The sequence below is a fragment of the Triticum aestivum genome, chromosome 4A (assembly GCF_018294505.1).
Source record: "Triticum aestivum cultivar Chinese Spring chromosome 4A, IWGSC CS RefSeq v2.1, whole genome shotgun sequence".
NCBI classification, from domain to species: Eukaryota; Viridiplantae; Streptophyta; class Magnoliopsida; order Poales; family Poaceae; genus Triticum; species Triticum aestivum.
Window position 1 is genome coordinate 603543119 of NC_057803.1, and position 72089 is coordinate 603615207.

At 46.0% G+C, this 72089-nt stretch overlaps 2 protein-coding genes and 2 pseudogenes across 2 annotated transcripts; 3 read left to right on the plus strand and 1 right to left on the minus strand.

Annotated features, from left to right (window-relative positions):
* Positions 1-7156: 7156 nt before the first annotated feature.
* LOC123084032 (phenolic glucoside malonyltransferase 1-like) lies at positions 7157-13855 on the minus strand (annotated as a pseudogene).
* An 11411-nt stretch (positions 13856-25266) lies between these two features.
* On the plus strand, positions 25267-26631 carry LOC123082540 (phenolic glucoside malonyltransferase 2-like). Its single transcript, XM_044504859.1, has one exon. The coding sequence runs from the start codon at positions 25267-25269 to the stop codon at positions 26629-26631; it is 1365 nt and encodes a 454-aa protein (XP_044360794.1).
* A 10721-nt stretch (positions 26632-37352) lies between these two features.
* On the plus strand, positions 37353-38246 carry LOC123084033 (probable LRR receptor-like serine/threonine-protein kinase At3g47570; annotated as a pseudogene).
* A 12281-nt stretch (positions 38247-50527) lies between these two features.
* On the plus strand, positions 50528-50906 carry LOC123084034 (probable alkaline/neutral invertase D). Its single transcript, XM_044505844.1, has one exon. It carries the CDS (start codon positions 50528-50530, stop codon positions 50882-50884), a length of 357 nt encoding a protein of 118 aa, XP_044361779.1. The 3' UTR covers positions 50885-50906.
* Positions 50907-72089: the final 21183 nt, after the last annotated feature.

The window sequence follows — 72089 nt, forward strand, 5'->3', positions numbered from 1 at the left end:
CTGGTTAATACAATTCTAGCATGACTAATAAACATTTATCATGATAAGGAAATAAATAATAACTTTATTATTGCCTCTAGGGCATATTTCCTTCACAATAATGTATTGGTATCCCCAAATATGTGATCGGAAACTCGCCCAACCTGCGTCCGAACAGGTCAGCATACAGATGGGCCTCGTCTTGAGCCTCGCCAAAGCAAAACAATTCACTTCTATGAAAATTGATCTTAAGACCTGATCTTAAGACATGATAGTTGCTCGAATGCTGATACTATTAATTTCATATTTCTCACTTTCTCGAGGTCATGATCCATGAAGAGAATCGTATCGCCGGCATATTGAAGGATAGATAGACCACCATCAACAATATGATCTATGATACGTCTCCATCGTATCTATAACTTTTGGTTGTTTCATGCCAATATTATACAACTTTCACATACTTTTGGCAACATTTTTTATAATTTATTGGACTAAAGTATTGATCTAGTGCCCAGTGTCAGTTCATGTTTGTTGCATGTTTTTTGTTTCGCCAAATATCCATATCAAAAGAAGTCTAAACGTGATAAAAATTTACGGAGAATTATTTTGAAATATTTTTGATTTTTGGAAGGTGGAATCAACGCAAACGGGGGCCCATAGCCACCACAAGACACCTGGGCGCGGCAGGCAACCCAGGTGCGTGGTGGTGGGTTGTGCCCTCCTCGAACGTCGGTTGGAGCTCTACTTTGGGCGCAAGGAAGCTTATATCCGGAAAAAAAATCGTGTTAAAATCTTAGCGCAATCAGAGTTATGGATCTCCAAGAATATAAGAAACGGTTTTCGGCAAGAAAACAAGAACGTGAAACAGAAGAGAACAGGAGGATAGATCCAATCTCGGAGGGGCTCCCGCCCCTTCACCGTCATGGAGGCCATGGACTAGAGGGGGAACTCTCCTTCCATCTAGGGAGGAGGCTAAGGAAGAAGAAGGAGGGGGGCTCTTTCCCCCTCTCTCTCGGTGGCACTGGAGTACCGCCGGGCGAGGATTGTGACGGCGATCTACATCAACAATCTTGCCACCGTCAACACCAACTTTCTCCCCCTCTATCCAGCGTGTAACACCCCTTCTCCCCGCTGTAATCTCTACTTAAACATGGTGCTCAACGCTACATATTGTTTCCCAATGATCTATGACTATCTTAAGATGTTTGAGTAGATCCCATTTTGTCCTATGGGCTAATCGACGATCGTGGTTGGTATGAGTGTATATTTTATTATGGTGTTGTCCTACGGTGCCCTCCGTGTCACGCAAACGTGAGGGATCCCTGCTGTAGGTTGTTGCAATACGTTCATAATTCGCTTATAGTGGGTGGCGTGAGTGACAGAATACACCCCGAGTAAGTGGGCTATTGCGTATGGGAGTAAAGAGGATTTGATACTTAATGCTATGGTCGGGTTTTACCTTAATGATCCTTGGTAGTTGCGGAAGCTTGCTAGAGTTTCAATCATAAGTGCATATGATCCAAATAGAGAAAATATGTTAGCTCATGCCTCTCCCTTGTATGAAATTGCATGAATGATCACCGGTCTAGTTATCGATTACCTAGGGACAGATGACTTTCTTGTTGACACAAGCCATCTACTTTTATTATCTTGTAATTTATTCGTACTTTTATTCTTGCAAAGTACTCATAGTTTTATTCTTGCAAAATAGTTTCATACATGTTTTAGGTGAAGCAAACGTCAAGTGTGCGTAGAGTTGTATCGGTGGTCGATGGAAGTTGAGGGAATATTTGTTCTACGTTTAGCTCCTCGTTGGGTTCAACACTCTTATTTATTAAAAAGTCTACAAACAATACCGTACACTTGTGGGTTATCAATCCAGTAATCCATCAATTTGGCCATCAATCTTGGCATGCTCAATCATGATTGCTAACATATTCACCACTATATGAAATAACACAGGCCATAATGAGTCACCTTGTCGTAATCCCTTCTTTGCTTGGAAATAATGGCCAACGTCATCATTGACTTTAATTTCCACACTATCTCCAGAAACAAAACTATGGATCATAGCGCGCCACTCTGCAGAAAGCCATTTCATTCTGAGAGTCTATTGAAAAAAAGACCACTTGACTTTGTCATAAGCTATTCCAAAAACAATTTTGAGTACCATCTCATTCAACTTTTTTCGATGTAATTCATGGTGTTTGATGAAGGATAACAACTCCATCTAAGATGTGTATACTTTGCATAAAAGTAGTCTGTGAAGGACGCATCACATGTTCAGCAACTGAATTTAGCCTAATCGCCGTGCATCAGCAAATATTAGGAGCCATGTGTCTTTCACCTGAAAAATACACTGAAAGAAGTGAATGGCATACTCAAGAAAAACGGAACCTTCGAGCATTCCTGTATGCAAAATCATTCATAAGAAAATCTCTTGAATGTTGGTCTTGGTCCATTGGAGTAAATTAGAAGAAATCCCACGCTCGTCCAGCTATGCAATAATCCAATTTCAAGCAATGCGACAGCAGTACCTGACCACAATGTCGTGCGTCAATTTGTCATAACAGGAAATAGACAAGGAGAAAAATTGAGATGTACCTTGGACGGTCGGACCTTGACTACGGCCCTAACGATGGATGGCAAGGCTGCAGGCTGCTGCTCTCCGCGCTCCAGCCACGGCACAGGGAGTTTCGCCGATGGCCGGCTCGCCGCTGTTGCCCAGTTCGTCGGGGCACTTGGAGGTATTTGTAGGATGCAAAGAGATTCGTTGGAGTATATGATACTAACGGAAAATTCAATGGGGTCCTGACCTCTCAGGAACTTGGGACAATAATGGATTTGGAGAAGAGGAAGAAGATGAGATCGAGAGGGAGACGATGATTTTTTTGAATAAAGACACCCAAAGGGCATCTTAGATCTGGTTATCATCCAGGAAAACAAAGGCCGGTACAATGGATAGACAACTGGATGTAGAACGACCAATAAAAAATAAAATTACATTAAAAAGCATACTAGTATTCTTCTTTCTCTGATTGTACGCTTTCCGCCGGAGATTAAAAATTGCACTGAACCAACAGCAAACAAAAGCGACACCTGCAAACGCCCTCGTCATACAAGGCTTTGAAGACCGCAATAGCTACTCGCCCCTTGAGACGAGATCTAAAAATCGTTGAAGCAGCATCAGCTGGAGCATCACTCCAAACAGAAGAGGCTTGCAATCCACCACCACCAGTTCAGAGGGTTAGAGAAACCGGGTTAAGCCACAGAACAACACAAAAGAAGATGTCATAGTCGCCGCACCAAACGCCTGCCAAAAGCACTGCTTGAATGATACATGAACTGCCAAGATCTGAAAGGAACTAACCGATCTGGGGACACAAACTCTCATAGGCCCTTCGCCGACGCCGGATCGGACATCGTCGAGGTAGGGAGAGACCGGAGAGACTTTATTCCAACACGCCATCGTCGCCACCACCTCGTCGATGCCGCCGGAGAAAAAAACCTAAGAAAAATAAAACAAGACGGACGGGTCCTCACTCCTTTTGCCGACGACAAGGCAGATGGACGGTAAAGAGGAGGGGGACTGAGGCAGCGGCAGTAATTGTGGCGGCGGCAGCAGCTTAGGGTTAGAAGGCGGGCGGACGTGATGACGAACATTTGTATCCCTGGTACCCTGGTACTCCAAAATCACACACCAGAGTACCAAGCATATCTGACCCTCCCTGATGGAGGGCAGTTTAGTCATTCTTTTAAGGGTAATTTGTTTTTTTTTCATCATCAATCCGGAGGCCAACGTCCCGATGAATCAGCTACCAGAAGAAAAAAGATCTCCTAAACGTTCAGGTGCATCCCGGTGAAGTGGCGGCGCCGCCTTCAGCCAATCCAGTTCTTCGCCGCACGCTGGTCTGCCCTCCTGCGCCAATCGCTCAGCTCCGCTGCTCGTTGGCATATCGGGTCGCCCGGGGCACGCCAGCACCCGCTGATCCGATTGCTTTGTCTTGGCGCCGTGTACTCGAGATTGATGTACTACCACACACTGATGTCTGGATCAGGAAAACGAGGAGTACAGAGGAAACCAGGGGGCAGCAGATTCGCCGCCAATTCATCGCTCTGAATACTACTGAAGTTGTTAATTCATATATAGATGAACTAGAATAATTTGTAGAGCGAGTATGGCTGTGTTAAAATAGCAGACGAGACATTTTTCTACTAATTCATTCATCCATCCAACTTAAATTTCTTCCAGTAAACGAGCCGCCATGGAGGCCTGAGCGGCATGGGTCTTTTTTAGGCTCATCCGCGGCTCCTCGCCCACCACGGACGTGCAGAAGCGGCCTCGGGACGGCATGCAAGTCGCAAGACTAGCTTGTCGTGGCTTCACCCCAAGCCAGGGTGGTGGTGGCCGGCAATCGAAGCTCCAGTCGCCTTGAATAGAATAGGGTTCTGTAAAAGGGATGGCTTTTTTAGATGCTAAATACTCGGAGGTTACCAGCAGGAGAAAAACGACCAGAGTAGAAAGGAAATGGTCTCTTATGATTACAGTTTTGCCCCATGGATCAAGGATCCGGCTTGCCTGTTTCCTCCCCGTGCTCCCACTTAATCCTACGGTTGTTCTTTTTCCTTTTTTCTTTCTAATCCAATCATCTTCCCTCCTGATTTTAAGGGGGTGGGGCCGGGCCTTATTTTGCACCAATCAAATCAAGCCACGTAGACGGGAGCACGGATGGGCACATGACGGGGGAGTAGGCAAGTCTCATCCTTGGATCGGATCCGGCTTGCCTGCTCCCTCCCCGTGCTCCCATCCGTGCTCCCACTTAATCCTACGGCTGTTTTTTTTTCTTTTTTTCTTTATAATCTAATCATCTCCCCCCTGATTTTAAGGGGGTGGGGCCGGGCCTTATTTTGCTCCAATCAAATCAAGCCACGTAGACGGGAACACGAATGGGCACACGACGGGGGAGCAGGCAAGTCTCGTCCTTGGATCGGATCCGGCTTGCCTGCTCCCTCCCCGTACTCCCATCCGTGCTCCCACTTAATCCTACGGCTGTCTTTTTTCCTTTTTTCTTTCTAATCTAATCATCTCCCCCCGCTGATTTTAAGGGGGTGGGGCCGGGCCTTATTTTGCTCCAATCAAATCAAGCCACGTAGACGGGAGCACGGATGGGCACACGACGGGAGAGCAGGCAAGTCTCGTCCTTGGATCGGATCCGGCTTGCCTGCTCCCTCCCCGTGCTCCCACTTAATCCTACGGCTGTCTTTTTTCCTTTTTTCTTTCTAATCTAATCATCCCCCCTGATTTTAAGGGGGTGGGGCCGGGCCTTATTTTGCTCCAACCAAATCAAGCCACGTAGACGGGAGCACGGATGGGCACAAGACGGGGGAGCAGGCAAGTCTCGTCCTTGGATCGGATCCGGCTTGCCTGCTCCCTCCCCGTGCTCCCATCCGTGCTCCCACTTAATCCTACGGCTGTCTTTTTTCCTTTTTTCTTTCTAATCTAATCATCTCCCCCCTGATTTTAAGGGGGTGGGGCCGGGCCTTATTTTGCTCCAATCAAATCAAGCCACGTAGACGGGAGCACGGATGGGCATGCGACGGGGGAGCAGGCAAGTCTCGTCCTTGGATCGGATCCGGCATGCCTGCTCCCTCCCCGTGCTCCCATCCGTGCTCCCACTTAATCCTACGGCTGTCTTTTTTTCCTTTTTTTTTCTAATCTAATCATCTCCCCCCTGATTTTAAGGGGGTGGGGCCGGGCCTTATTTTGCTCCAATCAAATCAAGCCACGTAGACGGGAGCACGGATGGGCACACGACGGGGGAGCAGGCAAGTCTCGTTCTTGGATCGGATCCGGCTTGCCTGCTTCCTCCCCGTGCTCCCATCCGTGACTTTTTGAGTTAGTACTCTGTGTGACTAGTGGTGGAGTACGAAATCACGATCGCCATTGGATCAGGAGAAATAAACGGTCCATATTAATTTCGGGTACCGTAAAAAAGTTCATCTCTCAGGCGACATAGCTTCGCCGTAATGGAATGCAATCTCAGGGAGACGATGAGTTGGCTTGTTCGTTCGTGAGCAATGGAAAGGATATTTTTTTAGGGACGGTTAACTTGTTCGTTCGTGCACGACTGCTGGCCTCTTAATGGGCTGGTCTGCTTCTCATGCGTGCTATATTTTTTCAAGGAACATAATATATACAGTATACATGCACAGTGTATGGGCCCCTGCTCGGGCTGGGCCCTAGGCCTTTGCACTCGCCGCCATGGCCCAGGGCCAGCCCTAGTAGTATTAACATGTAACTGCACCGGCCCAGATGCCCCAAAAGTGGCGAACTGTGTGTGGGACACCCTCTACGTGGAGGAAAACCAGCTTGAGTCCCAACTTATGCGGGATCTCCTGACCCTAGATTCAAAAAAGAAATCGATCAAACTTGGCAAACAAAAATAATTTTCTTTGCAATCCATTCTATGAAAAGTTATACTATGTAACATGAACTCTAGCTGAGAGCATCTCCAATAGACGCGCTAGATTAGCCGCGCGCTGAAAAAAAACCCGACTATATTGCGCGCACATGACCGAAACTGGCCCTCCAGCAGACGCACTAAAACCCCGCGCGCGGCAAAGAAGGTTCAGCGCGTAGAAAATGGCATCGCGCACTCCTTATTTGGTGCGCCCGCTCGCGCGCTGCAAAATCTGGCTGCTGCAGGTGAAGCCGCCGGATTGGGCTCGTGTTTTTGCGCTTCTGGTAAAGCAAAATACCACCCAGCGTGCTAAAACGCTATTTCGGTGCTGCAAAAAAATTTAGCGCGTCGCACAACCGCGCGTCTGTTGGAGATGCTCTAACTGTGTACAATAATTTAATTCTGAATATATCCCCATATCATAAATGAGCATATATTTTCATGAAATTGCACATCTAAGTGGATCTACCATTTTCCTACATTTGTTTGAAACATATAACTGTATTTCTAGGGACATTATCACTCACATGAAATATGGAATTCTTCCTTGTGTCATGTGTGATAACAAGTATGTTAGTTCAAACAAATTATTAAATCATGCATTATAAATTGATATAAAATAGATATAAAAGCTTCAAAAGGTACACTCTATGATATTACAACAAAGAAATACATGCATGTTGATCCATCCAAGCAAGGACATTTCTCATCAACTATAGACCCGCTAGCTCTTGCATGGCATCGGCAAAACACCGCTGAAAACTCTCCATGCTTGTTGTCGGCAATGAGATTCCCACCTCGATGCCACCACCGTGGTTGCGCGCCTCCTCCACCGATATCGCGCTGGTTTTTGCCACGGACAACACGTCCACCTTCGCCGGCTTCCCGAACCCGAAATCGAGGCTGTACACACGGAACCTCGGTGAATCCGCGACGGAGAGCACACCAGATTTCACCGCGTCCTTCACCCGCTCAACACACACATCCCACCTGTCCTGTGACCCCTCGCCCACCTCTTGCTGGAGGGCGTCGGACAATGCCATGAATGCCACCAAGAGGCCTCCCTTGCCGGTAGCCGCAATCTCGTCTTGGCGCGCGGCAGCGATGGCCGGACCTAGGCAGTTCCCTAGGTACCTGTCAGGGACGGGCGGCTTCAACCGCGCTCGGTGATCCACAGAGAAGAGGAAGTAGGTTGTTTTTGTTTGGTTTTGTTCCTGTTTGGCTCGGCAGTAGCAGGACCACATGAAACTGAAGGCGGCGAGCAGCGACGAGCATCTGGGAGATGGCGCGCCCTGCTTGGCAGCCTCATCGGCAAGCATATTCTTGACGCCGTGTAGGAGCTCCTGAGGCAGTGTGAATGTGGCGAGGAGCTGGTCGTCTGGGATAGAGGACACACTGCTGCGCACGAAGTCGATCTCGTCGTCGCTCGCCAGTCCTTTGCAGTAGATGTCGTATAGACCTCTGGGGTCGGCGATGAGCGTGCGGTCAATGACGGGAGTTGGCGGCATGTCGGCGCCAGCGCAGGCCGCAGCCCAGGTGTCCATGAAATGAGTGGAGCTGGCACCGTCGCAGGCGGTGTGATGCACGGTGACACCAAGAGCGAGGCCTTGCCCCGCGGATAGCACCGTGGCCTGCACGGCGAGCACGGCACGGCCTTTTGTTAGACTATGTATAGCTTATGTACTTATGTACGTATATTGTACGTATTGTAACACATCCATTATATATAATGAGATAAGCCACCCCTAGAGGGTTGTGCTGGTTCCCACAAACCTTATTGTCTTACATGGTATCACGCTAGGTTACGATCGCTTCCGCTTCCAAACCCTAACCCTAATACCCGCACCGCCGCTGCAGCCGCCGCCGCCTTCACCACCGCCATGTCGAGCGCCGCCACCACCGGTTCCACTGCTGCGGGGTTCCTCCCGGCCTCTCTTGCGGCTCTGCTCAACCTCCCGCTCGATGTCGTCGCCGTTCCGGCTCCGATCGGAACCAGGAGCATTGGCTCCGTCTACTCCACGCCGCCGGCGCCCTCGCTTGGGCGCGACCTCGTGGTCCACACCGCGGCGCCGCCGTCCGCTGCGGCCTCCGCGGGCGTCGTCCCGTCGCTCCTGCCGCCAGCGGATCACACCGCCCCGCTGGCGGGGTTGGCGGCGTCCGCCCCGGCCGCGGGCCTTGCGGCGTCCGACCCGGCCGCGAGCTTTGCGGCGTCCGCCCTGGCTGCGGTCCCGCCTCCTCCCGCATCAGCTTCGGTGCCTCCGGCTGCCTCCATGGTGTTTGCACCCCAGGCAGCCCCCTCGATGGGATCGTCTTCGCCGCCGCCGTTTCACTTCGGTCATCTCATCACCATCAAGCTCTCCGCCGACAACTACATCTTCTGGCGTGCGCAGGTTCTCCCGCTCTTGGAGAGTCACTACCTGCTAGGCTACGTCGACGGATCGCTTCCCTGCCCACCCGCACTGGTAGACAGCGTGCACGGTCCGGTCTACAATCCGGCCCATCGCGTCTGGACGGGGCAGGACCAGGCGAACCTCTCCTCCATCCAGGGGTCGCTCTCGCCGGCAGTTGCCGGACTTGTTGTCTTCGCGAAGACGTCTCATGAGGCCTGGACCATCCTTGAGCGAACCTTTGCAGCGCAGTCCCAGGCTCGTGTCTCTGCACTCCGTCGTCAGCTTGGAGAGTGTCAGAAGCTTGACTCCACTGCCACTGAGTTCTACAACAAGGTCAAGGGCTTCGCCGACACATTGGCCTCCATTGGACAGCCCCTCACCGACTCCGAGTTCAACTCGTTTATTGTCAATGGTCTTGATGAGGAGTATGATGCCTTAGTCGAGATCATCAACGAACGGGGCAACTCGACACCCATGCTTGCACACGAGGTTTTCTCTCGGCTCCTTCTCACTGAGCAACGGGTCGAGACACGCCACTCCAGGGGCACTGGCTCCCTCTCGGCCAATGCCGCCACCAAGGGTGGCCGCTCTTCTTCATCACCCCGGTCTCCCTTGGGGCTGCCACCGTCGCCCGCCTCGGCCCCCCCACCTACTGCGACCTTACCGGGGGCTGGCGGTCCACGTGTGTGCCAGCTTTGTGGCCGCGATGGGCACTGGGCCTCCAAGTGTCATAAGCGCTTCCAGCGAAGCTTCCTTGGTCTTGGCAATGACGGCAAAGATACACGCAACAATGCCCGTCAGGTCGCCATGGCTGATCGTCCCGCGCCGCAGAAGCAACAGGGACACACTCAGTCCTACTCCATCTATCCACACTGGTACATGGACTCTGGGGCGACAGAGCATCTGACTAGCGAGATGGGGAAGCTTCACCCTCGTGAACCCTATCATGGCTCCGACAAGATCCACACCGCCAATGGAGCAGGTATGCACATCTCTCATATTGGTCAAGCATCTCTTCTCACTAGACATGCCAATAGGAGTCTTCAGCTCCGCAATGTTCTTCGAGTTCCATCTGTGACCCGTAATCTTCTTTCAGTTCCTAAACTCACACGTGATAATAATGTGCTTTGTGAATTTCACCCTTTTGATCTTTTTATTAAGGATCGGGGCACGAGGGACATTCTTCTTAGTGGGCGGTTGTGCCAGAGCCTCTACCGTCTGGAGCATCCTGGCGTCGCCCGTGTTTTCAGTGGAGTTCGGGTCTCTCCGTCACAGTGGCATGCTCGTCTTGGTCACCCGGCCACACGTATTGTCCGTCATATTTTGCGTCGTCATGAGCTTCCTAGTTTGTCTAGTAATAAAGATGTAGTAGTGTGTGATGCTTGTCATCAGGGGAAGAGTCATCAACTTCCTTTTTCGGAGTCCAGTCGTGAGGTGAAATATCCTTTAGAACTTGTGTTTTCAGATGTATGGGGTCCTGCTCAGACTTCTGTCAGTGGTCATAATTACTATATCAGTTTCGTTGATGCTTATAGTCGCTTTACCTGGCTTTATCTTATTAAACGCAAATCTGATGTGTTTGATATTTTTGTTCAGTTTTAAAAACATGTTGAACGTCTTCTCAAGCACAAAATTATTCATGTCCAGTCGGACTGGGGGGGGGGCGAGTATCGCAACCTCAACTCCTTCTTTCAGTCGCTTGGGATAGCTCATCGTTTAGCATGTCCACATACACATCAGCAGAATGGTTCAGTCGAACGTAAGCATCGTCATATTGTTGAAGCTGGTCTTACTCTTTTGGCCCATGCATCTGTTCTGTTTCGGTTTTGGAGTGATGCTTTCACCACTGCATGCTTTCTCATCAACCGTACTCCCATTCGTGTTTTAAACATGAAGACTTCCATTGAGGTTCTCCTTAATGAACAACCTGATTATACCTTTTTCAAGGTATTTGGGTGTGCTTGCTGGCCGCATCTTCGTCCATATAATAAGCGCAAGCTTGAGTTTCGTTCTAAGAAGTGTGTTTTTCTTGGCTATAGCTCTCTTCATAAAGGTTACAAATGTCTTCATGTTCCCACTAATCGTGTCTATATATCTCGGGACGTCGTGTTTGATGAGCATGTTTTTCCCTTTGCCAAACTTCCTGTGTCCACTGTCGAACCACCATCTCTGCATTCATCCTCTGTTGCTTCTGACCAATTTACTCTCCTTTGCTGTTACCTAACCATGGTGCAGGAACCGGACGTGGGGCTCGTTTGGAGCTGTTGGAGGATTCACCATCATCATCGCCGCCTTCTGATGGGCACGTCGATCGCCCTATGTTGCATGGTATCGATTCGCGTGCCCATGCATGGTCACCCGAAGAGCCCGTCGCGCCGAGCATCTCCACTGCTCGGTCCGCTACGCCAGCGATCGCCGAGTCTCCAGCGGCTCGGCCCTCTTCGCCAGCGGTCGCCGAGTCTTCAGCGGCTCGGCCTGTCACGCCGTCTTCGCCCGCGGCTCGGCCCGTCACGCCGTCTTCGCCTGCAGCTCGGGTCCGCGACGCCGTCCTCACGTCGCCTTCATCCGCGGATCGGCCTGCGACACCGGCCGCGCCACGGCCCACTATGCCGGGCTCGCCATCGGCCCGGTCTGTGACGCCGGCGTCGCCAGCTGCTTCGTCTGCTCTACCGGTTTCGCCGGTGGGCCGGCCTTCTTCGCCGACCGAGCCCGAGGCTACTGTGTCTGGCTCCTCGTCACCGGCTGACTCGTCAGCATCGCCGTCCTCCAGCCCATTGCAGGCTGCTCCGTCGACCTTGGTGGTTCCTGTGTCCCGACCACATACACGCAGTCGCAGTGGCATTTTCAAACCTAAGGAACGTAAGGATGGTACGGTTGCTTGGTTGGCTGCTTGTTTGGCTGCTGCTGTTGCGGATCCATCTTCTGAGCCTCGCTCATATCAGGCTGCCCTGCGCATTCCACATTGGCGAGAGGCTATGGAGCAGGAGTTTCATGCTCTCCTTCGTAACAAGACATGGACTCTCGTTCCTCCACCACCACGGGTAAATGTTATTGACTCAAAATGGGTATTCAAAGTGAAGAAGCATTCGGATGGATCTATTGAGCGTTACAAAGCGCGACTTGTTGCTCGCGGTTTTCGGCAGCGCCATGGTCTTGACTATGAGGACACCTTCAGTCCTGTCGTCAAGCCTACCACTATTCGGCTTCTTCTCTCCATTGCTGTTTCTCGTGGTTGGTCACTTCGTCAACTTGATGTGCAGAATGCTTTTCTACATGGATTTTTGGAGGAAGAGGTTTATATGAAACAGCCACCTGGTTTCTCTGATCCTGATCGTCCTGACTATATCTGTCGTCTCTCCAAAGCACTATATGGTTTGAAGCAAGCTCCTCGTGCCTGGCATGCCCGCCTTGCCTCTGCCCTTCGTGCTCATGGGTTTGTGCCGTCCACTGCTGACACTTCATTATTTCTTCTACAGAAGCCAGAAGTCACTATGTATCTTTTGGTATATGTCGATGATATTATCCTTGTCAGCTCTTCTCAGTATGCTGCTGATGCTCTTGTCTGCTCTCTTGGTGCTGATTTTGCGGTCAAAGATCTTGGGAAGCTTCACTACTTTCTTGGAGTTGAGGTCACTTCTCGTGCTACTGGTCTTGTCCTTACGCAGAAGAAGTACTCCTTGGAGTTGTTACAAAGAGCGGGCATGCTGGAGTGCAAACCGACCACCACACCCATGTCGTCTACCGACAAGATAACAACTGTTGATGGTGAGCTTTTGTCTCCTGCGGATGCCACAGAGTACAGGAGCATTGTTGGTGGACTTCAGTACTTGACCATCACGAGACCAGATATCTCTTATGCTGTTAACAGGGTTTGTCAGTATCTTCAGGCTCCCAGAGATACTCATTGGGCTGCTGTTAAACGCATTCTTCGTTATGTTCAGTTCACCCTGACATTTGGTATGCATATTCGGCCGACTTCCTCTCGGGTCCTTTCGGCCTTCTCTGATGCAGATTGGGCTGGTAGCCCAGATGACAGGCGATCCACGGGGGGTTATGCAGTATTCTTTGGCCCTAATTTGATCGCCTGGAGTGCTCGGAACAAGCTACTGTGTCACGTAGCAGTACTGAAGCTGAGTACAAGGCTGTGGCTAATGCTACTGCAGAGATTATTTGGGTGCAGTCTTTGCTTCAGGAGTTGGGTTTGTCTCAACCACAGCCTCCTACTCTTTGGTGTGATAACATCGGTGCTACATACCTTTCTGCAAATCCAGTATTTTATGCCCGAACGAAACACATTGAAGTTGACTATCACTTTGTACGGGAACGTGTATCACAGAAGCAACTCCAGATCAAGTTTATCTCATCTAAGGATCAACTTGCAGACATCTTCACTAAGCCTTTACCTCTGCCACAGTTTGAGGCTTGTAGGCGCAATCTTACCCTTCTCAGTTCTTTAGAAAGTGGCTAAGATTGAGGGAGGGTGTTAGACTATGTATAGCTTCTGTACTTATGTACGTATATTGTACGTATTGTAACACATCCATTATATATAATGAGATAAGCCACCCCTAGAGGGTTGTGCTGGTTCCCCCAAACCTTATTGTCTTACACCTTTGGGCAGCGGTGGCACCAGAGGTGCGAGCTTGGCCACCTGGACGGGGTCGTCCTGGGCAAGGTCGTCGATGTCGGTGTCGTACTCGGCGACGGTGAAGGAGACACCATCGCCTGGCTGGTAGAAGAGCTCGTAGCGATTGCTGTTGGGAGCGCAGGGGTGAGGCGGACATGGCCGGTCAGCGGGTAGAAGAGGGTGAGGGCCTTGGAGAGCGAGACCTTGAGGTCAGAGATTAGGTGGGTGGTGTCTTGGTGGTGGTGGAGGCGCTAGAGGTAGAGGCGCTGGACGGGCGGCGGGCGGAGCCATTTGACGTCAAAGAATGTGAGCGGGAGTGAGCATGGAGGGAGTTGGAGGTTGGACGGCCTGACAACGCCGGCGTCTAGGACCCGGAGATTGCTATCAGCACCCATCTCCTGTACGTGGATGGATAGACGACGTGCCTACTGTACATGCTATACTGTACATGTTATACTAGTACTGTACATGTTATACGTACTGTCGGTGCATGGGTTAGGTAGGTAGCATGCAGCGTGGCAGAGTAGCTCATGGGGCGAAGCACGTGACGGTTGGTTGGGTTCTCATCTGGCCCTCGAATCGATCCAACGTCTCCTACGTTTGTTGTGTAGTATGTGTGCTCTCTGGTCCGCTCGTTTCGACGGCCATGTACCTACTCGTTTTCGTTGGAGGGATCTAGCAACGCAGATTTGGTCCGCGCATATATTTGTAGTTCCAAAATTGTTTATTTAGTTTTTGTGATTTAAATTATCGAAATATGTATATGGCAATCGTGTGGCAGATTGCGAAACTGCCACACGCATCCAACCCCATCAATTCTCTCCCGATTTCCTTCCTTTTTCGCACGACCTTCCGATTTCTTTCCTTTCCCGCACGTCCTCCCCGATTTTATCGGGCACACCCACTCGTGCCTTCATAATTTTCGTAATCGTCATCTATGGCCCCACATGCCTTCTCGATTTTCAGCAAAAATAATGCTTAGACTAGGATTTGATCTTTGGTCTGTAGGTAATTAACAAAGGGAGCTAATCACCTCACCTATCACACTCATTGTTGAACATTTTAAGGGAGATACGGCTTTTGACATATTTTTGCCTTTAATATGTTAGCACTAAAAAACTTTTTGTTTCAAGCATGGTGGTAACTTTGATCATTGGGAATAAATTTTTTGAACCCGCCCCCTGGTAATTTCTGTAAATAGCACGATAACATTCACGCGATAGACCTGATAATTTAGATACAAACATCGTGATAACTTTAACCATAGGGGAAAACAAATGTGAAAAGATACCTGATAATTTATGTGTAAATAGATGGTAATATACGCAGCACACATCTGATAACTGAGGTAGAAGCACCATGGTAACTTTAACCGTAGGGATTTTTTTGAAAAGATACTCCGATATCTTCTGTGTAAATAGCACGGTAGTATACCTCCCTCCCCTGGCATTTTTATGTGTAAATAGTATGAAAACATATGCACTGCAATAACTAAACACCATGATAAGTTTTTGACCCGTGCGGGGGGGGGGGGGGGGGGGGGAGGAGGGGGGCTTGATAGGTTACCTAGATTCACCATGCTAACTTTTTGCCCTGGGAAAAAGTTATTCAAAACATCCCCAATAATTTTTGTGTAAATAACATGATAATATAAGCACCGCATAACCGATAAATTGCAATATAAACATGATAGTAACTTTTTTACCAAAGAAAAATATATAAGTTGTTAAAAACATACACTCGCCTCGCGCGTGGGCCTCTTGAATGAACAGAACACATTGCGTGCCACAGAAAAGTCACATAATGTTTAGTGTCATGAGGGGCACACGTGCTATAGGCGTGATAAGTTACCGCAAAAACATCATGGTAATTTTTGACCTATGGAAAAAGCTACCGAAACACACCTAGGTTTTTAGGTGCAAATACCATGATAATATACGAACCGTAGACCTGGTAACTCATGTACAATCCCCCATGGTAACTTTGACCAGGGGGAGGTTGATGTACATATACCCTGATAACTTATGTGTAAGTACCACGGTATTTTACACATCGAAGACCTTATAACTTGTGTACAAAACATAGTGGTAATTTTGAAAGGGTGTAGTTGTTGAAGCATAGTATCTGATACGTTCTATGTAAATAGCACGGTAAGTTATGCAACATAGGCCTGATAACTTGCATACAAATATTATGGTAACTTTGTCCTAAGGAGAAATCATGTGGTAGACGTGAAGAAGTGACAATTTTCTTGGGGGTGAGCGCCCGAGATGTGCGGGAGAAGCAGGTTTCTCAGGCGAGCCTGCGGGGTCATTTGGGAAGAGGCGAGGTCAAAGAACGAGGGATCGTATGGTACTTTAAAATGAAAGAAATAGAGGTGTGGCAGTTTTGCTTATATGACACACGTGTGCCAAATATCACAGTCCTTAAATTATTATATATGTATTTGCATATTACAAAATAGATTGTGATTTATTGCTCTATTAGGAATAACTAGCTGGCAACCCGTGTATTTGCACAGGCTAGCATTATTAATAGTTATACTTGCATTTTTGGGAACATGAATGTGTAGAAAAAAATTGAAGTGTACTCGAAATTGTTAATGCCGTGTAATAGTTTTCGTCATATATAGTAAACATAAATAATATTACATCATTCATTCAAAAATTGGCAATAAAATGCACACAAAATTTTGTGTCTTCGTTGTATTCTTTTAGGCTCAGTTTATGGTTGATAAATCGTGATATGATGTGGTTACTTTATAATCGGTTATGGAAAACTAACAATGGAAGCACAAAAGAGTGGGTCAAATAAACACTTAAATAGATATAAACTGGCAGGGGGCGGGTGCAATGGTATACTTGGCTTTTTTTTCTCATGAAAGGAAGAATTCAATTTTGATAAACATTCAGTGAGTTTAAAATTCTGCATCGATGAACATTTAGTACAGTAACATTCAGTGATGCATTTTCGAAGTCAACATAGATCAACATAACATCACTGCTAAATATGGAAGAAGTTGAAAAGGGAATACTACATTCTCATATGTCAGTGATGTCAGAGAAAATGTGCTTTCGTGACATATACAAATTGATTTCTTACATGATCGGCCCATGCTTATCACTTCTCTGTTCCAAAAACAGAGAAATCGAGGGAGCTCTTTGTTCGAAAGGTTTTGCTTTCTATGTTAGCTTTTGGAACATTGGTTTCAGTGGCTTATGAAGTGTGATGTCAATTTTGAGCCAGCACTACATATACAGCATCATAATAGTTTATGAACTGCTATATGCATCTGTAGCATTGCATTTATTTTGAATTACTGGTCAACTACCTTTTTCCTACAAATATAGCAATATTCTACCACTAAGAAAAAGGTAATAGCAGTTGTTACACTAGTAACAAAAACAGTAGTTGTTGCATGCATGGATCAAGGGACCTTTTCAGTGAAGAGTTTTAACCTAATTTTAATGAATTTTAACCTAATTTGAAATTAGTTCGAATCTGGCTCGACATTTTCGGGGTCACAAATATTCCCGACCCCACCGAAATATGCGAAATTTCGGAAATTTCATTGAAACTTCTGTGTGATATAGTAAATGTGTCCTGTGCAAATTTCTTTGTGATCCATCTTATTAGCGTGCCAGAAGATTATAGGTTTACATCCTATAGGTCAGAGAGCTAGAGTTTACACGAAGAAGCTCCAGAATAAGGGCAATGTTGCTACAACTTAGGTTACAATTTTTTTTTTGACATAACGTTATGAAGTTGATCAGCCATATGCGAGATGTTTGTGTTCCTGGGCGCAGCAAAGCGAGCCTGATCATCTAGTTAAGAAAAGTAAAGCTGACGGTTAATCGTGTATGTTAATGTTTCACTACCGGACTCGCGGTCTATGCCTACGGCCGCGGGCCGTCAGCATAGGCCCCTAAGCCGTCGGCATAGATCTATGTCTACGGTTGCCGTCGGCATAGGCCCGTCGGCGTAGATGTCGTCAGCGTAGTCTTGTCAGACCGTCGGCATAGTATAGCCGTCGGCATAGGGGCCTATGCCGACGGCCTGACGTCAGCCGTCGGCATAGTATAGCCGTCGGTAGTGTTTTTCGTCTGACGGCAACGGACGGCGCCGTCAAAAGCGCTGACGAATCACGCAATGCCACGTCGCAGAGCTATGCCGACGGCAACGCCGTCGGCATACCTCTGCCATGTGGCAACCCCTGGTACTCCTGGTGGCAGGGCTATTCCTAGAGCAAAGCCGTAGGCATAGATGAATCTATGCCGACGGCTTTGCCGTAGGCATATCTATGCCGCGTGTCATCTCCTGGTTCCTCCTGGCAGCAGGTCTATGCCTACGGCAAAGCCGTCGGCATAGATTTTCAGCTATGCCTACGGCTTTGCTGTAGGCATAAAAAGTCTATATTCGTAATAAATAAGACAAGTGATATTGCAAAAACTGAATAAAAGAAACTATATTCATAATAAATGAAGCATTGCAATTATTTGGCCTGAATAATAAACAATAGACTTTATTAATATGAATGTCAACTACAAGCATTCAGGAATTACACTTAGAGGAAAAGGAAATAAAAGAAGAAAGGAAAAGTCCTAAACTAAACCTATACTAAACTATCTACTTCATCTTTTGCTTCTTTCTTCTAGTTCATCAACCTGCAAAACAAGAAACAACAAATAGGAAAAAATTGATTAAGGTTAAAATGTAGCATTCCCCTTATGGAAATGCCTTTGCTGTAGGAGCTAGCACTTAGGAGTTTGGAAACATTAGTCAAACCCCAATCAGATTAAGTTGATAAAAGAAACATTAGAAGAGAGCCAACACTGCATAAATGGAGCCAATGGAACAGTAACCAGCAAGGCCAAAAGGAATAGGTTCAATTGGCAGTAAAGAATAACCCAATAGAGAAGTAAAGCCAGCAAAGTATAGATCAAAGCTAAACCCAAAGATCAACTCAAATTAGCACTAACTCCATGATTAGGGGATCCCTCGATTAAGCTTGGGTTAGTTTTCAGACGAAATCCAACTAACCCACTACTAACCAACTAACCCAGAGGTAGGGTTTGAAGTAGGGATTGTCCTCAGGCGACCTAGTAGTGCTAGGACTATTGCATCATTGGATCAAGTAGTGCAACATCTGCTGTAAGTAATGGTGAGAGCCTCAGGACACCATCATTGGCATGGCAACATTAAGGAGCACCTGTTCTTATCAGTGAGAGTATGAGAAAGAGAAAGAAAGTGAAGAGACCAGTGTAGCATCTGTTCAAATCAGATTTAAGAGAGGGAATTGGCAAGGAAAGATACAGTCCATAACCTGCAAGAATAAATAGGCCATTGATAGCACATTTACTAAACATCTGCCGTAAGCAGAAGTGCAGAACACATACACCCGCTTACACATGGGTACTATTCTGTATATAGGTACTAAACCATACAAGAAATACCAATACATGGTATTTAGATAAAGACTAGTATATATCAAACACACATACCAACTTGAAAGAGAAACTATAATTTTATACCACTACAGGAGCAAATCATGAACAACACAGAGTAATTGCAGTAAAGAGATGAATCAGTATATGTTGATCAATAAGAAAGTTACAGCTATATACAAATGAAGGACTATATCCTTTATAAGATAACAAAGAAACAGTAGCACTTGTACATATGAATAAATAGAACCAGCAGCCAACTAATAAAGAAACTAGCATGTGCTATAGGACAGGAACAATAACATCTATAAGACCAAGATAATTGCAGTGATAGACCAATAGTAGCATAGAATTTCTTGTAATCAGTCCATAGACATGAACTAGAACTAGAATATGAACATGTAAAGCAGCAGGAGCATAAGTAGACCAAAGTCCACATTGCCAAATCCATAAAGATAACACAATAATCAATTGAGCTAATAATAGGTGAGCCAACCTTCACGCGGACAAGCACTAACAGGACACGCGGAGCAGCATCAAATCGACCATGACATGCCCGAAGAGAGTAGTACGAGCAGGGGAGCAGAGGGATTGAGGAGCTTACCATAAGCAACGCCACCACCATGGTTGCGGTGTGGCCAAATCACCGCCGTCGCACGGTGGCAGGCGATAAGGTAGTCGAGGCTGACGGATCTGGGGTAGTAGCACCACAGGCAAAACCCAGGAGGCGCTGGTGCACAAGGAGGCACGGGAGGTGGCGCAGGCGACTAGATCCACGAGCAAGAGCACGCCGACGACAAACCTCTCCCCACCACCGAAACCCTAGAGAGGGAGAACCGATGGGGGCAACCACGGGCGGCAGGGAGAAGCGAATCGAATGAGTGGAGGAGGTAGAGCGGCTCAACGGGGAGCCCTGGGTAGCTAGCTCAGCGACAGAGCTCGCCGGAGTAGGCTGGAATCGGCCGGCGACCGAGGCGGCGATGTGAGGCGACGAAAGAGAGAAGGGGATCGAGAGATAGGGGCTCGGGATCGAGAGAGAGGGGCTCGGGAGCTCGCCGGTGCCTGACCCGCCGCCCGCTGGCCTCGCTGTCGCCGGAGGTGAGGTGGCGGCCGAAACCCTAGCTAGCACGGGGGACGATGGAGGGCGGGAGCGCCGATTCTGGACGGAGGGGAAGGAGGCGTGGAGCTTGGGAGCTCGGGGGAGTGCTTCCCGTCGCCGGAGCTCACCGGAATAGGCCGGCGTGGGTGGTGGCGGTGGCGAGGGAGAGGGGTTCATGGGGGAGAGAGGAGCGAGGAGCGAGGTCGCGAGACAGAAAGGGAGGAGGCGTTCGGTGGAGTTGGGTGGGCTCTATCTCGTGGGCTCTTTTTTTCTCCTTTTCTCTAGATGGATGGATGGATGGATGGATGGATGTGGGGTGGAGAGCTAGATGGATGGATATGCGCCACGTCATCGATCCGTGGCACAAACGTTTCCCCCAATAGGAATCAAACTCATGCAATTGTGTTCTCCATTTTGGACCACTGAAGGAGGGCAAGTGCTAACCGCGTCCATGCCGGTGAAGGGTCTGGCGTCCTCTAGCCTCGCCGCCATCGGAGCAGCGCTAGAAGTGGAGGCCATCGAAACCCTAGCCACGAGGTAGGGTTGTGGGTGGACGGAAGGAGCGGATCCTGACGCATGGATGGACGCGGCAGGACGAGGTCCGGCGGACCCGGCTGCCGGCGATCTATGAGGGGAGAGGAAGATCACAGCGGCATGCCAGATCCAGCCACTTGTAAACTGCACCATCTTCGAGTTAGTATCTGGCTATCGAGAGGGAACGTGTCCGGTTTATGAAGGAAGTGTGTTGCCCTTTGCTCCGTTGACCTCGAAACTTCTCGTGCTCTCAAAGGAGGGCATTTCATGACACGTTCCCGGGCATGGCATTTTTTGGGACCGCCTGGAATATTTGAGACATTTACTGCATCTGTAGGGCTTCAATGTGGAAAAATGCAGATCTGCACGGCGGCCACTTGAAATGATGTCAATAAGTGGTTTGTAAATCATATATGATGTCTTTGCAGTATGCGTAGGCCTAGTGCAACGAAAGGAGGAGGAGCCATACCACTGGGGGGCGAATGTACCTCGGCGGCACGTCGGATCTAGCCGTAAAAATCCACGGAAAATCATACGATGCCGGAAATCCTCGGGACCTGGCATGGTGTCGTCATATGGCCCTTGTAAGGTGTGGTAAAAATTTGAGCGTGTTTCGCAGAAGTCTGACCGGCGGCCACTTGTAAACCGCACCATCTTTGGGTTAGTATCTTGCTATAGAGAGATAATGTTTCGGTTTGTGAAGGAACTGCGCTGCCCGTTGCTCCGTTGACCTCGAAAATTTTCATGCTCTCAAAGGGGGCCATTTCATGAAACGTGCCAGGACATGGCATTTTTCGGGCACGCCTGGAATATTTGAGACATTTACTGCATCTGTAGGGTTTCAATGCGTGAAATCACATATCTGCACAGCGGCCACCTGAAATGATGTCCAAAAGTGGTTTGTAAAATCATATATGATGTCTTTGCAGTATGCGTCGGCCTAGTGCAACCAAAGGAGGAGCAACCCCACCACGGGGAGGGGCGAATGTACCTTGACGAGATGTCAGATCTAGCCGTAAAAATCCATGAAAAAACATACGATGTCGGAAATCCTTGGGACCTGGCACGGTGTCGTCATATGGCCCTTGTAAGGTGTGGTAAAATTTGAGCGCGTTTCGCAGAAGTCTGACCGGCGGCCACTTGTAAACTGCACCATCTTCGAGTTAGTATCTTGCTATAGAGAGAGAATGTTTCGGTTTGTGAAGGAACTGCGCTGCATGTTGCTCCGTTGACCTCAAAAATTCTCATGCTCTCAAAGGGGGCCATTTTATGACACGTGCTAGGACATGGCATTTTTCGGGCCCGCCTGGATTATTTGATAAATTTACTGCATCCGTAGGGTTTTAATGCGGGGAATTGCACATCTGCACGACGGCCACCTGAAATGATGTCCAGAAGTGGTTTGTAAAATCATATATGATGTCTTTGCAGCATGCATAGGCCTAGTGCAACCAAAGAAGGAGGAGCCCCACAACTGGGGGGCGAATGTACCTTGGTGGCATGCCAGATCAAGCCGTAAAAATCTGTGGAAAATCATACGATGCCGAAAATCCCCGGGACCGGGCACAGTGTCTTCATATGCCCCTTGTAGGGTGTGGTAAAAGTTTGAGCGCGTTTCGCAAAAGCCTGACCGGAGGCCGCTTGTAAACTGCAGCATCTCCGAGTTAGTATCTAGCTATCGAGAGAGAACGTGTCTGGTTTGTGAATGAAATGCGTTGCCCGTTCCTCCATTGGCTATTTCAACCCTCCATCGCACTTGTATACATATATTAAGACACAATGCAAGTTTGGGTACCATTGATACCCCCAAGGCCCCCGACCGACCTAATCCTAGCCCGGTTCACCCGAAGATCTAGGCCTTTGACTTTCACCGAACGGCCTTTGACCAACGTACTTTCCCACTTGGTTGTGATAGGTCAGCCCATAGGAACATTTCAAAACAAGGTCTGGGCCCAACACACCAGCGGACCCCCCTCGTGTCGACCCGATGCGGCCATTCCCCCCCCCCCCCTGCAAGTGTCGGCGGCAGCGCCTTCCGTGAAGGGGGTCACATTCCGGAGCCGCGTGTCATTTGTTTGCACCTGACAACACACTTCCAGACATGTAAGAGGACCTGGCGCAAGATTTGATGGCATAGCTAGCCCCCAAAGGCCCCCGACCACACTCGTAGACATGCGAAGAACAATCCATGGTGGGGAATTTTTTCACATACTCCTGCATCTTACAAAAATATAAGAAATTGCCACACATATTATATAATATGTGTCTGCACTGTGTAAAAATCTCATGAATTGATTACGCTTCAAGTGTTCAGGAATATTCATGCAACGCCAAAACCGCAGAAGGATTACTTCGATTGCATCGCCGTTCATGAGGGCAAACCTCACACTGGAGCCGCGTATTGCCTCTTTAGACATGGCACCACATCTTTCGACATGTATGAGGACTCGGCGCGATGCTCTGGTGGCATTGTCCCCCACCAAGGCCCCCGGTCAGCCGAACCCTGGACAAGTTGACCCGGAAATCTACGCCTTTGACTTTCACCGGACGATCTTTGACCAATGGACGTTTTCACCTAGTTGTGATAGGTCGGCCCATAGGAACACTTGAGAACAAGGTCTGGGACAAACCCACCATAAGATTCCCTTCGTGTCAACCCGACATGGCCGTTTCCTGCCTCCAAGTGACAACGGCATCGGCGTCCATGAAGGGTCACACTCCTGAGCCAGTTGCCTTTGCACCCGCCACCACAATCCTTGAAACAGTCTGATGAAGCAAACATGATTTAAGTTTGTTCAAATTTGAAACATAGTATAGCACATAATCCTTTCAAGATTCTGATAAAAAACCATATGAATTTCGTCAAAATCAATCCAAGTATCAATTACTTATGATTTTAATAAAGCAGAAGGACCTATATGCAAAAGTACAGGAGGCCACATTTCTAACATACTCAAAAACAAAAACAAACTGGATATTCATAATCTATGGAAAATTCTACCCTAAATCGATGTATAATTTGTGTATGTTTAAGTTTAGATAAGTTAGATTTAAATTAAACAAAATTTAACTTAAAAAATAAAAATAATTTAAAATAAAAACAAATAATATCTATGCCTACGGCCATGCCGTAGGCATAGTTCTCGGCCAGGGGCTGCCAGGAGGTGCCACGTGGCGGGGCTATGCCTACGGCAAGGCCGTAGGCATAGATGGAAAACTATGCCTACGGCTTTGCCGTCGGCATAGATCTGCCACGTGGCAGCTCCTAGTTTTTTTTTTCTTTTTTCTTTTTTTTCGAAAAGGGGATCTCCCCGGCCTCTGCAGCTCCTAGTAAAAAAATATAGATAATATCTATGCTGACGGCCGCCGTCAGGGCCGTCGGCATAGATTTGACGGCGTCAGCCCGCCGTTTGTCCCTGGGCCACCAGGGCCACATCTATGCCGACAGCCTAACTATGCCTACGACCACCGTAGGCATAGATCGATATGTGCCGACGGCCTAACTATGCCTACGGCTGCCGTAGGCATAGATGGAGGTATGCCGACGGCTTCTCTATGCCGACGGCTTTTCCCAGGCCGTCTGCGTAGCTCGAGTTATGCCGATGGCCCCGACAAAAAGCCGTCGGCATAGATAAGGCCGTAGGCATATAGGGTTATTCCAGTAGTGTTTGTTTGTATTATAGTGGGCTGGCAGTGGCGGACATAAAAAAAGCTTGTTTGCTTCGGTTTTTTTTTCCTGTATAGGAAACTGCTTCAAAAGCTGAGAGAAAGAATTAACAAAAGAGTGGGGTGTTTTGGTGACCGGGCTCCATGGAGCCTGAAATTTTATAAAAATTCAAAATTCAGACTTCCTGGTTAAAAACATTCTGAAAACAAATACGTATACAAGGATGAATTATATATGTGTGTAAAGATTCAAGATGAAGTACATTGAAATGTAACATGTACAAAAATAAATAAATTCATGGACTTTAAGAATGAATAGTATCATGTGCTAAAGAGCCCCAGTTTTTGTTCACAGCCGTCATTTCAACATATTTCGTCCAAAAAAATTACTCGTGTGTACATTATATGTGTTTTTTTAGATTTTTTTGAAACATAGAAATATGTTTGGAAATTGCAAATTGACGCCCCGATGGAGCTGTGCCTCCAAAAGCAAGTATCATTAAGAAAATGCTTTTTTTCAAAAAGAGGGATAGCCCCAGCCTCTGCATCAGAACGATGCATACGTCTAATATTATTAAAAAGCTAAAGGTTCAACATAAGTCTCCAAGTCTCGAACAAGGAAGAAAAAAAAGGCTCACAAAGAGCTAAACAATAGTAGAAAAGACACAACCGCCTGGCATAAAAAGGTAGGAACACTAAATGTCTATGCTATTACATGACCGCCATTCAAACCGGTTAAAAATATACCGTGCTACCATCTTCCATCGGGTAGACCCAGTAACTAAACGCTCCCTGACCTCTGTCAGAGTGAATAGCGACCACATACGGATCAACGCAGATTAACAAAATGTCTAATTAAGCAGAACAAGCTGGTGACACGCTGCTACGTACTCCTACCTACCCATCACGTGCTTCCCTCCATGACATACTGGAGGTGCCACGCTGCTACCTACCCACCTGCCTCCTGCACCTACAGTGTATAACATGCACTATCACTATTCACTATATATAGGAATAGTGATTACGAATATACGATGCACATCCATCATATCCATCCAACAACATGGGTGCCGATAGCAATCTCCGGGTCCTGCACACCGCCCTTGTCACGCCATCCGACGACGACCTCCCGCCGCACTCCCTCCCGCTCACCTTCTTCGACGTCAAATGGCTCCGCGGGCCGCCCGTCCAGCGCCTCTTCCTCTACCGTCTCCAGGATCACCACCACCACCACGGCAATGTCCAGCAGCTCTTCTCCGACCTCAGGGCATCCCTCTCCAAGGCGCTCAACCTCTTCTACCCGCTCGCCGGCCATGTCTGTCTCGCCCCCCACACCAACCGCTACGAGCTCTTCTACCAGCCGGGCGATGGCGTCTCCTTCACCGTCGCCGAGTACGACGCCGACATCGACGATCTCACCAGCGATGGCCCCGTGCAGGTCGCCATGCTCGCGCCTCTCGTGCCGTCGCTTCCCAAGGGCCGCGCCGTGCTCGCCCTGCAGGCCACAGTGCTGCTCGGTGGGCGGGGCCTCGCGCTCGGCGTAACTATGCACCACACCGCCGGTGACGACGCCAGCTCCACCCACCTCCTGCACACCTGGGCCGCCCTCTGCAACGGTGCTGTCGAAATGCCGCCGCCACCCGTGTTGGACCATACGCTCGTCGCTGACCCCAGGGGCCTCTACCACATCTACTGCCAAGGAATGCCCAGCGGCGGCAACGAGATCGAGTTCGTGACCACCAGCGTGTCCTCTGTCCCCGACGACCAGCTCGTCGCCACCTTGACGCTGTCTCAAGAAATCCTAACTGCCATCAAGGACGCGCTCGCCGGAGAGGCGACGAGGCACGGTGCGCCGCCGCGGAGATGCTCGTCGACGCTCGCCGCCTACAGCTTCATCTGGTCCTGCTACTACCGAGCCAAACAGGAACAGGAACAAAGCCAAGCAAAAACAACCCACTTCCTCTTCTCCGTGGATCACCGGGCGCGGTTGAAGCCGCCCCTCCCCGCCACATACTTTGGGAACTGCAGCATCCCGGCCATTGCCGTCGCGTGCCACGACGAGCTCACGGCATCCGGCACGGGAGGCCTCTTCCGGGCATTCACGGCGATCGCGAACGCGCTCGAGGAAGTGGTGGGTGAGGGGTCGCAGGAGAGGTGGGACGGATGCGGCAAGAGGGTGATGGAGGCCGCAAAGGCCGGCATGATGTTCGTGGTGGGGTCGCCGAGGTTCCGCGTGTATCAGGTCGACTTTGGGTTCGGAAGGCCGGCAAAGGTGGTGGCGGTGTCTGGAGCGATGCCTGGCGCGATGCCGGTGGCAGATGCACGCAACGGCGATGGTGGTGTCGAGGTGGGACTAACGTTTCCTGCGGGCGGCATGCAGCATTTCCAGCGGTGCTTTGCCGATGCCATGCATGCGATCGGCATGTAAGAGCGTGTCTATATCCTTTATAACACTATGCTCCCTAGTTTTAAAGAGACCACTTACGTTCAATTAAGGTCTTCAATTGTAATTCGGTCACCCGATTTTGAACGGGTCAATAATTTCTCAAAGCTCTCCCATTCAATTCTTTTATACTCCCTTCGTTTCAAAATTCTTGTCTTAGATTCGTCTAGATACGGATGTATCTAATACTAAAACATGACTTGATACATCTGTATTTAGATAAATCTAAGACAAGAATTTTGGGACGGAGAGAGTACTATACACTATACATTCTAATTTTCATGGCCTCAAAATTAATTGAGTTCTTCAATTTAGAACTTGGTCACCCAATTTTGACCTACTCAACAATTTCTCAAAGAGCTTTCCCATTCAATTCTTTTAATTTCCTATGTTCCCTAATTTTGAAGCTCTTTTTTTTCAATTGAGGTATTCAATTTTAAATTTGGTTACAATTTTGACCGGACTAACGATTTTTCAAATCAAACAACAACAACTGGTCTATGAAAACATATCATCCCCGCGGACCCACCCATCATCTAGAAAAAAAAGCACCACCATATGATACTAGTACATGCAGTTACCAACGCCGAAATTTTCACACATAAATATACATTGGTTAGTAGATAACACAAAACTACACAACGAAGGGCCCATCAAATCACCGCATTATAAATAAAAATAAACACACTCCATCATCTTCCCCACCCGTCAAACTGGATATTTCATCAGTTCCAAAACATAAGGGGTCTTATTTTTTGAGAAGTCAAATATCTTTAAATTTGACCAAGTTCAGAGCAAAAAATATCGACATCCACAATATTGAACAAAAAAAGTAGGGAATTCATTTCATGACGAATCTAATCGATTTGGATATTATCGATTTTTATATAGTTCGCTAGAAAGTTGATCAAACTTAAAAGGTTTTACTTTTCAAAAAAAGTAATATACCTTATATTTTAAAACAGAGTGGGTATTTTTTTTAAAAGAAACTCAACGACACCGGCGGCGCAGCAAAGCGCACTCAACCCTTCTAGTATTTATTAATTGATGAGAAGAATCCTTTTTGATGGGCTGACGTCAAGTTCTTGTATTGCAGTACACTCTCCATTCTAAAACACAGTGCATATTAGTTTTTTCATAAGTTAAACATTTTATGTTTGACCAACTTTATGAAAGAATTATATACAAGGTGAAAAAGTCGGCTGACATTTCGTTGAACGGGATTGCTAAATCTCAGTCGGCTGAGACTTAACGAGTCTTAATTGATGCTATATTCATGAGATCTTAGGTGAAGATATGTGCAAAAATAAGGTTTTTTTTATATATTGTGTCACTTGACTAAAATTTGGTTAAGTCTAGGCACACCCTTCGCTGAACCAGTCGGGGTAGACCTTGACGGATCAGTTGTGACCAAGGAAGCGAAACTTCTGGAGAGTCACCGAGGAGGTAAGAGGCATCCCCGACAATTTAGAGTAGCCAGGGACACTGATCAGCTGATATGCCCTCATCAGCGACAGCCAGCTAGCGGTGATCACATAAGATCTCTGGACCTTGTTCTCGGCTGCTCCACAATGACAGCTCTCTGCACCTTGTTAGGCTTGGACTTCGAGCTTGTTGATCTATGGTTGGAGTTGCTCCTTAGAAGTATAATATTCTTGGATAAGCTGCTTCTAATCCGTCGCCACCACTCTGCCCTAGCTGCTGCCCGCTGCTGCTTCTTGTACTTCTTCGCGTCGAAGAACATGAGAGTGCACCTGGCATTGTGGACACAAGATGCCGCCTCCAACTCGCTCCTCATGACCCTCATGCCCGCAAGTCCGTTGTCGACGGTGACTTGGCACACCTCGTGGAAGGCGGTGCGCTCCCAGGACCAGGATTCGTCCAGGATATGTATGGTGATGCTGGCGCCTGGATCAGAGAGTGTTCCATGCCCACGAGTAAAGACAAAGACAGACACAAAGTCGGGTATACCCTTGACGAAATCCCAGGGCAACATCTTGACTTGCCAAAATTGGCCGCGGAAGAGCAACGTGTCGACAGTGAGGCGGGGGTCATTTGCCACAGCTTGGAGTAGCCCGGGATCTCAATGAGCCTTGCCTCGTACACCGTCGTCGGGGACGGGAGGTTGGCCATTGTAGGAGCTCGGTGGAATTGATCAGTCAATTTAGTCCTACCAAAATACGAGGCGTGTGTTCATAAGTATTGCGCTGAGATTCATGTGGGTGTTTTTTTTTCTGTTTTGCGCTAAGTCATTTAGATGTGTAATAACAAGGGCGCATCTAGATCAGTTTTACTAAAGCACATCGAGATGCGCCATAAGTATTGCACATCTAAATTCTATGTAATTGATCTTATGCAGAGATTCGTGTGGGTGTTTTTTTTTCTTTTTTTTTTCTGTTTTATGCTTGATTAAGTCATTTAGATGTGTAATAACAAGGCAACAATGCTAGACTTATGGACATATTTCTACAGGACAGATGTTACGGACTCATGTGTTTTTTTTTTCGAAACGGAGGCATAAGATTTGCCTCATCTATTAAATAAGGAGATGATAGAGTTTAGAGTTTTACATGACACCCCATACAAACGACATGGCAATTACTCACATACAATGATAGTCCCTAGCTTCTTGGTGCCGGCAGTAACCCATAACTTTGCCTCAGCAATGATGGTTTGGAGGAGAATAGGCGGCGGCGCAAATTTTTGCCGAAATACCCTAGCATTTCGCTCGTTCCAAATGGTCCAAGAGGTGAGCATGACGAGAGAGGACATGGCATGCCAATTCGGGTTTCGGTCATCGGTACGCTTGACCCACCACTCCTTGACAGATTCATCAAGATGCCAATCGGGAATGTTGACGTGAGGTAGCCCAAGCTTCTCGATGATAGATCTCCAAAGCCTAAGAGTGTAACGACACTTGAAGAAGAGGTGTGGCCCCGTTTCTTGCTCTCTCTTGCATAGTGGACAAAGACCACAATTGACCCAACCACGCTTCTCCAATCGATCGGCGGTCCAAATTCGGTCTTGCAGGGCAAGCCACGCAAAGAATTTTACCTTGGGGGGTGCCCAAGCCTTCCAAACCATACGGTCCATGGGAGAGAGAGTCAATCCAAGGAACAGAGCCCTGTACGCAGTGGCCGCCGAGTAGATCCCATCGTTCGCGTGCTTCCAAGTAATGTCGTCTTCGGCTTGGTCGTCAAGAGGGAAGTCATGAACAAGCATCCAAAGAGTGAAGAATTCGCTAATGTGGCGAATGGAGATAACAGTGTTTGGATTGATTTTGAGAATCCATGCATTCTCATAGAGGGCTTCACGCACCTTCCAATTCTTTCTCCTTGAAGCCTCATAGATTAATGGAGCAATATCCATGGGCTTCCGCCCAAATAGCCAAGGTGAGTCCCAGAACGGTGTTTTTGCACCGTCACCCACAGTGATAGTTGTAGAGGCATAGAAAAACTCGAGGTCCTCGGCGGTGCAAGGGTTACCAAACCCCACCCAAGGCTTGTGGGGCTCCTTCCATTCATACCATAGCCAACGAAGACGTAAAGCCCGCGAAAAATTTTCGGTGTTGAGTACCCCCAGGCCACCATATTCCTTTGGCCTACAAACTATTTTCCAATTGACTTTGCACTTGGCTCCCGTTGTCTTATCCGCACCGGACCATAGGAACGACCTCTCCAATTTATTTAGATTGTTGAGCGTACTTGGCGGCACAATGAGAGGCGTGATTGAGTAGGTCGCTTGGGATGAAATGACCGATTTGACAAGTGCCGTGCGGCCGATGGTAGTGATATTTTGTCCGTCCCAAGTGGCCAATTTGCTCGCCGCCTTATCCTCAAGGTATTGGAAATCCACCTTTCTGAGCTGCCAAACAGAGAGAGGCAAGCCAAGATACTTCACCGGAAAAGTAGCACGAGATGCCGGCAAGCTCTGAAGAGTGTGCCCAAGATTAAAATGACTACATCGAATTGGCACCACGGAGCTTTTCTGAAAGTTGGTGCATAGACCTGTCACTTCGCCAAAGCCTCTCAATATGGAAGCAAGATTGTCAACGTCCCTTTTGATAGGAGCCAGAAAAACAGCAGCATCATCCGCATAAAGGGAGGTTCTCACCGTAGGCCCCCGCCCACGAATCTTGTGAAGAAGGCCTTTCCGGGTTGCCAAATCCAGAATCTTATGCAGCGGATCAATTGCGATGACGAAAAGCAGGGGGGAAATGGGGTCCCCCTGCCGGAACCCCTTCCCATGCTTAATGGGAGGGCCGGGGATGCCATTTAAGAGAATACGAGACGATGACGAGGATAGGAGTGCGGCAATCCAAGCCCGGAACCTATCCGGGAAACCCAAACACTGAAGGAGATCTAACATGTAGCCCCACTTGACGGAGTCAAAAGCCTTTCTTATGTCCAGCTTGAAAAGGAGAGACGGGGTCTTGCACTTGTGTAAGCGCCTAGCAAAATTACGAACGCACATGAAGTTGTCATGTATGCTATGCCTCTTTATGAATGCACTTTGCGCGTTGGAGACAAGGCAGTCCATGTGTGGAGCCAGCCGGAGCGAAAGGACCTTGGCAATTATTCTTGCGATGGCGTGGATGAGACTGATAGGTCTGTAATCAGATATGCCTTCCGCTCCCTCCTTTTTGGGCAATAGCACAACATTGGCAGAATTCAGCCAATGCAGGTTGGAGGTGTGGAGAGAGTCAAAACACTGGATGACTCTCATGACCGTAAGCTTGATGATGCCCCAACACTTCTTGAAGAAGATCCCTGTGAAGCCATCCGGACCGGGCGCCTTATCACTAGGCATCTCCTTTATGGCCTCCCAAACCTCCTCTTCCGTGATGGTGTTGCCCAGGTCGTGCAAGTCATGGGTCTCTATTCGAAGCTCCTCCCAGTTGAAGTCTTTGTTGCTACTGCATCCTGTACCCATGATCTCAGTGAAGTGGGAATGTATGATCTTCTCTTTTTCCTTGTGTTCGGTCACCCACCCATGCACGTGTTTGATCCGGTGAATATGGTTTTTCCTCCTTCTGGCATTGATGCGTCGGTGGAAGAATTTTGTGTTTGCATCCCCATACTTCAAGTTTGCCAACCGAGCACATTGACTCTTCCTAGCCCTCTCAAGAACCGCCAAGCTAATCACCCTTCGCTTGAGTCTCGTGCGCAAGTCTCGCTCCTCATGAGAGAGAGCCCTTTCCTCTTGCGTGGTGTCGAGGTGGAGGATCACAAGCAGGGCCGCATGGAGCTGAACCTTAGCCTTGGAGAACAAGTTCTTGCTCCACTCAGATAGACGGATCGCAGTTTTTTTTAGCTTATGGTACAGAACTTGGTACGGCTCCGAGTGCCCGACTCGCTCGTCCCAGGCCTTTTGCACTACCTCGGAGAAGCCAGGCAAAGAAGCCCAGAAGTTTTCAAACTTGAAGGATCTAGGCCTCCTGGGCCCTTTATCATCAGCAACCAGCAGGGGGCAATGGTCGGAGAGTGAAGATGACAGAGCATGGAGAACATGGGTGCTGAAGGTCGTATCCCACTCCGCATTGCAGAAGAAGGAGTCAAGTTTGCAGAGAGTTGGGTTGCTCCGCTCGTTGCTCCAGGTGAAGCGCCGATTCTGGAGGTGAATTTCCTTGAGCTCACAAGATTGTAGCGCAGCCCGAAAGCGATTGATCCTACGCCGGTTGAAGATTCTCTTGTTTTTGTCGCGTGCACGGTAAATTTGGTTGAAATCCCCAAGGGCCAGCCATGCAGTCCCATTAGGAGGCTTGTGGGAGATAAGCTCGGCAAAAAACGCATCTTTGCAGGCGTGGACAGTTGGCCCATAAACGGACTCATGTGTCAAAATATGGTTGGAGAAGATTAGAAAGGACGGGGCCCAGCGGTGAAAATCGGGAGGGGGGTTGGCGAGTAAGGGGTCCGTAAGATCAGCCCGTGACAGATTTGCGTAAGTGTAGCATTTTTGAATAATAAGGGCACATCTATAGATATAAATACGAGGCGTGTGCCTCTCCTATGGCCTTGCCTTGTGAACCATCCTGTCTTCATGTCAAAAATAAATAATAAATGAATAAATAATGTAAGTTTGCCTAGCACGTGTCATACAATGCTACTCCCTCAATTCCAAAATATAGTATGCCCGCACTTTTCGAGGTCCAACTTTAACCATAAATTTAACCAACAAGACCGATTGCGGCGGAAGAAAGTATTATATAATTGAAAACTTCTTTTGAATACGAATTCATTAGTATAACTTTTGCTTCCGTCGCAGTCGGTCTTATTGATTAAATTTACGGTCAAAGTTGAAGAATGAAAATAGAGAAAACACTATATTTGAAACGAAAGGAGTATCTACTAATACCTGCCCGCAACATGCCTACCCAGCAATAGGTAAAATGGAAGGAAAAAAAAGCGATAGACATATATCAGATCCCCAATTCCCTCTCCTTGCACATGGCGGCGCCGCCGCTGCAATCAGCAGATTAATCTCGACCAGCTATCTTCTCCTACCCTGCGAGCTGGCTGACGACACCAACGGAAATACTAAGGCCAGTGCCGAAGCGTACGCGCCATGCCGACGACCGTCTGAGCGCGCTGCCGGACGAACTCCTGCACGCCATCCTGTCGCGCCTCAAGGCCCTGCAGATGGTGCAGGCGTGCGTCCTGTCCACGAGGTGGAGGAACCTCTGGCGCGCCGTGCCGTGCCTTGACATCGACGCTCCTGGAAGACTTCCGGCTGCACGCAACTTGGGGGCGTTGGGATTGGGATTTGGTCCGCAGCACCATCCTCCAAGATATTGGTACATCATCATGGCCTTGCCGGCTGAAAATCTTGCGTCTTTCCAACCTTGACGATCTCAACCTGAATGATCTTGCGAGCCACATCAATTCCCGCTGCCCTGTTCTGGAGGAGGTGCAACTGGAAAACTGTTACTTCTTGACCACCGGCAATGTCAAGATCTCCTCCTCCTCACTAAAAGCATTGATCGTCGACGGCAACTACGATGTGGATGCTGATGAGATTTTGGCCTTGATTATAGAGGCCCCTGCTCTGGTTTCTCTTTGCCTGGCCGCCGATGAGCTTTCTTGGATCCTGACAAGGGAGGAGAGGACCTGCGTCATGTTGTTCTGCTTCTTGATGAGGGAGGTGAGGAGGGGCCTGAAGAGCGGGGACTCGAGGAGCATACCCAGTACGCCTTGGTGGCGAACGGAATCCCCTTCCTCCTCCTTTGCAGATTGGCGCACGGCCGAGGTGGCGACCGGCGAATAGGCCCACGCGCACCCGAGGTGGCGCAAGTGCAGCGCGAGACACTGCTGTTTGCCCCGTGCCTCCTCCGGCGTCGGGGGCAACGAGGAGGAGGTGTCGCCGCCGCGCGCAAGCAGAAGACGCAGCGGGAGGAAGAAGAAACGACTTTGGAGGTGAAAGAGGGGAGATTTGGGAGGCAGGCAAGGGGGCCAGGGGAGCTGCGCGAGGCAGGAGGGAGCGGTGGCGTAGGCATCCCCGGTGGCGGAGGAGGACGCGCGGGAGAGCAGGGGAGCAGCACGGCGAAGCTGAGCAGGGGAGCTCCGGCGTCGATGCGCCGTGTCGGAGTGGCGGGGTGTGTCGATTGGAGAAGACGAGGAGTGCGGGTTGTGTCGGGAGTTTGGGAAGGGATTTTCTGCAAAAACGCCATGGAGACAACTTTTTCCGGACGGAGGGAGTATTATGCAACGAAAGGATGACTTTGTCGCCACCGTATTAAATTCGGTACCGCTTAACATCCAATTTAGGCGATCCCTAGTAGGGGATTGGTGGAATGCGTGGTTGCACCTTGTCCGCAGGTTGATGGAAGTTCAACTATTGGACCACGAGGATACGATTCACTGGAAGTTAGCTATGAACGGGATCTTTTCAGTGAAATCTATGTATCTGGACTTAATTGATTCAGGGCCATTGTCTAGGTCTTTACACATATGAAAAATCAAAGTTCCACTTTGAATTAAGATTTTCATATTGTTTGCTCACAAAGAAGTCATTTTGACCAAAGATAATTTGCTTAAAAGAAGCTACATCGGTAACTCCAGATGGTGTTCTTGTGATCACAATAAAACGATTAAGCACCTCTTTCTCGAGTGCTCACTTGCAAAATTATTATGGTGTTCAATTCATATAGCTTTCAACATACATTCCCCAACGAGCATAAACACGTTATTTGGCACATGGCTCAATGGAGTGGACATACATACACCGAAACATATTCGGATAGGGATATGTGCACTATTTTGGGCGATATGGAATACTAGAAATGATATGATTTTTAGTGGGACAAACTTCATGAGCTTTTTGCAGGTAATCTACAGAGCTACAACGTGGATCCGTATGTGGTTATTACTCACTCATGTGGACTCCAGAGAGCTTTTGGTTACTAGGTGCAACCGTTGGGAGACGATAGCACGAGCTATCTTCAACTGATTTGGATGGCTTGCTGATAATAGACTAGCTGTATAGGCATCGTAGTTTGATCTGTATCGCTTGATGTGGCTTTTTCTTTTGTTTTATTTCGTTTGGCACTTTAATTATGGGCTACTAGTGACCCTAAGACTTTGTTATTTCATTATTAAGAAGATGACTGCATGCATCGATTGATGCAGAGGCCGGGGGTATTGCCTCTTTTTCCAAAAACGCTAACCCTTCCCCCTCGCGGGAGCACACGGTGTACTCGCTCTGGATGGCCATCAACGCCGTCTTCCTTGACAACCGCATGTGCTACGTTGTCTATGGCCATCAACCGCATGTACGTACGAAGCAGGCAGTAAAAGAGAAAGGTAAACAGAATGATATTCCATTAGTGTAGTGGGTTTGCACTAAACGCACAAAGAGTTGGCGTTGAAAGCACCACCCGTTAATTGGGAGTTGGAACATGCCAGAAAAGCAACGTTTCTCACTGAACCAAGGCATGATTGGTTGACAAGCTACATACCATGTCTTTTGTTGCCAACCTAAACCTAACTGGTCCTATCCCTAGCAATAAAAGTTTTAGTCTCCCGATGCTGGAAGTAATTGCCATCGCTGAAAACTATTTCACAGGTCAGATTCCATTAGGGTTTGTATCTTGTCGGTACCTCCAAATTATTTCACTAGACACTAATTCATTTGGGGGTGTTGTGCCAACATGGCTAGGCAAGCTGACTAATCTCATATTCCTTTCCTTGAGTCAAAATGGCCTTGTCGGCACAATCCCTGTTGTACTTGGCAACCTCACTTTGCTAATGTCCCTAGACCTCGGTAAATGCAATCTAACCGGAGGCATTCCAGTAGAATTTGGACAGCTAGGTCAACTCTCGGGTTTGAGTCTACATGATAATCAACTAACGGGATCTATTCCAGCTTCTCTCGGTAACCTATCGAAATTAGCATACCTGGGATTAGCATTTAATATGTTGGTTGGATCGGTACCTTCAACAATTGGAAACATGCACTCTTTGGTGCATATCGATATTGCACAAAACAGCCTACAAGGAGATCTCAACTTCTTGTCCATGTTCACTAATTTTAGAAGGCTCCAATATCTTAGCATCGCATCAAATAATTTCACTAGTTGTAACCTCCCTAAATATGTAGGAAATTTATCAGGCCAGCCGCAATATTTCAATGCATCGGGAATAAACTTAGTCGGTGAAATTCCACCTACGATTTCAAATTTAACCAGTCTCATTGTGCTAGATCTTTCAGAAAACCAACTACATAGTGTAATTCCACAATCCATCATGAAAATGGAGAATCTACAAGAGCTTGACCTTTATGAAAATAACTTGCTAGGCACCATCCCATCTCCGATTACATTGCTAAAAAATCTAGAATTTTTGTTCCTCAATGATAATGAATTCACTGGTTGCATACCAGATGGCATTGGTAACCTCAGCAAGTTGGTATACCTGGAATTAGCCGATAACCGGTTATCATCCACAATACCGCCAAGTTTATTTCATCTTTTTAGTCTTCTCCAGCTTGATCTTTCTCAAAACCTTTTCAACGGCACATTACCGCTTGATATAGGATATCTGAAACAAATTAACTTCATGGATATCTCTACCAATCGTTTGGTTGGTAGCCTCCCGGATTCAATTGGACAACTCCAAATGATAGCCTACCTGAACCTATCACACAATTCTTCTAATAATTTGATTCATCGTTCTTTTGACAAGCTAGAAAGCATGGAAACTTTGGACCTATCCCATAATGATCTATCTGGTACCATCCCAGAGTACCTTACCAATTTTACCTACCTAACTAGTTTGAACCTCTCTTTCAATAAGCTACAAGGCCGCATACCAGAAGGAGGTGTCTTCTCAAACATCAGTCTACAATCCTTGATGGGGAACTCGGGCCTATGTGGTGCTTCAGCTTTAGGATTTTCACAGTGTCCAAGTAACACTACCCAAAGAACAAAAGACCACATGTTGAAAATTTTGCTCCCTACTATCATCGTAGTAACTGGAGTTGTATCTTCATGCATATATGTAATAATCCGAAAGAAAATCAAGAAGCAACAAGGGATGGCAGTTTCTACAGGTATGGTTGACATGATCGGCCATCAGTTGGTTTCCTACCATGACCTCGTTCATGCCACTGAAAATTTTAGCGACAGCAACTTGTTGGGATCTGGAAGCATTGGAAAAGATTTTAAGGGCCAACTAAGCAATGGTGTGGTGGTTGCAGTAAAAGTTCTTGACATGCATTTGGAACAAGCCATTAGAAGCTTCGATGCCGAGCATGGTGTGCTACGCATGGCGCGGCACCGCAATCTGGTAAGGATCCTCAACACCTGCTCGAACCTTGATTTCAGAGCACTGGTGCTGCCATACATGTGCAATGGTAGCTTAGAGACGCTCCTTCACTCCTCTGGAGCCACAAGGAACTTGGGGTTCTAGAGAGGTTGGACATCATGATCGATGTGTCCATGGCAATGGAGTATCTACACCATGAGCATCATGAGGTGGTCTTGCACTGTGACTTGAAGCCAAGCAATGTGTTGTGCGATGATGACATGACAGCACATGTCGCAGACTTTGGCATCGCAAGGCTGTTACTTGGTGATGATAGCTCTGTGATTTATGCGAGCATGCCTGGCACAGTTGGCTACATGGCACCAGGTATGTAAATGCTATACTTAATGTAAGCGTTAATTAGTTGTGTGTCATTTGTCATAATTTAATTTCCGTTTTGTTTATGAATTCATTCCATGAGCAGAGTATGGGTCCCTTGGAAAAGCTTCGAGAAAGAGCGATGTATTCAGCTATGGAATCATGTTCCTTGAAGTCTTGACTGGAAAGAGACCCAAGGATGACTTTTTTGTTGGAGATCGTAGTCTCAGGCGGTGGGTGCTGGAGGCGTTTCCTAGGGAGGTTGTCCATGTCGTGGATGACCAGCTAATACATGACTCTTCTTCCACTGTCAGCTTGGAAGGCTTTCTTGTGCCGATGTTTGAGCTGGGCCTACTCTGCTCCAGCGACTCGCTTGACCAGAGAATAACCATGAGCAATGTAGTCGTGAGATTGAAGAAGATCAAAGTGGAGTACACCAAAGCCATAGGAGCAGCAGCAGCAGAACGGAGTGCTGCCCCATGACTGATTTGTCGAAATGAAAAAAGCAACATCATCAAACTTCAGTGGGCACGTACGGAGTGTCGCAATGCACCTTGTTTCGGTGCGCAGATTCTGTTAAGATTATTAATACTTGTAATAACCTTGCCTTAGTTTCGAAAAGTTCTTGTTGTAATAATGTGGACATAGGCCATGTGCATAAGCCATCCTCCCTTGACACCTTATCATGTCGTCAAGACACCAGAAAGGCAGGCGGTGTAGTGCCGACCAAAATATTCCACCTGTTCGTGTGTGTATCCTGCTCTGCTCACCCACCTGTTCGTTGATTTGCACGCCTCGTGTTACAACCAAGTTCCTCAGATTCATGAACCCAGTTGTGCCAGTGCAGGATAGCAGGTCCTGGTATGCTTACGTGTTCCACTACGAAGCTAGATTCTGCAAATTAACATCAATGGATTATGAATTAGTGACTCCAACAGGGAACTGGTACAAAACACAATTAATCTACACCACTACTAGTAACAAGACCTGTGTTTTGATGGTTTAATTTGTTCTGTTGATTTTAAAAGAGGATAACCCCAACCTCTGCCTCGATCAATGCATCCAACAATAATGCAGTTCATGTTTCGCATGTTGGTTTTTTGAACTCTAGATCAGATCGCCAGGAGCTGTGTAAGCCAGCTTGATGGATAAACTATAACGCACGTCTAGCCGCGTACTTCCGTAGGTTGAAATCGGATGCGGATTTTAATTCCCTACATTTTGATATATTATACATTTTTTTCCGACATCGCATGCAAAAATTATAGCCGTTTTACGTTTTCATTACACTTTTTTGCAAAACATGTCTAAATTTATATTTTTAAATTTCCCTAACTACTAGATGTAGTAACATAACTACGTCTCGAAGGATTTTAATTTTTGAAGTTTTTTAATTTTCTTTTGTTTTTTTTGCAAAACTGAAAAGGCGATATGGGGGGGAGGGTAGAGTTTAAAAATTGCCCCCTTCAGTGTGGGTTCGTGGCACGAACCCACACTAAAGGCTTGTCCCCTTTAGTGTGGGTTCATGGCACGAACCGGTACTATAGGTTAGACCTTTAGTACCGGTTTGTGTCACAAACCGGTACTAAATGGGCTCGTGGGGACCCGGCCTGACGCCAGCCTGCCACTACCCCTTTAGTACCGGTTCGTGGCACGAACCGGTACTAAAGGCTCAACACGAACCGGTACTAATGCATATGGTGCCTTTAGTGCCGGGCCAACTTCAAACCCACACTAGTGTGTCTCACATTAGACCCTTTTTCTACTAGTGTCGCCGAACTTTTTTCAAAGTTCGTTCAAGCACTTACTAAAAATGCCGCGTCGAAGCCGCCGATTCTTCTTCACGGAGTCCGACAGTTGGGCACGAATATCCTTTAGTTCCACGCCCAGCTGGGTGTTGGCATCTAGGAGATCATTCTTCTCCTGCCTCACCCTCGTCAGCATGCTCTCACCGGCCTTTAGCTGGCGTAGGAGGTGTTGCTTATCTGAATTTACTTCGGCGTCATCTACAATTTTATTGTCAGATTTGCATATACGACGCACTTTACATGATACTTATCATTTGAAGCATATATTACCAGAGGGGGTCTCCTTGGGCTCTCCTGCTGCGGCTAGTGCGGCCTGAAGTTGGGCTTTGCACCCTTCCAGCTCATGGGACAGTTGGGTATTCTTTTCTGTAAGAACCTGCATAACAAATGATCCTTAAATCAGTTATTCTAATTGTTTCAAGTCTCAGGGGCTACTGATATATATAATCACCAAATTTTCTCACCTGTATGTCCTTTACATACTGCTCCATGGCTCTGGCTAGACCATTTTGAGCAGCACGGAGGTACGCATCTCCCGAGTTGAAGGCATCCAATGCCTCTTGGGAGAAACAAGCGTCACGGAGAATGGCCCGACGACGCCTGTGGTTCATGGCACTCTCCACCTCGGAATTTTTGGCGGACAGTCTGTCTGCATCCTCTGTCGGAGGAGCGTCCGACGCGCGCCTTGTATTCGCTTCCGCTTCCGGATCCGGCCTTGGAGCCTGGCTGGTGGAGGCGCGATTGGCGACCTCTCCGGATATACCGGCGAGCGTTCTTTTTCCTAAAGAAAGCACGGGCGTTAGTATGCCTCTGAGAACGATATCTTGGAATAAGACGGCGCGCCATACCGCTGCGCCGGTGTCTCAGTCCGGACTGCGTTTCTTTTCAGCCTGCCTGACCTCGCAGCCCTTGTTGGCTAGTCGCCGCAGGCTCGGCATTCCGCCTCAAGGGCCTCCCCTGCAAAACACCGTTGGTATACGGTAATCAAAAATACGCAAGGACGGATCCTTTTCGAAGTGATGGGACTTTGGTCTCAGTTACCTGTGAGGCTGGAAGTAGCCCAAGGTAATCGGCCGTAATGGCCACCAGGGCATTGTCGTTGCTCAGTTGGTAAAATACCCTATCGATTAGCTCCACAGATATGTCCGGATCCTCTTGGGAGGCCGGGTCGAGGGACCGTTCCGGATCCTCGGGTTGTGGAGGAGGGCTGTTTATCTCCCTTACGGCCTTGCGCAGCTCCTGCGTTGAAATCGCAAGATGAAATACTTAACTATGGGAATATGGAACGGATGGGCAAGAAAAAGTGTCAGCTTACCCAGCTCGGAGGATTGTACATAGAAAATCCGCCCTGTGGATTGACACGGAGGAATTCCTCCTCTTCTCCCTTGTACAAAGTGGAAAAGATCTTTACTAGAGCAGCAACCGATTCCGGCCCCTTACGGCCGCAGCGGGTGGCATCATCCTCCCCGTTGAAATCCCACATGGGGTGGCCTCTATACTGAAGCGGCTACACCCCCCGCATAATGCATATGGCCATGACCTCGATCATGGTCAATCCGGATTGAGCTAGCGACCTTATCCGGCTCATCAGGTAAAGAACGTCCCTGTCATCTTCCTCCTGGGGGCTCCGTGGACGCCAGCTTAGGCGCTTCTTCAAAGGAGCATTGTCGAAATCAGGGAGGCCAATCCGAATAGGATCCGGGAGGGGGATGTCTTTTATGTAAAACCATTCTGAAGGCTAGTCTTCGGACACCTTCTTTGGGGTTCCGGATAAATATCCGGTCCCAGCGATGCGCCACACTTCGGCTCCGCCCACTTGATATATTGACCCCTTCTGGGAACGGGGCACAAGGCAAAACATCTTCTTCCACAGAGTGAAATGAGCCTCACAGCCCAAAAACAGCTCGCAAAGGGCTACGAAGCCCGCAATATGCAATATGGAGGCAGGCGTAAGGCTGTGCAACTGGAGGCCATAGAACTCCAGGAGCCCCTGAAGAAATGGATGGATTGGAAATCTGAGCCCTCTTATCAAATGAGGGACAAGGCATACCCGCTCTCTCTTGGAGGGATTGGAAAGGCTCTCCGCTTGCTCTCCGCCATTATAGGTGGCGAGGCCGGCTCGAACCGGGACCATGTATGCTGGGGGGGGGGGGGGGGAAATCCCTTGGTCTGAAGCGTCACTAGTTTGCTGTGCGGGACAGAGCATCTCTCCCAATCTCCAGGCTTGGGGCTGGAGAAGCGAGAGGAGGAGCTGTGTCGACTGGCCATGATGGAATGGATCTCTGTCGGATGCGCTCCAATGAATGCTCGCTAAGGGAGAATGGTGTGATTTGGATCTGAACCCTCGTCTCTTTAATAGGCAGCTCATTTACATAGCAAGGGCGGTAAATGTAAAAATACCCTGGCTTTTCAGATTCGCTTGACACGTGGAAGGTGGCCATTACTGGGCGTGGAAGCCAAGGAGCGCAGCATTTACAAGAAGTCGGACACTATTTAACGGGTATACGGAATTTGGAGGAGAACCTGTCTTGCAATGTCGAAGACAATCTGCGTGCCGGACTCATCGTCATTGAAGCCTAGTTCGGGGGCTACTGAGGGATCCTGGATTAGGGGGTGTCCGGATAGCCGGACTATAACCTTTGGCCGGACTGTTGGACTATGAAGATATAAGATTGAAGACTTCGTTCCGTGTCCGGATGGGACTTTCCTTGGCGTGGAAGGCAACCTTGGCAATACGGATATGTAGATCTCCTTCTATTGTAACCGACTCTGTGTAACCCTAGCCCTCTTCGGTGTCTATATAAACCGGAGGGTTTTAGTCCGTAGAACGATAGACAATCATACCATAGGCTAGCTTTTAGGGTTTAGCCTCTCCGATCTCGTGGTAGATCTACTCTTGTACTACCCATATCATCAATATTAATCAAGCAAGAGTAGGGTTTTACCTCCATCGAGAGGGCCCGAACCTGGGTAAAAACATCGTGTCCCTTGTCTCCTGTTACCATCCGCCTAGACGCACAGTTCGGGACCCCCTACCCGAGATCCGCCGGTTTTGACACCGACAGGGACCTTAATTATTACTAGCAAAAACAGAGCTTAAATCTGAATCATCAAAGTACCGGACAGAGCCAATAAAACAGAGTGCATGTAGCAAGTAGTAGCGACTTCAGTTGAGACTCGAGAATACTTTTTCTAGGAGGAGTTTCGGTTTCAGCTTGAATAATCTTTTTCTAGAAGGCATCATGTCTCCTTTGTTTTGACACTCCAACCAAGCAATCCAGCCGCACAACATATCCTAGATCCACAAAAGGAAAGAACATGTGAATTTCAGAAGCAAGAAGCAGCTCGGGGTATATATGATTTTTGGTGCAGAAAGACAGGGAATTCGATGGTCAGAATATATGCTTGTTTATTTCAGCTTTGGACTGGATGAACTGAGACCCGAGTCCATGTTTTGTGACTACACGGTGTCTTCCCGTAAATCTAAGCTACACTCCTCTAAAAACAAACAAAAAACGCCTAAGAAAGCGAAGATTACCACATCAGTACGAGTTTTCACATGAGAGGCATGTTTTGGAATAGCAGAGGTCTTAAAGACTTGGCTAAATATAAACACGTCGGTGATTGTGTGAGAGAACATGAGCTGGATTTTGTGGCAATTTCTGATGCTGGTAAATGTGACTTCCGTGTGCACGTCCTCGACCACCTATCAAGTGGTTTCGACTACACATGGCATAGTATACCAGCACGTGGAAGGCCCAGAGGAATCCTACTTGGGATACATACCACCATCATGGACTTGTTAGCTTTTTCGACTGGTGAATTTTACATCAAATTCCACCTCCGAAGCAGAGTAATAATTTTACATGGAGTCTGGTCGCAATCTATGGGGCTGCCCAGGATGAGCATAAATCCGCCTTTCTACGGGAATTGGTGAATCTGGCTAAGGATAACCCACATCCAATCCTTAATGGATGGGACTTTAATATCCTTAGGTACCAGCAAGAAAAAATAATGATCTCGTTGACTCTCACTTTCCTTTCCTATTCAATGTTGTCATTGACAGCTTGAATCAAATATGTCAGGGCATCATTTCACTTGGGCCAATAAACGTCCGGTGCCAACATACGAGAAAATTGATAGGTTTCTCATGGATACCGACCGGGAGGGGGAAAAAAGCCCCTGGTAACCGTGCGGGCCCTAGAGCGTATTGAAATGGCTACACCGGGAAGGATTTGTAGACATAATCAAGAATGTATGGGAAAGGCCCGCCATTGGTTGTACACATATTCAGAGTTGGCTTGACATTCACTCTGTTGCCTATTGCTTCACTTCGCTCTAACCGAGTTGATGCAATCGGTGTCCCTACGGGTTCGAGAACTATGTAGACATGACCGAGACACGTCTCCGGTCAATAACCAATAGCGGAACCTGGATGCTCATATTGGCTCCCACATATTCTACGAAGATCTTTATCGGTCAAACCGCATAACAACATACGTTGTTCCCTTTGTCATCGGTATGTTACTTGCCCGAGATTCGATCGTCGGTATCTCAATACCTAGTTAAATCTCGTTACCGGCAAGTCTCTTTACTTGTTCCGTAATACATCATCCCGCAACTAACTCATTAGCCGCAATGCTTGCAAGGCTTATAGTGATGTGCATTACTGAGTGGCCCAGAGATACCTCTCCGACAATCGGAGTGACAAATCCTAATCTCGAAATACGCCAAACCAACGAGTACCTTCGGAGACACCAGTAGAGCACCTTTATAATCACCCAGTTACGTTGTCACATTTGGTAGCACACAAAGTGTTCCTCCGGTAAACGGGAGTTGCATAATCTCATAGTCATAGGAACATGTATAAGTCATGAAGAAAGCAATAGCAACATACTAAACGATCAAGTGCTAAGCTAACGGAATGGGTCAAGTCAATCACATCATTCTCCTAATGATGTGACCTTGTTAATCAAATGACAACTCATGTCTATGGCTAGGAAACATAACCATCTTTGATCAACGAGCTAGTCAAGTAGAGGCATACTAGTGACACTCTGTTTGTCTATGTACTCACACATGTATTATGTTTCCGGTTAATACAATTCGAGCATGAATAATAAACATTTATGATGAAATAAGGAAATAAATAATAACTTTATTATTGCCTCTAGGGCATATTTCCTTTAGTCTCCCACTTGCACTAGAGTCAATAATCTAGTTCACATCGCCATGTGATTTAACACCAATAATTCACATCACCATGTGATTAACACCCATAGTTCACATCGTCATGTGACCAACACCCAAAGTGTTTACTAGAGTCAATAATCTAGTTCACATCTCTATGTGATTAACACCCAGAGAGTACTAAGGTGTGATCATGTTTTGCTTGTGAGATAATTTTAGTCAACGGGTCTGTCACATTCAGATCCGTAAGTATTTTGCAAATTCTATGTATACAATGCTCTGCACGGAGCTACTCTAGCTAATAGCTCCCACTTTCAATATGTATCCAGATTGAGACTTAGAATCATCTGGATCAGTGTCAAAAACTTGCATCAACGTAACCCTTTACGATGAACCTTTTTTCACCTCCATAATCGAGAAATATATCCTTATTCCACTAAGGATAATTTTGACCGCTGTCCATTGATCTATTCCTAGATCACTATTGTACTCCCTTGCCAAAATCTGTGATATTGTATACAATAGATCTGGTACACAGCATGGCATACTTTGTAGAACCTATGGTTGAGGCATAGGGAATGACTTTCATTCTCTATCTATCTTCTGCCGTGGTCGGGCTTTGAGTCTTACTCTATTTCACACCTTGTAACACAGGCAAGAACTCTTTCTTTGACTGTTCCATTTTGAGCTACTTAAAAATCTTGTCAAGGTATGTACTCATTGAAAAAACTTATCAAGCGTCTTGATCTATCTCTATAGATCTTGATGCTCAATATGTAAGCAGCTTCACCGAGGTCTTTCTTTGAAAAACTCCTTTCAAACACTCCTTTTATGCTTTGCAAAATAATTATACATTATTTCCGATCAACAATATGTCATTCACATATAGTTATCAGAAATGCTGTAGTGCTCCCACTCACTTTCTTGTAAATACAGGCTTCACCACAAGTCTGTAGAAAACTATATGCTTTGATCAACTTATCAAAGCGTATATTCCAACTCCGAGATGCTTGCACCAACCCATAGATGGATCGCTGGAGCTTGCATATTTTGTTAGCACCTTTAGGATTGACAAAACCTTCTGGTTGCATCATATACATCTCTTCTTTAATAAATCCATTAAGGAATGCAGTTTTGATTCACTAGAAGAAATATGTCAACTTATGACCTTCTGTCAGTGACACTCGAAGAATTGGTCATAAATCTATGACCATTTTAGACCAATTGGTCAAAAGCTGTTCAGGGGGCTCCAAACCCTGAACCATCGCGACCATTTTGGTCAGAAAGGTCGTAATTTCCTTACACGAAATGGTCACAAAGCAAACAGTGCTAGTCCGCTGCCTTATTTCTAGCTGATCATGACCAATATAGATGGTCATAGCCTTGTAGATTGTGGTGGGTTGTGATGACTAGGCGCCATCTCATCAGTTTTGTCTATGTGTCATGTCCATGTGGCAGTTTTTGCCCTAGGTTGTGAAGCAACCTATATTTCTATCATTCCCAAAATTCCCAAAAAAATCTCATAAATTCTTTGGGTCATATCTTCATCAAATATGTAAAAATCCCTCCTTGCCTAGTTCAAAACTAATTCAACAATATTCATTTTCCTATTATGTTCACAACAACACTTTATGAAGGAAGTGCTATTTATATATTCTTGATTGCCCTAGGAATTTTTGGGCACTCTTTCCTATCCAAATCATTACCGCATGACAAAATTCAGCCCCATTTGCCTAGCAAATCTTCCCCGGCAAATTTCCAAAGTTTTTGTCCACCTAGAAGCATTGTGAAGGAAGTACCTTCTTTATATCTCTAAATGACATGAAATTTATACAGTTCCTTCATATGCCCAAATTATCACCCTCATCCAAATTGCAGCTTAGTCAAATCATCTATGTGAGCCCAGGTTCAATTTATATTTTATGGCCAAATTGGCACGTTGCAAAGCAAGTGTTATATAGACCCCTCCTATTACCCTCAAACTTTTCGGGCACTCTTCCATACCCAAATAATTGCCACATGATAATATTCAGCTCAATTTTCCTAGTAAATCTTTCTCGGGAAATTTCCAAAGTTTCTACCTCCAAAGAAGCTTTGTGAAGTAAGTACTAGCTAGGCTTACCCAAATGATCTGAAATTTACCAGCGCATGACCATACCTAAGTAACTTACCTACACTAACTTTGAGCTCATTTCATTCATCCAATCTCTCTCACTAGTTTTCCCAAGTTTCTGTCCATAGAAGAGCATTGTGAAGGAAGTACCACTTTGGCATGTCCAAATTGTATCCATTTTCTACAGTGCTTTCCTATGCCCAAATAACCATCCTCCACCAAATGCCAGCTCAATCCATTCATTATTTTGAGCCCAGCTTCAACATTCATATTTTTGTCCAGCGTGGTACTTTGCAAAGCAAGTACCACCTAGGATCCTCCTTTTCATCTAAAGATTTGTGGAGACATTCTCCTTAGTAGATGATCATCGTCAGCCAAAACTCACGCCCATTGGCCATGTGCATTTCCCGTACCGCTAATCAAACACTTGGCTGCTTATTCATGTTTGAGCATCGACCGGTCTCCTCGTGAGAATCTTATGTTGTGATTTTCTTCCTAGCACCTACCTGGGGAGTGCCCAACCCACTAGACATGCCTACGCCGCCCAGAACACATGGCAACGCCACAGTCACGCGGTGACCACGCGGCAGGCATGCGACCTTACGCGCTCTAGAGTTGGGGCCCTCGGCCACCGTCCAAACCTCGATGTCTCTCCATCAAACCATGTATTTCTGATTAAATATATACTTATTTACCTAGAAATGATTTTTGAAAAAAATAAAGAGCAAACTATGACGCAGCTGCAGTTCAAATTTGACCCGCTTCCAACTGAATCGACGGGAATTTGTCTTTTTCACCAGAGGTGGATCAAAAATTTTGACACCCAACAATTTTGTCAATTGTGCATTAAATATGGCCTAGTATTTTAGAAAATTGATTTGGTCCAATTTTGCAACAAATATATGGTAGGTCTTTCACAAAAAAAGCTCATTTCAGGCACTCGGAAAATGGAAAATGGTTTTTTCGTCCAAAGAAAATGAAAACTTCCTTAGGCAACATTGTTTGCCATTCCAATATGCACCCTTGTGCACAATAGGAGATCATTTGAACAAACTATGCCATGAATGTGGGCATAGGATTGATCATTTGGCTTGAAAGCCATGAATCTTCACGCATGATAGCTCATTTCTGATAACACTTTTTTAAAAGAATTGCCGTATTACAAGTTTATTATTTTTCCTGGTAACTTGGTCATATATAATGACACAATGCGAAGGTTTTCCAATTTTTTGATTTTTTTTTGAATTTTTTATGCCCGTTTCAAAATGCGGTCAAAACGGCGGGAATGACCGTTCCTAGCTAGTGGTTGAATCTTGGAATTTTTGTGGTGTTTCTCTGATTAAATAGATACTTATGTACCTAGAAATGATTTTTGGAAAAAATAAAGAGCAAACTACAAGGCAGCTACAGTTCAAATATGACCCACTTCTAGCTGAATCGACAGAAGTTTGTCTTTTTCACCAGAGGTGGATCAAAACTTTTGACACCCAACCATTTGGTCAATTGTGCATGAAATATGTCCTAGTATTTTATAAAATTGATTTGGTCCAATTTTGCAACAATTATTTGGGAGGTCCTTCACAAAAAACCCTCCTTTTGGGCACTCGAAAAATGGAAAATGGTTTTTTCGTCCAAAGAAAATGAAAACTTCCTTAGGCAACATTGTTTGCCATTCCAATATGCACCCTTGTGCACAATAGGAGATCATTTTTTGAATTTTTCATGTGAAAAAGTAGAAAAAAAGAATGCTCAAGGATTCTTTTTTGAAACATAAATTGTCTTTTTGATGAGAGGTGAATCAAAAGCATTTTACATTTTAAGATTTGGTCAATTGTACATAAAATGTTGTCTTATAGTTTTGGAAAATGGTGTGGTGCCATTTTGAAAGAAATATTTGGTAGATTCTTCACAAAAAAAGAATTTTGTCACTCCGAAAATAGAAAATGATTTTTTCCCCTAAAAACTCATTTCTCATAACACTTTTTAAAGATATTTGTCTTATTCCAATTCCAAGTTTGTTAGTTTTCCTAAAAAAACTAGGTCACATTTGCTGACACAATGAGAATGTTTTTATTTTTTTGAATTCTCATATCATAAAACTGTTTATATGATTCAACATCTTATTTTTAATTGATTAAGACCAATTTAGATGGTCATAACGTGTACTGGGCTCTGATTGGTCCATGAGCATGTCACGCGGATCGTGGCTTCAGCGCCGTCGGATGCTCCTCTCCAGATCCAGATCCGAAGGCAGCCCTTTCTCCCTCACCCCCTCTTTATCTGAAAAAAGGAAACTCCCTCCCGCACGCGAACCCTAGCGTCGTCTCCCTCTCCAGATCCAGATCCGCCACCCCTCTCCCTCTCCCCTCGCCGCCTCGCCTCCCCTCTCCCTCTCCCCTCGTCGCCTCGCCTCCCCTCGCCGCCACATCGCCCATCGCCTCCTGCACCCCCACCCCCCGCCCGACCTTCTCCCCCCTCCCCTCCCCTCCCGTGTCCCCATCCCGTCGAAACCCTAAGCGGCGGCAGCCGCCATGGTGAAGGGACGCACGGGGCAGCGCGTCAGGCTCTATGTCCAGGGCACCATCCTCGGCTTCAAGAGGTGAGCAGCCCCGTTCTTGGCCATGCTCTCGCCGGATCTGGCGATTCATTTCATGGTGAGATTGGGCAGCGCGCTGATGGCGATGTGGGGGTTGATCTGCAGGTCGAAGTTGAACCGGTACGAGAGCACATCGCTGGTGCAGGTCGAGGGGGTGAACACCAAGGAGGACGTGGCGTGGTATAGTGTCGCCGCGACGGAAGAAGCCTCCTCCGCTCTGCTCTGCTCGCCGGTACGGGCTCCCCCCAACCCCTTCCTCCCGCCCTGGTCGGCCGATCGAGGTTCCGATCGGATCCCCTCTCGCGCTTCAGGGAGACGGCGCGAGAAGCTCTTCGGTCAAGCTTAGCTGTCAAGGATTGATTTATGGATGATTCCTTTGGGAACCTTGTTTAAGTTACAGTCTTGACATAGTAGCTCTTACTCTACCTATGTGGCAATCATATTGTGTTTGAATGTAGCATAGTATCTGATTATGGTGTTTTTTAGGTATTTATCTTCAGAAAAGGGATGTGTACAGTATTAGTATTTCCAGGAATCTGATTATGACACCCTGCTATCATGCCCCCCTAAAACACATGAATTTGTTTTACCTTTCCCCCTTCGTGGTTACTGGTTTTGGACTTAAGGACACACATGCGTTAGTCGTTAGTATTCACGTTTTATTTCTTTTTGCAGGATAGTTAGTATTCACTTTGCTGTTCTGCTTTATACCTGTGGTTAGTCTACTTACTGTTTCTGGACTTGAGGGCACACTTGTGTTGTGTGGTGGTATTTTACTTTTCTGTTTGGTTTTATACCTGTCCATGGTGTATATATGAATGTCCTGAAATCAAATAACCTTCATAGGATAGGAAATTGGTAGTTTAGCTCATATAGATGATCTTATAGTGAACAGCTTCAGTTGTTTGATGCATGTTGCTGCCGTTTATCGCTGCATCTATGTTCATTCAGTATTAGTAGCTCCTTGGATCTGTGCCCATGCATTGTATGCTCTTCTTTCCATATATGTACTGCATTTCTATATGGCAATGAGCTTACCCTCTGCTGTCCTGTTTCCATGGCGCGCGCAAACTGTGCAGTGCTGCTGTGGCTCCTGGTGGCGGTGAGCGTGAAGCTGGGGCGGCGCCACATCGCCCACAACGCGGTGGAGCTGATGGAGAGGCGTCTGGCCAAGGACGACTTCCCCGAGTACTACGACGGCAAGACGGGGCGGTACATCGGGAAGCAGTCGCGCAAGTTCCAGACGTGGTTGGTGGCGGGCTACCTGGTGGCCAAGATGCTCCTGGACGACCCCTCCAACCTCCGCGCCGTCTCCCTGGAGGACGACGGCCACACCCGAGCAGCATCTAAAGTTAGCATCTGCTGCACTATCGCTGATGATGTTTGTTTAAGGCTGTTGCTTTGCTCTGTGTGATTTTACTCTAGCATGTGTGTTGCATTTTGTCCTGCGCCTTCAGAATGACTAGGATTTATGTTATAGAATTCCAAGTGTAGTCGCAATATATAACATGCCTAAAGTATATGGACTTGTGCAGTGTGTCCATCGAGAGTAGATAGACTATTTCTTTCATGATTCATCTATATATGCTGCTCTTATATGCAAGTACCGGCCGAGTACGGATGTGGTACTAGTAGCGACACTGTGCCCGCAATCAATGCACGCTTTCCATCATGTTTGGTCATTGGTTGTTCGATCGGTGACTTGGTTTACTTCTTATGTATTACTCCTGTTATACTAGATAGGAAGCTATTCACTTATTTATTTTTACAGGAAGCTAACTTGTTCATGCGAATAGACACGCATTGGCATCATACATGGCTTGACTTCGTTCCTTATCAAATGAACCAAACATGATTCAGTTTCAGAAACTCGACTCAACATATCAGCAGGAACAGTACAACATTTCCAAAGTATCCCCCCAGTTTTTGGGTCAATAGTGGAGTAGGAGTAGGAGTAGCCCACGCTAGCGGTGTTCACGTAGCATTTCTTACATTTTTATCAAATTTGCATCACATATTTGTTATATATATCAGAATGATTAAGAATCCTAATATTTGACTGTTTTCAGTCATCTTGCAGTTTCTGGGATGATCGGGAGCAAGAAGTGCTTTGGCTGTTCGGCAACTCCGAGTGACCACGGTACAGGGCAGGTGCCATGGCGGCAGGTACTTGTGTGGTGAGAAGCAACCTCCGGCTGATCATCAGGAAAGGCAGCAAGCATGAGTATTAGTATTTCTGTGACGCTGATGCTCATTGTTGTTGTTGCCCGTTTTAGCTGAAACCCACAAATACAGTTAGAATTTGCCTTGAGATATCTATGTGTGAGTGTCAATACAACTTCTTCAAGGGAATTATCCGGGCCTAACTTATGTGGATGTAGATGCATATTACTACTACTCAATAACCTTCATCTAGTCACCGTTACTGTATGATTAATTCAGAACTAGGATTTTGTTTAAGTAGCTACTGAATCTGCTTTCTTGGTTATGGCAGACATACATGTCTTACAAATTCGTTATTCTTGTTTGAAGCTGAGCTAGGCTACTGCAGTTCCAGCAAAAAACAGGGGAGCCGCTCTTTTTGTTCTTCACTGATAAATTCTTGTTTGAATGCATATCCTGGGGGTGGTGAAGCTGGGAGCCTTTCCTCCCCATAAAAATACTTTGCTCTTCATCATGAGCAATGCCCTTATATAATTAGCTGCTAGGAGTGTTTATATACTTGATCACCACACCTCTACCATTCTAGTTACTTTTGCTTTCTTCTCTGTAGTTGTCCAGGGCATAACAGTTTTATGTGTGGCTTGTTATTTTGTTACCAGCCTACTTTCTTGTGCTCCTGGTCGAGTCTTGTGGAGAAGTAGGGCGAATCGGGCATCATCTCACTTGTGCCTCTGTGGTAAGAATAGAACACCACTCACGCTTGATGTGCATGTATTAGTACAACAAAGCATTCTTACATGGTGATTGTTAGCGAGACAACAATTATCTTGCAACATAGCTTGCCAAATTGCTTGCTTGCTTACTATATAACCTATACTGCTAAACATGTTATCATACTCCATGATGTTGTATCATTTGCAAATACTCCTGGACATCAGCTCCCATTAGCTATAATCTGTACCTCTAAAAGAGGAGTATAAACTGGACTAATCTGTACTCTATTATGCTTGAGACTTGATCCAAGCCGTATTAATTGTTGCCAGTGATGTTATTATCTACTCTAGTGGCTGATGAATCTGTACCTGCCATACCATGTGGAATGACTAATGAATCTGTACCCGAATACCATGTGTAATGATTGATATTTTTGCATCATTTAAACATTTTTTTCTGCTATATAGTTTCTCACTCATGATTGATCTACTGCAGGTGAATGAGGTTTTCAAATGTTGGAAGGAGGAGGACAATAGGAACTTCTGTTATGTCTTAGCATCTAAATTTTTGTTTTAATTTTCTTTGTTGTAGAATAGTTTTGTTTGGCAGTTACTGTTTCTGGGATGTAAAGATATCTTAGATATGTATTGCTGGAATGAATGGTTGTAATATAATAACACTGCATGTTGCCCAAGATAGCTTGTGGTGTGATGTGTGGTAATGTCAATGGCATAATAACTTTTTTTGGATTGGATCAATTTTTTCGGAACTGGGCTACGCCCGAGTTATATTGGACAATTATTTTTGAGGGAAAATAATGAGAGGCCCAGCAAAGAAATGGCCCAGAAAAATACATGATCAAAAAGAAAATATGTTGTTAAAAGGGCCACACAAAGAAACCAATAAGGCTGAATTGTTGGGCCAGGCCCATGTAGCTAGAGAAAATTAATAAAGAAAATATACAGTAAAAAGGTCGAATTGTTGGGCTAGGCCCATGTAGAAAACCGAATTGGACCGGGCTGAATCTTGTGCCACATCAGCTTGCCACGCTGGATGCCTACGTGGCCTGGGGAGGTTGCTAGTGACCAGAACGCCACAGTAGGAATATTTTGGTCGTAAACGTCTTCGACCATTCCAGAAGAAAGGTCGCTATAGTTAGTTTATGACCGCCAGCTTTTGACCTTCTGTTTTTGGTCACAAAAAGGTCACAAATGGAAATTTGTGACCTTTCAGAGACCAATAGTGGTGGTCACAAGTTGACATATTTCTTGTGGTGATTATCCATTTGCTAGATTTCATAAAATGCGGCAATTGCTAACATGATTGGGACATACTTAAGCATAGATACGAGTGAGAAACTCTCATCGTAGTCAACACCTTGAACTTGTCGAAAACCTTTTGAGACAATTCTAGCTTTGTAGATAGTAACACTACTATCAGCGTCCGTCTTCCTCTTGAAAATCCATTTAATCTCAATGGCTCGCCGATCATTGGGCAAGTCAATCAAAGTCCATACTTTGTTCTCATACATGGATCCCATCTCATATTTCATGGCCTCAAACCATTTCGCGGAATCTGGGCTCATCATCGCTTCCTCATAGTTTGTAGGTTCATCATGGTCAAGCAACATGACCTCCAGAATAGGATTACTGTACCACTCTGGTGCGGATCTCACTTTCATTGACCTACGAGGTTCGGTAGTAACTTGATCTGAAGTTACATGATCATCATCATTAGCTTCCTCACTAATTGGTGTAGGAGTCAATGGAATAGATTTCTATGATGAACTACTTTCCAATAAGGGAGCAGGTACAGTTACCTCATCAAGTTCTACTTTCCTCCCACTCACTTCTTTAGAAGGAAACTCCTTCTCTAGAAAGGATCCATTCTTAGCAACGCATATCTTGCCTTCGGATATGTGATAGAAGGTGTACCCAACAGTAACTTTCAGGTATCCTATGAAGACGCATTTCTCCGATTTGAGTTCAAGCTTATCATGTTGAAACTTTTTCACATAAGCATCGCAACCCCAAACTTTAAGAAATGACAACTTTGGTTTCTTGCCAAACCACAGTTCATAAGGTGTCATCTCAACGGATTTAGATGGTGCCCTTTTTAACGTGAATGCAGCTCTCTCTAATGCATAACCCCAAAACGATAGTGGTAGATTGGTAAGAAACATCATAGATCGCACCATATCTAATAAAGTACGGTTATGACGTCCGGACACACCATTATGCTGTGGTGTTCCAGGTGGCGTGAGTTGCGAAACTATTCCGTATTGTTTCAAATGAAGACCAAACTCGTAACTCAAATATTCTACTCGACGATCAGATCGTAGAAACTTTATTTTCTTGTTACGATGATTTTCTACTTCACTCTGAAATTATATGAACTTTTCAAATGTTTTAGACATTATGTTTCATCAAGTAGATATACCCATATCTGCTCAAATCATCTGTGAAGGTCTGAAAATAACGATACCTGCCGCGAGCCTCAATATTCATTGGACCACATACATCAGTATGTATGATTTCCAACAAATCTGTTGTTCGCTCCATTGTTCCAGAGAACGGCTTTTTAGTCATCTTGCCCAAGAGGCATGGTTCGCAAGCATCCAGTGATTCCGAAAGCCCATCAGCATGGAGTTTCTTCATGCACTTTACACCAATATGACCTAAATGATAGTGCCACAAATAAGTTTCACTATCATTGTTAACTTTGCATCTTTTGGCTTCAATATTATGAATATGTGTATCACTACGATCGAGATCCAACGAACCATTTTCATTGGGTGTGTAACCATATAAGGTTTTATTCATGTAAACAAAACAACAACTATTCTCTAACTTAAACGAATAACTGTATTGCAATAAACATGATCAAATCATATTCATGCTCAACGCAAACACCAAATAACACTTATTTAGGTTCAACACTAATCCCGAAAGTATAGGGAGTGTGCGATCATGATCATATCAATCTTGGAACTACTTCCAACACACATCGTCACTTCACCCTTAACTAGTTTCTGTTCATTCTGCAACTTCCGTTTCGAGTTACTACTCTTAGCAACTGAACCAGTATCAAATACCGAGGGGTTGCTACGAACACTAGTAAAATACACATCAATAATCTTTATATCAATATACCTTTGTTCACTTTGCCATCCTTCTTATCCGCCAAATACTTGGGGTAGTTACGCTTCCAGTGACCAGTTCCTTTGCAGCAGAAGCACTTAGTCTCAGGCTTAGGTCCAGACTTGGGCTTCTTCACTTGAGCAACAACTTGCTTGCCGTTCTTCTTGAAGTTCCCCTTCTTCCCTTTGCCCCTTTTCTTCAAACTAGTGGTCTTGTCAACCATCAACACTTGATGTTTTTTCTTGATTTCTACCTTCGCCGATTTTAGCATGGCGAAGAGCTTGGGAATTGTTTTCGTCATCCCTTGCATACTATAGTTCATCACGAAGTTCTACTAACTTGGTGATGGTGACTAGAGAATTTTGTCAATCACTATTTTATCTGGAAGATTAACTCCCACTTGATTCAAGCGATTGTAGAACCCAGATAATCTGAGCACATGCTCACTGCTTGAGCTATTCTCCTCCATCTTTAATCTATAGAACTTGTTGGAGACTTCATATCTCTCAACTCGGGTATTTGCTTGAAATATTAACTTCAACTCCTGGAACATCTCATGGTCCATGACGTTCGAAACATCTTTGAAGTCCCGATTCTAAGCTGTTAAGCATGGTGCACTAAACTATCAAGTAGTCATCATATTGCGCTAGCCAAACGTTCATAACGTCTGAATTTGCTCCTGCAATAGGTCTGTCACCTAGAGGTGCATCAAGGACATAATTCTTCTATGCAGCAATGAGGATAATCCTCAGATCACGGATCCAATCCGCATCATTGCTACTAACATCTTTCAACATAGTTTTTCTCTAGGAACATATCAAAATAAACATATGGAAGCAACAACGCGAGCTATTGATCTACAACATAATTTGCAAAATACTATCAGGACTAAGTTCATGATAAATTTAAGTTCTATTTAATCATATTACTTAAGAACTCCCACTTAGATAGACATCCCTCTAATCCTCTAAGTGATCACGTGATCCAAATCAACTAAACCATGTCCGATCATCATGTGAGATGGAGTAGTTTCAATGGCGAACATCACTATGTTGATCATATCTACTATATGATTCACGCTCGACATTTTGGTCTCCGTGTTCCGAGGCCATATCTGTTATATGCTAGGCTCGTCAAGTTTAACCTGAGTAATCCGCGAGTGCAACTGTTTTGCACCCGTTGTATTTGAACATAGAGCCTATCGCACCCGATCATCACGTGGTGTCTCAGCACAAAGAACTTTTGCAACGGTGCATACTCAGGGAGAACACTTATACTTTGATAATTTAGAGAGGGATCATTTTATAATGCTACCGTCAATCAAAGCAAGATAAGACACATAAAAGATAAACATCACATGCAATCAATATAAGTGATATGATATGGCCATCATCATCTTGTGCTCGTGATCTCCATCTCCGAAGCACCGTCATGATCACCATCATCACCGGCGCGACACCTTGATCTCCATCATAGCATCGTTGTCCTGTCGCCAATCTTATGCTTCTACGACTATCGCTATAGCTTAGTGATAAAGTAAAGCATTACAGGGCGATTGCATTGCATACAATAAAGCGACAACCATATGGCTCCTGCCAGTTGCCGATAACTCGGTTACAAAACATGATCATCTCATACAATAAAATTTAGCATCATGTCTTGACCATATCACATCACAATATGCCCTGCAAAAACAAGTTAGACATCCTCTACTTTGTTGTTGCAAATTTTACGTGGCTGCTACGGGCTTAGCAAGAACCGTTCTTACCTACGCATCAAAACCACAATGATAGTTTGTCAAGTTAGTGCTGTTTTAACCTTTGCAAGGATCGGGCGTAGCCACACTCGGTTCAACTAAAGTTGGAGAAACTGACACCCGCCAGCCACCTGTGTGCAAAGCACGTCGATAGAACCAGTCTCGCGTAAGCGTACGCGTAATGTCGGTCCGGGCCGCTTCATCCAACAATACTGCCAAACCAAAGTATGACATGCTGGTAAGAAGTATGACTTATATCGCCCACAACTCACTTGTGTTCTACTCGTGCATATGACATCTACGCATAAAACCAGGCTCGGATGCCACTGTTGGGGAAAGTAGTAATTTAAAAAAAATTCCTACGCACACGCAAGATCATGGTGATGCATAGCAACGAGAGGGGAGAGTGTTGTCCATGTACCCTCGTAGACCGAAAGCGTAAGCGTTAGCACAACGCGGTTGATGTAGTCGTATGTCTTCACGATCCGACCGATCAAGTACCGAACGCACGACACCTCCGAGTTTAGCACATGTTCAGCCCGATGACGTCCCTCAAACTCCGATCCAGCCAAGTGTTGAGGGAGAGTTTCGTCAGCACGACGGCGTGGTGAAGATGATGATGTTCTACCAACGCAGGGCTTCGCCTAAGCACCGCTACAGTATTATCGAGGTGGACTATCATGGAGGGGGGCACCGCACACGGCTAAAAGATCAAACGATCAATTTTTGTGTCTTTGGGGTGCCCCCTGCCCCCGTATATCAAGGAGCAAGGGGGGAGGTGCAGCCGACTAGGAGGAGGCGCGCCAGGAGGAGTCCTACTCCCACCGGGAGTAGGATTCCCCCCTTCCAAGTGGTAGGAGTAGGAGTCAAGGAAAGGGAAGAGGGAAGAGAAGGAAGGAGGGGGCGCCGCCCCTCCCCCTAGTCCAATTCGGACTAGTCAATGGGGGGGGGGTGCGACCTACCTCTCCATCACCCCTAAAGCCCAATCAGGCCCATATACTTCTTCCCCCGTATTCCCGTAACTCTCCGGTACTCCAAAAAATACCCGAACCACTCGGAACCTTTCCGATGTCCGAATATAGTCGTCCAATATATCGATCTTTACATCTTGACCATTTTGAGACTCCTCGTCATGTCCCCGATCTCATCTGGGAATTCGAACTACCTTTGGTACATCAAATCACATAAACTCATAATATAACCATCATCGAACTTCAAGCGTGCACACCCTACAGGTTCGAGAACTATGTAAACATGACCGAGAGACGTCTCCGGTCAATAACCAATAGCGGAACCTAGATGCTCATATTGGCTCCCACATATTCTACGAAGATCTTTATCGGTCAAACCGCATAACAACATACGTTGTTCCCTTTGTCATCGGTATGTTACTTGCCCGAGATTCGATCGTCGGTATCTCAATACCTAGTTCAATCTCGTTACCGGCATGTCTCTTTCCTCGTTCCATAATACATCATCCCGCAACTAACTCATTAGCCGCAATGCTTGCAAGGCTTATAGTGATGTGCATTACCGAGTGGGCCCAGAGATACCTCTCCGACAATCGGAGTGACAAATCCTAATCTCGAAATATGCCAACCCAACAAGTACCTTCGGAGACACCTGTAGAGCACCTTTATAATCACCCAGTTACGTTGTGACGTTTGGAAGCACACAAAGTGTTCCTCTGATAAACGGGAGTTGCATAATCTCATAGTCATAGGAACATGTATAAGTCATGAAGAAAGCAATAGGAACATACTAAACGATCAAGTGCTAAGCTAACGGAATGGGTCAAGTCAATCACATCATTCTCCTAATGATGTGACCTCGTTAATCAAATGACAACTCATGTCTATGGCTAGGAAACATAACCATCTTTGATCAACGAGCTAGTCAAGTAGAGGCATACTAGTGACACTCTGTTTGTCTATGTACTCACACATGTATTATGTTTCCGGTTAATACAATTCTAGCATGAATAATAAACATTTATCATGAAATAAGGAAATAAATAATAACTTTATTATTGCCTCTAGGGCATATTTCCTTCAATATGGCCTCGGAACACTGACACCGAAAGGTCGAGTGTGAATCATATAGTAGATATGATCAACATATTGATGTTCACCATTGAAAGCTACTCCATTTCACGTGATGATCGGTTATGGTTTATATTAGTTGATTTGGATCACATGATCAATTAGAGGATTAGAGGGATGTCTATCTGAGTGGGAGTTCTTAAGTAATATGATTAATTGAACTTTAATTTATCATGAACTCAGTCCTGGTAGTATTAGCATATCTATGTTGTAGATCAATAGCTCGCGTTTAGCTCCCCTGTTTTATTTTGATATGTTCCTTGAGAAAACTAAGTTGAAAGATGTTAGTAGCAATGATGCGGACTTGTTTCGTGATCTGAGGATTTTCCTCATAGCTGCACAGAAGAATTATGTCCTTGGTGCACCGCTAGGTAACAAACCTATTGCAGGAGCAGATGCAGATGTTATGAACATTTTGACAAAAAGCTCGGTATGATGACTACTTGATAGTTTAGTGCACCATGCTTTATGGCTTAGAACCGGGACTTCAAAAATGTTTTGAATGCCACAGAGCATATAAGATGTTCCAAGAGTTGAAATTAGTATTTCATACTCATGCCCGTGTCGAGAGTATGAGACCTCTGACAATATTTTGCCTACAAGATGGAGGAGAATTGCTCAGCTAGTGAGCATGTGCTCAGAATGTCTGAGTACTACAATCACTTGAATCAAGTGGGAGTTAATCTTCCAGATAAGATAGTGATTGACAGAGTTCTATAGTCACTATCACCAAGTTACTAGAACTTCGTGATGAACTATAATATGCAAGGGATAATGGAAATGATTCCCAAGCTCTTCGTGATGCTGAAATTGACGAAGGTAGAAATCAAGAAAAACATCAAGTGTTCATGGTTGACAAGACCACTAGTTTCAAGAAAAGGGCAAAGGGAAGAAGGGGAACTTCAAGAAGAACAGCAAGCGAGTTGCTGCTCAAGTGAAGAAGCTCAAGTCTGGACCTAAGCTTGAGACTGAGTGCTTCTACTGCAAAGGAACCGGTCACTAGAAGCGGAACTGCCCCAAGTATTTGGCGGATAAGAAGGATGGCAAACTGAACAAAGGTATATTTGATATACATGTTAGTGATGTGTACTTTACAAGTGTTTATAGCAACCCCTCAGTATTTGATACTAGTTGAGTTGCTAAGATTAGTAACTCGAAACGGGAGTTGCAGAATAAACAGAGACTAGTTAAGGGTGAAGTGATGATGTGTGTTGGAAGTGGTTCCCAGATTGATATGATCATCATCGCACACTCCCTATACTTTTGGGATTAGTGTTGAACCTAAATAAGTGTTATTTGGTGTTTGTGTTGAGCATAAATATGATTTGATCATGTTTATTGCTATACGGTTATTCATTTAAGTTAGAGAACAATTGTTGTTCTGTTTACATGAATAGAACCTTCTATGGTCATACACACCAACGAAAATGGCTCGTTAGATCTCGATCGTAGTGATACACATATTCATAATATTGAAGCCAAAAGATGCAAAATTAATAATGATAGTGCAACTTATTTGTGGCACTGCCGTTTAGATCATATCGGTCTAAAGTGCATGAAGAAACTCCATACTAATGGACTTTTGGAATCACTTGATTGTGAATCACTTGGTACTTGCGAACTGTGCCTCATGGGCAAGATGACTAAAATGCCGTTCTCCGGAATTATGGAGCGAGCAATAGATTTGTTAGAAATCATACATACAGATGTATGTGATCCAATGAACGTTGAGGCTCGTGGCAAGTATCATTATTTTCTGACCTTCACAGATGATTTGAGCAGATATGGGTATATCTACTTGATGAAACACAAAGTCTGAAACATTTGAAAAGTTCAAACAATTTCACAGTGAAGTGGAGAATCATCATAACAAGAAAATAAAAGCTTCTACGATATGATCGCAGAGGTAAAATATTTGAGTTACGAGTTTGGCCCTCAGTTAAAACAATGTGAAATAGTTTCACTACTCACACCACCTGGAACACCATAGTGTAATGGTGTGTCCGAACGTCATAACCGTAATTTATTGGATATAGTGCAATCTATGATGTTTCTTACCGATTTACCACTATAGTTTTGGGGTTATGCATTAGAGACAGTAGCATTCACGTTAAAAAAAGGGCACCATCTAAATCCATTGAGACGACACTATATGAACTATGGTTTGGCAAGAAACCAAAGATGTCGTTTCTTAAAGTTTGGGGCTGCGATGCTTATGTGAAAAAGCTTCAACCTGATAAGCTCAAACCCAAATCGGAGAAATGTGTCTTCATAGGATACCCAAAGGAGATTGTTGGGTACACCTTCTATCACAGATCCGAAGGCAAGACATTCGTTGTTAAGAATGGATCCTTTCTGGAGAAGGAGTTTCTCTTGAAAGGAGTGAGTGGGAGGAAAGTAGAACTTCATAAGGTAACTGTACCTGCTCCCTTTTTAGAAAGTAGTTTATCACAAAAATTTGTTCCTGTGACTCCTACACCAATTAGTGAGGAAGCTAATGATGATGATCATGTAACTTCAGATCAAGTTACTACCGAACCTCGTAGGTCAACCAGAATAAGATCCGCACCAGAGTGGTATGGTAATCATGGTAATCATGTTCTGGAGGTTATGTTACTAGACCATGATGAACCTACAAACTATGAGGAAGCGATGATGAGCCCAGATTCCGCGAAATGGCTTGAGGCATGAAATCTGAGATGGGATCCATGTATGAGAACAAAGTGTGGACTTTGGTTGACTTGCCCGATGATCGACAAGCCATAGAAAATAAATGGATCTTCAAGAGGAAGACGGACGCTGTTAGTAGTGTTACTATCTACAAAGCTAGACTTGTCGAAAAAGGTTTTGACAAAGTTCAAGGTGTTGACTATGATGAGATTTTCTCACTCGTAGCAATGCTTAAGTCTGTCCGAATCATGTTAGCAATTGCCGCATTTTATGAAATTTGGCAAATGGATGTCAAAACTGGATTCCTTAATGGATTGCTTAAAGAAGAGTTGTATATGATGCAACCAGAACGTTTTGTCAATCCAAAAGATGCTAACAAAGTGTGTAAGCACCAGTGATCCATTTATGGACTAGTGCAAGCATCTCGGAGTTGGAATGTATGTTTTGATAGTGTGATCAAAGCATATTGTTTTATACAGACTTGCGATGAAGCCTGTGTTTACAAGAAAGTGAGTGGGAGCACTACAACATTTTTGATAAGTATATGTGAATGACATATTGTTGATCGAAAATAATGTAGAATTTTCTGGAAAGCATAAAGGAGTATTTGAAAGGAGTTTTTCAAACAAAGACCTCGGTGAAGCTGCTTACATATTGAGCATCAAGATCTATAGAGATAGATCAAAACGCTTGATAAGTTTTTTCAATGAGTACATACCTTGACAAGATTTTGAAGTAGTTCAAAATGGAACAGTCAAAGAAAGAGTTCTTGCCTGTGTTACAAGGTGTGAAATTGAGTAAGACTCAAAGCCCGACCACAGCATAAGATAGAAAGAGAATGAAAGTCATTCCCTATGCCTCAGCCATAGGTTCTATAAGTATGACATGTTGTGTATGAAATCTATTGTATACTCTACACTGAGATTTGAAAGGGAGTACAATAGTGATCTAGCAGTAGATCACTGGACAAGGTCAAAATTATCCTTAATGGAATAAGGATATGTTTCTCAATTATGGAGGTGACAAAAAGGTTCATCGTAAAGCATTACGTCGATGCACATTTTGACACTGATCCAGATGACTCTAAGTCTCAATCTCGATACATATTGAAAGTGAGAGCAATTAGCTAGAGTAGCTCCGTGCAGAGCATTATTGACATAGAAATTTGCAAAATACATACGGATCTGAATGTGGCAGACCCGTTGACTAAACTTCTCTCACAAGCAAAACATGATCACACCTTAGTACTCTTTGGGTGTTAATCACATAGCGATGTGAACTAGATTATTGACTCTAGTAAACCCTTTGGGTGTTGGTCACATGACGATGTGAACTATGGGTGTTAATCACATGGTGATGTGAACTATTGGTATTAAATCACATGGTGATGTGAACTAGATTATTGACTCTAGTGCAAGTGGGAGACTGAAGGAAATATGCCCTAGAGGCAATAATAAAGTTATTATTTATTTCCTTATATCATGATAAATGTTTATTATTCATGCTAGAATTGTATTAACTCGAAACGTAATACATGTTTGAATACATAGACAAACAGAGTGTCACTAGTATGCCTCTACTTGACTAGCTCGTTAATCAAAGATGGTTATGTTTCCTAACCATAGACACGAGTTGTCATTTGATTAACGGGATCACATCATTAGGAGAATGATGTGATTGACTTGACCCATTCCGTTAGCTTAGCACATGATCATTTAGTATTCTGCTATTGCTTTCCTCATGACTTATACATGTTCCTATGACTATGAGATTATGCAACTCCCGTTTACCGAAGGAACACTTTGTGTGCTACCAAACGTCACAATGTAAATGGGTGATTATAAAGGTGCTTTACAGGTGTCTTCAAAGGTACTTGTTGGGTTGGCGTATTTCGAGATTGGGATTTGTCACTCCAATTGTCAGAGAGGTATCTCTGGGCCCACTCGGTAATGCACATAACTATAAGCCTTGCAAGCATTGCAACTAATGAGTTAGTTGCGGGATGATGTATTACGGAACGAGTAAAGAGACTTGCCGGTAATGAGATTGAACTAGGTATTGGGATACCGACGATCGAATCTCGGGCAAGTAACATACCGATGACAAAGGGAACAACATATGTTGTTATGCGGTCTGGCCGATAAAGATCTTCGTAGAATATGTGGGAGCCAATATGAGCATCCAGGTTACGCTACTGGTTATTGACCGGAGATGATCAAAATGGTCCAGACGTAAAGATCGATATATTGGACGACTATATTCGAACATCGGAAAGGTTCCGAGTGATTCGGGTATTTTTTGGAGTACCGGAGAGTTACGGGAATTCACCGGGGAGTATATGGGCCTTATTGGGCTTTAGGGGAAAGAGAGAGGAGAGGCTGCACGCCCCCCAAGGCCTAGTCCGAATTGGACTAGGGGGAGGGGCTGCGCCCCCTCCTTCCTTCTTTTCTCTGTCCCCTTTCCTTGACTCCTACTCCTACTACTTGTGTAACGCCCACGATGCGGCTATATATCCCACGTGTCGAAGCACGACTTAGAGGCATAACCGCATTGTAAGCAATGTCGCAAGTGAGGTAATCTTCACACAACCCATGTAATGAATAAGGAAAAGAGATACAATAGTTGGCTTACACTCACCACGTCACACAATAGCATAAATATCATTACATTCATCCAGATACAATCAAGGTCCGACTACGGAACCAAAATAAAGAGCAACCCCAAATGCAACAAAGTCCTCGATCGCCCCAACTGGGCAACACTACTGATCGTCAGGAAAAGAAACATAGTATCGTCCTGAGTCCTCATTGAACTCCCACTTGAGCTCAGTCGAATCTCCTGGAGCGGTATCATCGGTCCCTGCATCTGGTTTTCGAAATAATCTGTGAGTCATGGGGACTCAGCAATCTCACACCCTCGCGATCAAGACTATTTAAGCTTATAGGTAGGGTGAAAGGTATGAGGTGGAGCTGCAGCAAGCACTAGCATATATGGTGGCTAACATACGGAAATGAGAGCGAGAAGAGAAGGCAAAAGCGCGGTTGAGAAACTATGATCAAGAAGTGATCCTAGAACAACCTATGTTCAAGCCAAACCCGAGACCGTGTTCTCTTCCCGGACTCCGCCGAAAAGAGACCATCACGGCCACACACTCTGTTGATTCATTTTAATTAAGTTAAGATTTAGGTTTTCTACAACAAGACATTAACAAATTCCCATCTACTCATAACCGCGGGCATGGCTTTCGAAAGTTCAAATCCCTGCATGGGTGTCCCAACTTAGCCCATCACAAGCTCTCACGGTCAACGAAGGCTATTCCTTCTCTCAAGACAATCTGATCAGACTCGGAATCCCGGTAACAAGACATCTCGACAATGGTAAAACAAGTCCAGCAAAGCCGCCCGATGTGCCGACAAATCTCGATAGGTGTCGCACGTATCTCGTTCTCAGGGCACACCAGATACACTACTAGGGAAAACCCTAGTAGTAGCGCGGGTAATTTCCTAGCAGTAGCGCGGGGGCCTGCGCTACTGCTAGGGCGCTACAGCTAACTGTTAGCAGTAGCGCGGGCGGTACCCGCGCTACTGCTACTTCAAGTAGTAGTAGCGCGGTTGACACCCGCGCTTCTACTACTTAGTTGTAGCACGGGTCAGGGCCCCGCGCTACTACTAACTAATTGAGAATTAAAAAATCCATCCATGGCGGCTGCTTCTGCTGGGCGTCATCGTCCTCTCCATCCATGGCTGCTACTGGTCCTGGAGGGGATGAAGTTGTCCATGGTGATACACCTCTCCTTTGCTGCTGCTACAAAAAAAGAGACAAGGATTAGAAGAGGAAGAGAGAGATTGAGAGGAGTAGGTGCAGCAACTCACAGGTGGCCGCCGGAGTTGGAGCCGAAACCCTAGATGACGCCATGGATGGCACTCTGCTCGATCTGGAAGATGAAGAGAGAGAGAGAGAGAGAGAGAGAGAGAGAGAGAGAGAGAGATTGAGAGGAGTAGGAAGAACAACTCACCTGTGGTTGTGTCCATGGTGGATCTGGCCGGCGCCATGGATGGCGCTCTGCTGGATCTCCCTCTCCTTCCAACATTAGAGAAGGAGGAAGGAGGGGGAGGGGGCTACGGTGGGTGTGGAGGTCTCCATATTTGGGGGAGGCATGAGGTGCGAGGCCGGCGGTCGTGTTGGATGAGAAAGGGAATCGCGGGTGGGAGGGAGAAGCGGAATGGGAGAGCCTATGGAGAGAGGGCGGAGAGTGAGGGAGAGAGGAGGGATTCGACCGAGGGTATGGAGACTTCACCTACCTTGTACTTAGTAGTAGCGAGGGGTATAAACCCGCGCTACTACTATCAACTTAGTAGTAGCGCGGGTTCATACCCCTCACTACTACTATGGCATGTCTCGAGGGGGCACGACAGAGACTGCTTAGTAGTAGTGAGGGTTACAAACCCGCGCTACTACTATCAACTTAGTAGCAGCGAGGGGTAAAAAACCGAGCTACTAGTAAGTAGCAGCAGCGAGGGGTATAAACCTGCGCTACTAGTAAGCGCCTGTCTATAAGATTTTTCCTAGTAGTGATAGGTCAAGCTACGAGCAAAACCAACCCTCGAGTTGCCCCGAGGTGGCCATTTCGGACCAACACTCAGAGGAGCACTGGCCCGGGGGGGGGGGTTAAATAAAGATGACCCTCGGGCTCCGGAAACCCAAGGGAAAAGAAAAAGGCTAGGTGGTGAATGGTAAAACCAAGGTTGGCCATTGCTAGAGAAGTTTTATTCAAGGCGAACTGTCAAGGGGTTCCCATTATAACCCAACCGTGTAAGGAACGCAAAATCAAGGAACATAACACCGGTATGACAGAAACTAGGGCGGCAAGAGTGAAACAAAACACCAGGCATAAGGCCGAGCCTTCCACCCTTTACCAAGTATATAGGTGCATTAAAATAAACAAGATATAATAATGATATCCCAACAAGGAACAAACTCCAATCTTCACCTGCAACTAGCAACGCTATAAGAGGGGCTGAGCAAAGCGGTAACATAGCCAAACAACGGTTTGCTAGGACAAGGTGGGTTAGAGGTTTGACATGGCAATATGGTAGGCATGATAAGCAAGTGGTAGGTATCGTAGCATAGGCATGGCAATAGAGCGAGCATCTAGCAAGCAAAGATAGAAGTGATTTCGAGGGTATGGTCATCTTGCCTGCAAAGTTCTCCGAGTTGACGTTAGCTTGATCCTCGTAAACGTACTCAATGGGCTCCTCTATCACGTACTCGTCTCCCGGCTCTACCCAAAGCAAGAACACAAACAAAGGGAGACACAATCAACCACGTGCAATGCACAAGCAACATGATGCAAAACATGGCATGATATGCGGGATGCGATATGCAATGTATATGCATGTTTCGGAAAGGAAAGATTGAACCTGGCCTCAACTTGGAAACCAAGAGTTCCACCGGAAAGAGGAGTTGATTTCGGTCGAAATCGATATAAAGATCACTGGAATCCGATGCACAGTTTGCAAATGACAAGCAAAACAAATATGGCACCGATATGCGATTAACAGCACGAGGCCATCTAAATGCATCAAGAACAACAAGCTACTGCACTCTAACATAGCAACAAAATACATGTAAGGGATCCACTCAAGATGCTTGACAAAAGATGAACATTGAGCTACGTCTAATTCACTCAATAGCAGGTTCAAAAAAGCATGGCAAAAGTGCAAAAGATTAGAGGTTACAGACTTTGTGAAAATAACAACATGCCAGGAATTTAACATCAGGAAGCAATGTTGAGAGCACGATAACTACAAGCTATAGGAACATATCATGGCAATGCAAGGCATGGCATGAAGCTACTCAAAGCACACAACAAAAGTCCCTTACTGACCATAAGCCAAAAGGGATCAGAAAATGCAATGGCAACCATGTGAACATATCAATTATCGTTAACAGATTCAAACTTAGTAGAAACCTGGAACATGGCAAAACAGATATTAAGTAGGCATGTTTACAAGCTCGATGCACTCACTAAAAAGCATTGCATGACAAACTAAGCATACACCCACCAAGTAGACATGGCATATAAGCTAAACATGGCAAGAACAACAACATAGCATACATGGATCAACTATAACAACCTCGGCAAAAATGCTTAACACGTAAACATTCTGCCAGGAACATTTTATAAAAAAAAGTAGAGCTCGATTGAGTCAAGCTAGGGTGCTTCATAATTGCAAACAAAGACATGATGGATAGAGCACAACAATATCTACAAAACATCCTTACTGATCATGATGGATAGATCTTCGAGGGGGGCGGAGGAGCTCGCCGGGGTGGTGAGGATCTCGCCGGACGGCGAGGTGGCCGCGGCGCGGGGCGGTGCGGTGGCGCGACGGCCTACGATGGAGGAGAGGTGGCGAGGCGGCGATGGGGGCAGCCGGCGGCGACCTTGGACGGCGGCGGGGCGGAGCCGGGCGACGCGCGGGAGGGCAGGCAGCGCGGGATCTCGGCGGCGGCGAGGCGACACGTGGCGGCTCCGGGTACGCTGGAAGCGGCGGCGGCGGGCGTGTCCGGCGCCGGCGGACACGTCCGGCGCGCGGAGAGGAGCGGGGCTAGGGTTTAGGGTTGGAAAAGACTCGGGATTTCAGGGGAGATGCCATATTTATAGGTAGGAGGAACTAGAAGGCTCCAAATTGAGCACGGTTTTTGGCCACGTGATCGTGATCGAATGACCGAGACGATGGAGGGGATTTTGGTGGATTTTTGGGCCACTTTGGAGAGGTGTTGGGCTGCAACACACATGAGGCCTTTACGGTTCCTCGGTTAACCGTTGGAATATCAAACGAATTCCAAATGGGATGAAACTTGACAGGCGGTCTACCGGTAGTAAACCAAGGCCGCTTGGCAAGTCTCGGTACAATCTGAAAACGTTTAGTGCCCTCGCATGAAAAGAGGTAAAAAGGGGGCACCGGAGGACATAGGAGTGCCGGAATGCAAAATGGACAACGGGGAAAATGCTCGGATGGATGAGACGAACACGTATGCAAATGCGATGCACATGATGAAATGATATGAGGTGCATGACAAAGACAAAACAACATGATGGCAAAACCCTACAACGAGGAAATATCATAACTTAGTGCCGTAAATGGCAAGAGTTGGAATACAAATATGGCAGGTTACATACGGGGTGTTACAACACTCCACCACTACGAAAGGATCTCGTCCCGAGATCCAGGACTGGAAAAACTCCGGGTACTCGGAACGGAGGTGGTCCTCTCATTCCCAGGTGGCTTCACGGTCGGATTGATGTGACCACTTGACTTGCAGGAAATGATAGACTTGTTGCGAGTCTTGCACTCAGTTTCTTCAAGAATAGCAACTGGATGCTCATGATAAGACAGGTCTTCCTAGAGATCAATCTCTTCGAAGTTGATGGCGCGGTCAGGAGTCTTGAAACACTTGCGGAGTTGAGACACGTGAAACACGTCATGCACGTTTGCAAAGTTGGATGGAAGCTCAAGTTGACAGGCTAGATCGCCTCTTTTGCCCATGATCTTGAAAGGACCCACGTATCTAGGGGCAAGCTTCCCTTTGATACCGAAGCAACGAGTACATTTCATTGGAGAGACGCGGAGGTAGACATGGTCTCCGATCTCGAAAGCCAAGTCATGATGTTTGCTATCATAGTAACTCTTTTGGCGCGATTGCGCGGCTTTGAGATTTTCACGAATGACTTTGCACATTTCTTCAGCCTCTGTGATCAAGTCATTGCCAAGAAGTTGGCGTTCACCTGTCTCTGACCAGTTAAGAGGAGTACAACACTTCCTGCCATAGAGAATCTCGAATGGGGCCTTGCCCGAACTCGCTTGGAAGCTGTTGTTGTAGGAGAACTCGACATATGGAAGACAATCTCCCCACTTCATACCGAAAGAAATGACACAAGCCTTGAGCATATCTTCAAGAATTTGATTTACTCGCACGACTTGGCCACTAGTTTGAGGATGAAAGGATGTGCTGAAGCGAATGTTGGTGCCCATGGCCTTATGAAAAGAATCCCAGAACTTGGAGGTAAAGATGCTTCCACGATCTGAAGATATCAACTGTGGAATGCCGTGTAGAGAGACAATCCTGGAGGCATATAGCTCTGCCAACTAAGCTGCTGTGATAGATTCTTTGATAGGAAGAAAATGAGCCACTTTAGTGAGCTTGTCGATGACAACGAAGATAGCATCATTGCCATGCTTGGACTTTGGAAATCCAGTCACGAAGTCCATCTCAATATGGTCAAACTCCCATTCTGGAATGGCAAGAGGTTGGAGTAGACCAGCTGGTCATTGGTGTTCTGCTTTCACTCTTCTGCAGACATCACATTCATTCATGAACTAAGCAATCTCGCGCTTCATTCGAGTCCACCAATACGACTGCTTGAGGTCCTGGCACATCTTTGTACTTCCAGGGTGAATAGAGAGGAGTGAATTGTGAGCCTCTTTCATAATGACTTTACAAAGGTCACCTTTAGGAACAACAATGCGATCCTTATCATCAAAACGATAGCACTTGTACTTGGGTTGACTCTTGGCAATCCCAATCTTCACCTTCTTCACCATAGCATCAAGAAGTTGAGCCTCACGAATCTGATCTTCCAAAGTAGGAGAGACTTGGTGGTTGGCAATGAATCCTTGAGGAACAACTTGGAGATGAAGTTTGCGGAAAGCTTCACAAAGCTCCGGTTGGTAAGGCTTGAGAATCAAACTGTTGCAATAAGCCTTCCTGCTCAATGCGTCAGCAATTACATTGGTGTTTCCTGGAGTATATTCAATACTCGGATTATACTCTTGAATCATTTCGACCCAATGAGTCTGCCTGAGGTTGAGGTTGGGCTGAGTGAAGATGTACTTGAGACTCTTATGATCAGTGAAGATGTCCACTTTTCTTCCCAATAAGAGATGTCTCCATGTTAAAAGAGCATGGACAACTGCCGCCAACTCGAGGTCATGAGTGGGGTAGTTCTTTTCGTTGGGCTTCAACTGGCGAGAGGTATAGGCCACAACTTTCTTCTCTTGCATCAACACTGCACCAAGACCTTGAAGGGAAGCATCACAGAAGACCTCGAACGGTTTGGATTCATCAGGAGGAGTCAGAACTGGAGCAGTGACTAACTTCTCTTTCAGGGTGTTGAAAGTGATGTCACATTCAGGCGACCAGACATACTTCACATGCTTCTGGAGAAGGTTGGAAAGAGGCTTCGCGATCTTAGAGAAGTTCTCAACGAACCTTCGACAATAGCTTGCGAGCCCAAGGAAGCTGCGGAGTTGCTTCACATTCTGAGGTGGTTCCCAATTCACAATTGCAGACACCTTCTCAGGATTAACAGCTATGCCCTTGGCGGAGATGATATGCCCAAGGTAGAGAACCTCATCGAGCCAAAACTCGCACTTTGAAAACTTCGCATAGAACTGATGTTCTCTGAGTTTATCCAGCACCAATCTCAAGTGCTTGGCATGATCCTCCTTGTTCTTGGAAAAGACCAAAATGTCATCGAGGTAGACCAAGACGAAGTCATTTGTGTAGGCGTTGAAGATGAAGTTCATCATGCGAGAGAATGTTGGAGGAGCGTTGACAAGGCCGAAAGACATGACAGTGTATTCATATGAACCATAGCTTGTTCTGAATGCTGTCTTGGGGATATCTTCTTCACGAATGCGAATCTGATGATAGCCCATACGGAGGTCAAGCTTGGAGAATACTTGAGCACCTTTGAGTTGTTCGAAAAGCTCATTGATGTTGGGAAGTGGGTACTTGTTCTTTATGGTCTTCTTGTTCAATGGACGGTAGTCGACACAAAGTCGGTCCGTTCCATCCTTCTTCTTGACGAAAAGAACACCACAACCCCATGGAGAAGAACTTGGTCGGATGAGACCCATACGCTCTTGAATATCGAGTTGCTTCTTCAGCTCCTTCAACTCTTCAGGTCCAAGCTTGTAAGGACGTTTGCAAACAGGTTTCGTGTTAGGCTCAAGATCGATGACGAATTCAACTGGCCGGTATGGAGGCATTCCTGTAAGCTCTTCT

Coding starts and splice junctions, on each gene's coding strand:
- LOC123082540 (XM_044504859.1), top strand. CDS start 25,267: ATGGGTGCCGATAGCAATCTCCGGGTCCTGCACACCGCCCTTGTCACG.
- LOC123084034 (XM_044505844.1), top strand. CDS start 50,528: ATGGCGCGCGCAAACTGTGCAGTGCTGCTGTGGCTCCTGGTGGCGGTG.